The 72,089-nt window shown below is 31.9% G+C and overlaps 1 protein-coding gene across 1 annotated transcript; it reads left to right on the forward strand.

Moving 5' to 3' along the window:
• Nucleotides 1–259: 259 nt before the first annotated feature.
• On the forward strand, nt 260–35,918 carry LOC131852681 (triple functional domain protein-like). The gene is made up of 8 exons (XM_059203394.1): nt 260–1,527; nt 13,715–13,976; nt 14,907–14,993; nt 19,659–19,976; nt 21,924–22,064; nt 24,864–25,077; nt 32,311–32,394; nt 35,179–35,918. Exons 1-8 carry the CDS (start codon nt 383–385, stop codon nt 35,259–35,261), a joined length of 2,334 nt encoding a protein of 777 aa, XP_059059377.1. The 5' UTR covers nt 260–382; the 3' UTR covers nt 35,262–35,918.
• The last annotated feature ends 36,171 nt before the right edge of the window (nt 35,919–72,089 follow it).

A 72,089-nucleotide genomic window follows, 5' to 3' on the forward strand; every position in this document is an offset into this window, starting at 1 on the left:
TTTCTGACAACTGACGCTGTGTGAGTGTGGAAAAAATAAACAATGGTTCATGTGCTTTCTTTGCTTTTCTTTTTCATTATTATATATTCATATTAAAAGGAAACAGATAAACGGACATTGTTTCGTATTTATAATATAAGTACGTGTAGCGTGTCTGTATCGTTGCGTGAAAGTTAATTATTCACGTCACGTCTCCGCGCCGCACTGTGTGCACGGCCGCGAGTCTCGAGGCGCGAGCGCTGTGTTGGAGTGTCAGCTGAGCTGTCAGTCGTGTTTGGTTACGAGACAGAGTGCGCGTTCAGTTTGCGCATTTGATGTGCGCTTGATATGTGACCACAAGATCCTGTGTTTTCATCCTCACCTAAAATATCAGCAGTTTGCAATGACACGCGAAGGACTTCACGGTCGTCCGGATGACGAGTTTCAATCGTCATCCGGGAATGTTTCCGATGACGACGAAATTGTACTAAGAAGGAACAGAGTGAAAGATATGATAGTTCGTTTTGAAAAAACATCTTTAAGTAACAGTTATCGTGGTTCTAGTGAATCCTTGGAGAGACCCAAAGATACATTGAGTTTACCGAGTGTTATTAGCCCGATACAAGCTCATTTCCAGCATTTGTATCCCGTAACTAAATCTCAAGATAGGAATTCAAACGTATCAGTGAATTCTTTGCTATCTAACATATCGGAAAATGGATACGATTCGAGTTCATCTGGTTTCGTTTCTGATATGAAGTCAGGCAGAACAAGTTTACAGCCTCACAGACCTGCCCCACCGCCACCTGAACCTTTCAATGACAATTCTTCAACAGAAAGCAAATCTCCTGCGCCGGATGAGATAAGTGTGACGGAAAGAAGGTATTCCTATGTAACACCCAACACATCACCTCTTGCAAAACGACGTTCGCGTCCACCGCCTGTTATGCGAAGAAAATCATCGGCAATTGGCCAAACAAACCAAGGTTTGTTTGGCCTCCAAGGTGGCGAAACGCTTTGGACGTACGGTGTTAGCCAGACTACATTAGAAAAGTTACTAAGACTCAAAAGATCAGAACCTTCTGACAACGAGGAGGAAGTAAAAAGTGATAGTGGTGACAATTCAGACGAAGGTAGTAGTAGTAGTAGTGATAGTGAAAAATCGAATACTGGTGCGGAATATGTTGTAAATAGAGAAGACGATGCAACGGATAATTTATCGACGGACCATTCCACTGATACGTTAATAAATGAAGATGACGAGATGCAGGACAATGTTTCAATTAATTCAGACGATTCTAGTGAAAATAGTGCAAGTAATATGGACAATGTTGACAATATTAGTATTAAATCTATATCGTCATTAGACATGGTGCCCTACCAAAAGTACGATAGCATAACAATATCATCAGACGAGTTCGGTTCGGAAGTGTGCCACGCACCCTCAACTGAGTTCTTAACAGTGAGTGCAGTGAACGAATGGTGCATTTCGCAATCGAGGGAGCGGGTAGTCATTCCAGTGGAATCTGAAAAACAAAAATATCGAAGGTGAGCTTTGAGTTGTTTTTACCTCGTTTTTAGATAGTAAGCGAAATATTTTCACTATCATTGTACGACTATGTCATGAAAAGATAACAGGTACCTATCTAACGAATATAATCGCGTTGCCTTTTTTAAAATAAGTATAGGTAGATATGATTAGATTATATTTGTCCATGATATTATTTAACTTGTCGTTGTACAAAGGCAAATGTTTATTCAAAATTGTGATTACGAGATTTGAATAATAAATTGCAATTGAAACAAATATTCAATAGAGATTCGAATGTGATTTGGAATGAATTGCATTCGGTTGTTGTACATGACTATCATATTTGCGTAGGTATATAAATGAAGTTTCACCTTGATGTAATTACATATATTCATTCCTATCGTAGCGTATGTAGTTAATTAGTATTAACCTAGCGTTTGAACAACAGGTGTCTTGTCGTGATACATAGTTCTTTCGATTTGTACCTATTTGTTGTGTTTATAGAATTACTGCCGTATAAAAATTTATGAGTATAGCAAAGTTAGTGTTAAATATAATATCTATTTATTTATAATAATGGGTTTAGGATGTTGTTGGGGCTCCCTCGGTTCTGTAGCGCATCAGAGATGTTTGCAGCAGCGCGGGTAGATGGATTTGAAGCCATAATGCGTAAAAGAGCTGCATCACTGATGTCTAGAATTCGGGGGAGCTCAAACAGCATCCTAAAAACTGTTGCGAATATACCTGATTGTCCGCTCCAGAGGCACTGGATAACGTTGCATTGTGGACCCAGTGCTTCTGGACGTGGACACAGATATATGAATTAAATATATCTACGTATATGTATATTATAAGTTACTAACATAGTTTTATGAGTTTTTTACTAACACAATATGAATGTAATCCGAATTAAAATTAAAATAAATAAATAATTAAATTTATTTAGTCTTAATATGTATGGAAAATCTAATGGTAAACAACGTTTGAAAAAAAGTAGCATGGGAAACAGATGCTCAGCATTAACCCCATCAGCCATGGGCCTCTATCCTTACTTGCAATTCTTATACTTCATCCACTTTTGTAACTTTATAGATCTAAAAATATTAATGATATATACTTAAGGTGCGAATATTATTCCAACAACTGCTGACAAATATGTCATCAATTTTAATTCATTATTAAGTAATCTTATTTTTTAACTTTGCATATGTATTTTATTGTTGTTAAAAGCTAACGTTGAACGGCGTTGTTGTATAATAAAGGTATTTTGTTCTTCAATTTAGATTTCGCTTTTATAATGACGTTTTACAATGGTATTATCGTTGTGGATTGTGGGCTACAAGGTCGTTCAGAGTATTTAATATGCTGCTAAACAAACCACGCTAATATAGCGTCGACCATGGTATAAATAATATCAGTAAATAACGTTCATGTTGGCATCTTTGTTTGTATTTAATATTTTAACCTGCTTGCGTAAAATAGGAAGGGATTCAGAAATGACAGGAAAATACTCTAATTATGAATATGTATCCTTAAAGATAACTTATTAATGCCCTGTATAACCAGTTTTAAAATAAAATCAATCTGCATGTAATTTTGTGTAGGATTTGTACAGAATTTTAATCTATTTTTATTCTATCAGAAAAGAAATCAGAAACGAGAAATAATAATATTAACCCCATATAACATTATCACATTCCTTTCGATTTTATTAAAAAATAATTATTAGCATCGATCTAGATTTTAACAGGATATTGTACACATCTACCACAAAATACCAACTATTATTACCGTTTGTACATTTTGAAAACTGAGAATCCAAGTATCATCGAGACTGCAAAGTGCATTTAAACATTATTCTTATCCATTCATATTGATAGCATCTAGTTGTCATTATTTAAGTTACTAAATGACTGGTTCTGCGGCGTCGTACCGGTTTACGTGCTTGTGCGACCTAGTTCAATGCAATTACAATTCAATTAATACAATTATACTTTGTTTCTGACTTCAGCCTTAGTCCAATCATCATTTACTTTTCGCTATCATATTTCAGCATTCAACCTTCGACTTAGATTGTCCACTGGAACACCTAAATTGACTCAGACAGACTATCTGGAATACATTTTAGGCATTATCCACTAATTCCTGCAACATAATTTGCTAATATCTTTCAGTTATTTGTAGTGTGCGCATTCTCCATCCCTGCATTTATGTCGCTACTGGAGAAAATCGTGATTGTGGTAGTCGTTCGTACCGTTCGTGGTCGTTATATTATCATGTAGCTCATTTATGTAGTGATAATGTCTCGACTATTATAGACATATATATTTCGAGACATTGTCACAACATAAATGAGTAACGAAAATTACTTAAATACTCATATACTGTTATTTATATACGATTTTTGTTATTATATATGATCAATAAGTTAATTTAGCGGAATCTTACGTATGTTATTTCGTGACAGTCAAGAACTTTTCCGAGCCCGTTTATAGTCAGAATGGTGGACTACACACCGATTTCGACGACCCATAATGGTAGTTAACCTCCCTACGGGTTCATCTGTTCTGTCTCGACTACATTTTTACAAAAACACACGACACCATCCCCACCGGTGAAGACGACGACTCCAAACATAACCATACCGCGTAATCAACAGGGCGCGTTCGTGCACTCCACACCGGTGCCTCGAGTCGCCCTTCCGATCGATCCTACGTTCAATTCAAACGGGGATCGAAATTACGACTACTAATAAGCCGAGGTTCGAAACCCTAGCGGTGCCCTCAGACTAAAGTCGTATTCGTCAGGCGGGAGTTGGCTTTTAGTCGCTGGATACATTCTTACGCGGGTTTGGATTGCCATCTGCACTCGTTCCGTATCGTCCGGTGAACTGTAAAAGCCAGCTGCGGCCAACAGCATTAGTACTAGTAGTCCGAAAAAAGAACTTGTATGTGATTTTAAACTTTTTTAAATTGCTTCTTACAGAATAATTTATTTAATGGGTCCCAATGGCTGATTTTTAAAATTACAACCAGGAAAATACCACTATATTGTTTAACATATACATATAAATATATTCTGGAATAGCTCATACTTCTACTAAATTAGTTAATGAATTTTGACAGGCTTTTCATTTAATATTACTGCTTAATTAAAAATTATTATACCAATTAAAAATAATGGAATTATGACAACATTATTAAATGATATTCTGGTTTACTTTTCGTTTTTTCCTGTATGAAGATTTTTTTAAACTTCGAAATGATATAACACTTCTCTTGATAATATACGGACATAGACTAGTTTCGCCCTTTTCGCCGCCAAGTACCTATCTGAAGGATTAAGAGACTTGCCATTTTAGTCCTCTGGAATGACAACGCAGGTGTGGTAACACAGGCATCACTTGTTAACATGATATCCGGAGCGCTGGTCGTGACGGTCATATAGGTGACGGTTATCATTTACCATCACGTGGTCCACGATTGTGTTTACCATTGCAATTACATCAAAAATAGTATACGTTTTCTACGTATAATATTTTTGATGTAATTATAATATTTTAATATTATAATATTTTTGATCATCTGTCGATGGCATATATTAAATGATAATAGATATAATAATAATAATAATATTATACTTCAGTACAATTAACATCACCATCTAATCCTAAACTAAGTAGAATTTGTGTTATGAGTAAAGAAAGAAAAACATTTATTGACAACCATTATTGATATAAATATACATTTACACATTTGACATAGGTACATTTTTCATACTAGTTGAGTACTAGACAACTCATACAAATACATAAACATAAATATTTTTTTTGTAAATGCATACGTAATATACATAGAAAACACCCAGACCGATACAAACAATCATACTCGTGAATACACAAATGTTTGTGCCGTACGAGGATCTAACCCACAACCATCGGAAGTAAAGCGGTGTGCTAAACCGCTAGACCACCGAGGCCGTAGATTTGTCTTGTCTTGTCAAATTGTTGTCTATTGTTAGTCTCGAATCAAAATCTAGTTATATGCTTGACAAAAAAACCTGTCATTATAATCAATTAATAATTTGACTGTAGGTCATTATGAATTATTTAGCTAGTCATATTTGTTGTCCATTTACAGAGTACAAAGTTAACAAACTTAGCTCGACTGGTGTAGGAGGCTATAGTCAATCATTATATGGATATGAAGTAGTTGTAATGATAACAAAAACAGTGACCGGTTTCTTCTGACGTTACACAATAATAGGACAGATAATATGTAATATCTACCACTAACATAGTAAGTAATATGTTTGTAATACTTATTATGTCAAAAATGATTAGAGTTATCTGGCTACTGTAATAATTATTTATTTATAGCAATGACTTGAACTGATACATCCTGCTTAGTGTTGCACTGACTACAAAAATGAATAATTTTGAGATAGTGTTTTCTGTTAATCTCAAAGCGCAGTGATGAGTGGCTTACCCGTTATACTCCTGAACGGGTGCTGCTTTAGGGACTGGCCTGCTCTGATGACCAATTTATTTTGCTACTCTGCTAACTATTTATTTATTAATGTTTACTTTGCCATTTAGTAGTTTGGATTCACACAAAATTCTTAAAAATGTAATATTGGGAACATTTATTTAAAAGATCAACGTGGAGGTTTCGTGCTCATTCTTCTTCTGGTGAGTCCACTTTCCGAATGAGTGATTATAAAAAAAAGACTATTCAAAAGCGCTTATATTAAGTTTATTTGAATAAAGATTATTTATATTTGTAATATTTATGTGAATGCGGTTGTGTGAATTATTCTTAATCTTGTAATAACTCAATCTTTATTACATACCTTCATCCAAAAGAATCACAAAACAAAAATCACCTAAGAAATTTAAGTGAATTTTGTGATTCTTTTTATTGTTTTTCATTAGCAATTGATTTTCATTGTTGGAGAAAAATTTTTGTTTAGTGGAATATTTTTTTTTATAAGGATAGGAATTTTTTAAGATATGAATACTTATTATAAATATTCAGTTTGTCTGAGTATAAAATTGTATTACATAACTCATTACAACTTATATTTTTTACATACAATGACTATCTTATCAACATACCAAATATTTCCTTCGTCTCGATAATCATGTGGTCTCAATTTTTGTATGGCTTTAATCAAATTATCAACTATTCAATATTATCAGAACAGTCTGCGTAAAATGTTTGAGCCAATTCTAAGAACGTATACAATGAAATAGCATTACACCGATTTAATAGGAAAAACTATTTTAATATAATTCTATTTAGAATTAATTATATTTAATTATCTTTAAGTAACTATTAAGAGACTGCGGTAAAAAAGTATCCAGTCATAATATGAGATCAATTGATAATAGTTTTTTTGTTTTTTTTTCAAAAAGTTGACGGTTATTGCTTAATCCATTATGAGCCCTTATATTATTGTTGTGAATGGGTAGTTCTATATACCTAGTTTGTCATATTATGAAGTGTCGTTTTGGCTTATATGGAGTGAGCCTTTCGAATAAAGAAAGAATAATTGAACTCGACGCAGTATTAACGAAATTGTTGCGTAATACGGTATCCACCTCACATAAAAAAAGAAATGTAGTTAAATCGAGAACCTTCTCTTGGAGTAGGTTAAAAAGAAAAGGAGTTTTTATTTATGATGTCTGCATTGCATCACAGTGAATTACAAGGAACATACCTAATATATTCCACGCAAATAAGGTACGGGTCGATGCGTAAACAGACAAGACAGAGTGGTCAGTTCAGTAACATGTTGGCAGTAGTTTGATATTGTTGGGATATACATATGTGATATTTACAATTTCGAAACATAATAATTTTACTAATGGCAATTGTCTAAAGAGCATATATTTTTTCCCATTAATACATAAAATTGACCATCCTTTTCCATTTTATATGAATGTGATTGTACAATACTTTTTCGAATCAGGAATTGACTCATTTTCTTTGTTATAATAATAACACAAATTGCACGAAATGCTTTTACGTGTATTGCTTGACATTTATAGTTGTGGTACGAACTAAACTTAAGTTTGATTTAAATAACGCATTTTTCTATTAATCGTTGCAAAATGTGTATGTCATATAAACAAAGATTTTTTATGAAACCGCTAAACATAGTTTAGTATTTTGTACTGTGACGTCACAGTGAGTATTTTTAAGATCGCGCAGGCGTCGTTGCCAAGGTTGATTGCGTTTACATACCAACGTCGGTACGCATCGAAAACTACACGAAATTCTATAACGTGATATTGATAACAATATTTAGATTAATAACTAATCAGTATCATTAAGTAATAAATAGTTTTGTCAATGATTAAATAACTAGTAGTACAGTAATACTATCACTAATAGATATTAAATACCATCTCTTGGCTCGTATTTTGATGGATGATGATATCTTTGAGTAAATTCATTATGTTTTTTATATTTTTATACTTAATGAAATATTTGTTTAATAAACATAGGTAAAACCCACTGATACTAAATTAATAGAATAAAGAGATTAAAATGTTTACATAATGAATTTGAAATAAATGTAATTCAACACTAATGATTCAATGATACTGTACACGTAATTTTTTAAGAGCACATCTAATCAGTATGGTTAATAATCCTGCTAGACAAAGGGATGAATAAATATACTGAGTTTATAATATTTAGATATTTTATATCATGCAAATCACGTAATAGAGATGAGACAGAAAATGAAATATGTTAAATCGAGTTTGTCTTTTAATAAAAAGTTGTACTAAAATATTTGGGTTAAGTTAATTAAAAATCAGTTGGTAGTCCTAACACATGAGTGAAAGTACAATTTAGTGTTATGCCTCCAACATTGTTTTATTTTGCTAATTTATTTCAGAATTATATTAGGTATATTCTGGCAATAATGTGCTAGTCTGTTGAATATGCATATGGTAAAAGATAGCTTTCTTCTTGGTAAATAGCGTTTAGAGAGTATCAGCCACTATCTTTAAAATATAATTTATCATAACCTGCGTGTGACGCTGGGTGCTTTATTTTGTATATTTTTAACATTTGAAAAAAAATATGAGTTTCATAACTACAATTTTTTAAGTAAATTCTAAGAGCGTCCAATAGATTAGTCTATGCAGCTTGTTTAGACAAGCCTAATCTATTATTGTAATTCGGTTATGTCGTGTTTCGGTTGGAGTGTGATACGGAAGATACGGAAGCTTGGCATTTTAGTTCTCTGGAATGGCAACGCATAGTACTATGGGAGTTACAGGATGACGTGTTGTCCCTAACCACTGTTTATGTACGAGTACCTATATAGCGACGGCTACCAGTGGGCGGCTGTCAGCTTGTTTGCTATTACAAGTAAAAAAGGTACCTATATTTTGGTAATGAGTAACTTTTTATAAATAGGTATCATCCGTAATTTCAATAAATTTGTCTGTAGGTAGATCTTTCAGCTGATGTATAGTGGAATAACTAAAATAATTAGTTGGTTTTTTTATTGAATTGTTAAATCTTAGTAATGATTAAAATTGGTGTGTATGTATATCCCTAATCATCTAAGATATAGATATCTTCTTCTCCTAATGATCATCTGTGTGAATAGACTGGTAACTTTTTGTGTTTTTACTTTATCACACCATGAAATATTACATATTTCGTGTATCATATATAATTTGATCTGACGAAAACATTTTAATATGACATGAACTAAGTTGCTGTAACATTATACATATATATTTAATTTAATTAGTACCTTAATTAATAATAAATTCACTTTTTACTGTCTCCTGAAATTACGCGTACAAATATGATTGAATACAATATATGAATATGTAAATAAATATATATATATATACCATTGTAGGATTATATAAATAACTAATTTACGACATATTACTCGGTGAATTCCCATATAAACTACATAGGAGTGAAATAAGTCCTGAAAGAGTCACACACACAAATTACAATTAAACAGTACTTAATAGTAGTAATAGGTAGATAGCAGAAGTAGTATGGTAAAGAGCCTTTCATATATATTAGCATTTTCATTAGTCATGTTATTAATGTGTGTAATAATTTTAAATTTTTATTATGAATTTTTAGATATTCGTTATTTGGTTGAGAGGTCATTGCTATTATGGATGTGTATTTGTAAATGTCCTCCCAATGTGGGAGAAACCCGTGCTTTATAGATAATGGATTGTTATGCAAACGGGAAAATTGGTAGGATAGCTAGAATTACTGTTAATTTAGTCACCAACGACAAATTTAAACAAGCGAACTTAAAATTGTGTATATTTCTTACATTTTATTTTTTGTGAACTTCCTTTATTCTGTATTTTTCTAGTCGCATTTTTTATGCTACAGTGGACTTTCAAGGACGCGCCCCAGTTGATGGTAAACAGTTACCCTCGAATCGACAGGGGGTACAGATTACCAGTAATAAAATGTCGAATAAGCACGCATTAAAAATACTATAAAGTAAATACGATTATTTTTCCAAAATTTTAGCATTTTTTTAATTTAAAAATGTTTATCAAAAATCAAACATTGCAAAGCAAAGTTTATTTGGAAAATGCTCCATATGAGTATTTTCTTTATTTCTTATGAGTACTGCCACACTTTTTTATACTTCTACTATCTTTTTTTTTATGCTTCTACTTTTTTTTATTATCTAGTCACTATTTATATATCAATGTGTATTACTATTTAACTATATTGAAATAGGTATATCTAATACTTACATATGTACAGATAAAGGCAATGACACATGTTGATAATAAAACATTAAGTACCTACTTGGTTTGTCTCTACAGTATTTGAATGCGTAATAATGAATATATGTATCTGTTAGTCTATTCCACTACACGTCCTATGTCGTTGTTCACTCATGCATAAACGAAATATCTTCTTTGGAAAGTATATCTATCCTTAGGAGATAAAAACCATTGCTCCTAAGTATATCCTTCAATCCTAAGAAGTCCCTAACAGGTCTAAGTAGCGAACTTTGAAAAAGAGCCAGCACAATAGATGTATGTAGGACGCAGTGTTACAGGTCTTAGCAATTGACAAGTTCTCAAAAACATAAATAAAAAAAAATCTATTCCAAGTACGAGACGTAGGTTTACTAAGTATATTATGGTATTATAGTTTACGGTATTGGTTTCGATGTCACTAATAATTTACTTGTTTGTCCAGTTTGGTACTGGCATGTACAACTACTGGTGTGGTTAATGTAGGTATTTTACCTACTTATCTATATCAGAGAATAAATATTACATTTTGATTTTTTAATTTTAAATTTTTGTCTTTGACTGTACCTACGTAGGAAATACCTTGCTCAATGTCTCTGAACAAACATGATTACTAATGTTTACATTCCAATGCACGACATTTGTAGCAGTATGATTCATCGAAAGATGATTTTTGACCTAATTGATAACTAATTTACCTTATCTTTTTATTTTAATTATATGAAGTTTAATATCACCTTACTTTTATCACTTCGTTGTACGTTAATTGTACATTATTGCGATTAATTTATTTTCTACACCTAATTTATTTTCTACAGATGATAATATCTGTCGAAGAAAATTTGCGCCTATACTTTATATATACAAATTCAAATTCAAAATATCTTTATTTAAGTAGGTCTATTACAGACACTTATGATATGTCAAATCTACCGTCAGTTCAGAATGATTTCGAGATGAGAATAACTGACAAGAAACTCAGCTTGTATTCTTTTCAAATTACTGTAGTAGTACATGTTTACAATAATACAGATTGTTTTTTTTGTACAAGTTTGGGAGAATGCATTGACCACCAGCATATAAAATAGAAGTACTATACGCAGGTCAACAATTACGCAGTCTATAAATACAAAGTCATTAGAATTTTTAGACTTGTCAGAAAATACAGTAAAATGTTAGGTACATCCTTCACGTTGTAGCGAGGCTCATAAAATGTTCATATCATAAGTAGTGTGACTGTGGCTTAAAGACGAATGGGAAAGCATCTTATTTTTTTAGTTAATTAAAAATAATACATATATAGACTATACTTTATTTGCGCTATATATGTATATGAAGAGAAAACAAGTTATATTTTATCAGTAAAATAAACATTACAAATATGTTTATTATAAGGCGACTTTGTCGAAAGCAATTTTTTCATGACAACCATAGAGTACTATGTACAATTGAAGCAATTGCACCCGGCACATTGCAAATTGGAATAAGTAAAAATAATAATATAAATAACGACAACATGTTAATTATAGAAACGAATTAATGCAAGTAAGTAAGTAAATAAATAATTATAAAAATAAAAATTTTAATCAAATTGTTTTCATGTTATTGTTACATCATATAAAATTTGAGAAAGTATGTTTGTCTGACGGTAACATATTTTTACAAGACTAAATGGAATTGAATGAAATTTGACATACAGATGTATGAGGATGGGCATAAGTTATCTTTTATCTAACATATAATCTGGAAGAGGATCTGAAATACTGGATGAAAGTTTGTGCAGACGAATTTCTGTGATATTATTTACTTATATTTCCAAAATCGTCGTATGAACTAACAGATTTCTGTATGTTCATTGTAATAATAGTGATTTCATTAGAAGTTAATTACGTATGTACCTATTAAAACACGACACTTACAGACAATACTAGTATTTATTTTTTTATTGACTAAATGAAACGTAATCTAATTTTTATCTAACCGAAGATACTGTTTACCGGAACTTTACCTACGTGTACCAGTTATATCTTGTTCCGTGAGAATTTTAGAAAAGCTTATAATAACAGGAACAAGTTGTTAAAGTTGCAGATTGTATCACCTACTTTGTACCTGCGAAGTAGCTGGGAAAACAAGCGCGTAATAGAACTGTACCGGGCCCACAATCTGATTGATTAGGTGCTACTAAAAAGTAATATTTTACTAACAATGTCGAAATTTATACGTCTTCTGTATTTCTGTATTTATATTATAATTATTATAATGATACTTCATTATAATAATTTGTATATTGTGCTTGACAAAATTTAATATATCCGTTTGCTTTTTTACTAACTTCTAACAATATAAGTGATACGATCTACAATTCTTTAGTCTTTACTTTGCACTTATTTTAACATAACAGAGAGTCTCAGGACAAGTCTCTATATCGAAATCAAAATTTTTATTACGTTTATGGACGCTGACAAAGTAAGTAAAAATATTGTTGTAATGCCGATTAGAGCATGTGCATCCAAAAACCGAAAATAATTTGTATTGCTGTCGAAATCTAGGCATTTGTAAGCAGCGAAAATATATGGCTCTATGCAACATGTAAACGTTTGCGTCATTTGTCGTTACACAATGAGATTGTGGGATCTAAGTGTCGATGCAAAACATTACACACCAACTCTGTGCTGCCTCAGGCGGTTTAGAGGTTTTACTGTACTTTTTACTGCTAATTGCCATCATCCTAGGCGTATTAGCTAATAGCTATACCATATGTTTCAATCATACAAGTTAACTTTATTCAAATTAAAAAATAGTTCTGCATCTGGTACATGCTACGTATATAGCTGTGGCTAGTAATTAAATAATAATACGTTGGACATTAATATTTATAAACATTGATAATAAAACAGTACCTACTTGGTTAGTGTACACATTATTTGAATGCGTAATATATATATATCATATATAATATATATGTCCGTATAGATATATATATTATATCCTATATGATATATATGTTAGTGTATTCCACTACACATCCTGTAGCCCACTCCTAAAAGTAATATCTTTTTTGGAATGTATACACTCTATCCTGAGGAGATAAAAACCATCGCTCCTAAGAATATCCTTCAATTCTTGTCCCTGACCCGTCTAAGTAGCGAACTTTGAAAAAGGGCCAGCACAGTTGATCTATGCAGGTCGCTGTGATACAGGTATTAGTGCCTGACCATAGCTCAAAATATTCAATTAAAAAAAATGTCTATTCATTAAAACAAGTAATAATGGAATTACTCCTAATGATTAGCCGTGTGTATATTCTTTTAAGCGGTACTAGGGCGATATTCCATTCTGTGTGATACGAAATCACATTATAAATCACATACGCAATGGAAATAATTAGTACTGCCTTTCTGTAACATTCGTTTCCTTTACAGACGATTAACGGAACGTGTCAACGAATTGTTACACACGGAGAACGTGTACGTGGACCGATTGAGGCATGTTGTTGAGAATTACATGCCGGAATTAGGTCTGAAGGGGAATGACACTCAAATGCCGCCGTTACTGGTGCAGTTAAAGGCAGCTATCTTCGCCAATATTGAAGAGGTGTACAGGTTTCATTCCGAAGAGTTCCTGCCGGCATTGAGAGACTGTGAAAATGATCTTAGGAAATTAGGACAATGTTTCAGAAGATTCGTAAGTTTTTATATTATCTTTTTTACAAATATATGACAATAATGAATGTTTTATTATATAAGACGACGATTCTTATATTGATATGTCAATCAACGTGATTTAGCCTCTTTTATGATTTTTAGCCAATATCGAACAGTCCAATTTTGTATGATTTTTATCGTAATTAGCTTACGTAATTAGCGACATATTTCAATCATGTATCAATTTTAAAAGTGTGTTGTTTGCTAAAAATGTTTTCTACCAGCGATATCGCTAAAAAAAATGTACTTTGAATGGGAAGCGGCCGTAGAGATACCAAGATTAAGTATCACGTCATGCATTTTCTTGAGTTATTAGTAATGCACGATTCTTTGGCACAGGTGTCGCCATTATAGTGTTCTAGATTTTTCTATCTCGATTTCATTTGGTGAAAGTAAAAGAATTTCTCTACAATTATTCTCACTTAAATAATTGTATAACCGTCTGAGGTTACATTATATGTATTTTGTTTTTGGGGAGGTTCTGTCATACATTCGATGTCATGACATAAAGGTATGAAAAAATTGGGTGGTCATTACCAATAAGCCATTAAAAATAAATATTTATAACGAGAATATTAAAGTCGGTTAAATTTGACGCCCTCGGTGATATAGCGGTTTAGAACACCGCCTTGCTTCCTCGGTCGCTACAAATATTTGTAGACATGAGTATGATTGTTTGTATCGGTCTAGTTTCTATATATATAATATGTATGTATTTACAAGAAAAAAATATCTATGTATTTATTAACGTAAGCTTAGACTGGGACATGAGTGCGCTGTGTGAATTGTCCTGATATATTATATTTTATTATCAATTTTTAGTTCCCACATGATATTTTTATGTAGTGTGCTCTATATACATTACCATGTAAATACTTAAATAGATTCAATGGACTTATTTTTTTTACAGGAGCAAAAGTTTAATATGTACGTGATGTACTCTAGGAAAAACAAGAAAGCAACAAAACTAGTTCATGAATATAAGACCTTCTTTCAGGTGAGTTGTTACTAATATTCAATTCGGGAATTATTTTGTATTCAAAGATTATGTTGTATTGTTGGTATGTTATCAAATGATATTATCTATTGTTTTATTGATAACACTAAATGGATATCTATGCATCGAGTACATGAAAACGATCTACATATGAACGGGATTACCTTGGGAATGTTATTTAAATAATATATCATAATATAGTAGATCGTATAGTGATTTGATAGAATAATACTTTATAAAGAATAAGATTCGACTGTGTATAATGTTTCTTCCTCTGTAGATATTAAATATTTCCACATACTTTCAATAATATAATAAATAAAAGCTTCTTACTAAATTAAGAAGTTAAAGAATACAGCGGCGCTATGAATTGTAATTTGTAAATATAAATTTCAGTAAATCCCAATAAAAAGAACACAAATTGTAGCTAAGGACAATCTCCATATCGTGTAATCATCGATCCGTTACATTAGGAGCAACGATACCTTAGACAGACATACCGATGCATAGCCACTTCAAAGTTATAGCATTCCACTTTTTTTAATCATATTGGTTTATTAGCTAAGTTAGTTTTTTTGCTAAACGTTCCCGTAAAATCCTAATTTTTATAAAGATTCAATACTTCTTCAGATAGCCAGCCTGATAATATTTTACTTGCAATATAAATTATAACAGAGAGTTTCTTTTACAAAGTACGCTGTGCTTCTGCCTCACCTATTTTAGTGGTCAAGCAAGTTGCTTTGTGAGATATGTTTCAGTTGAATGCAGTGATAGGATAACAGGAAATAGAAGCATAACTTCATTCTCTGGAATTGCAACGTATCACGGGCGTCACATAATAATGCGATGTCCGTAGTGCTGTTCATGTCCATAAGCGACGGTTTCAACTTACCGTTCCCATGGTCCGTCAATATCTTTGCCATTTCTAATAAAATTATTCTTCTTATAAATTTATATTATTAATAAAGTTATTCGTTATTTTTCCCATGTTTTAATATTTTATACGCTATTTGGAATTTAGGGATTGTACTCAGAGAAGTTAAATAAATCAAAGCTCATAAAAATTAGTGTAGCCATTCTTAGTTATAAATAGTATAACTAATCCGTCCGTTTATATTTTGATTTATCGGAGAGATTAGGAATTAGGTAACTATTACTTAAGAATTGAAATTTATCTTTAGCGGCGTCAAAATAGTTTTCGTTTAAATAGGCGATACCTACATACTTTAAAGTAAAACAGAATGTTTATGTACGTTAATTAATATATTAATATACGTTGTTTATTTATGGAATTCGGATTTATAATCTATTTTTTAAACTTGTTTTCAATTTTCAATTCATCTATTCTTTGAATAAATGTTATGCTTACCTTCAAACAACGTTTCTAATGTATATATAATTTAGAAATAAAGAAGAAGAAGCTCATTAGTAGAGTTTCATGAACTATAACTATTTTGTATAAATGACTACCCATGACTAATTACTGATTTACAATTACTTACAATCGGGTTTACTCATGTTTAATTTAGGTATAATTTATCCCGTTTTGCGGCAATTGTTTTATATTTTTTGTTACACTATGATTTTTGAAGAGGCCGACTTCATATTAGGGATTCATACTTTTTCTGTAAAAATAAACGAGTAGACGTAAAACAGAAATAAATAATATATTATATATATAGTAATATAGTAATTACATTTAACTTTTAAATCAAATACTAAAATTTTAGTAAAACGGTAAATTCAAGGTCCAGGACAACTTTTGAAATACGTTATGCAAGGCAATACGCGAAAGTAGTTTAATTCCACAACGCTGTACCCTTATTAAATTATATTTTATGTAAGCTAATTACGTTGCGAGAGATACAATTTCGTTTTCGAAATATTTTAAATTCAGTGTATCGTTAAGTCTCAGAAATTTACTTTTTTGGGCTTTGCTTTAACTCAAGAAGTTTGTTTTATGAAGCAGACAATGTAGTTTACAGCTTTGTAACAAAATGGCGTCTACTGCATTGTTTGTGGCACTGACCTTTGATTACAAACGATCAATGTATATCAGCGCGGCATGTCAGATGTAGAGGCAAATTGTCATGTGAAACAAATTGATCGTTGCATTATCGTGTTCTCGAGCATGCAGCGGTAGCGACATCGCTTGTCCGTGCGTGCTATTATTTCCTCATTTTGTAATGTAACTTACGGTGTGCGGAATTGTGAGCAGCATCTAACTGTAGACATTACCGTTACACGTGATAATACGTGTTAAAAACCAACATAGTGGTCACAAGAAAAAATGCCGTTGGAAATTAAAATTTGTAACAATTTTTATCCACAGCTTGTTCCGCTTAGTTCCGCGAGATATAAGTGGGTTGGTGGAGCATACTTATTGAACAACATGAATTCCTTACCGATTTTCCTTTACATTACAATGATTACATTCAAGCTATAATTACAAAGAAACTTTAATTAATTGGTATATATTTTGCTTGTTTAATACTTTCTACATTGAATCTTTAGATATCTATTATATAATATGTTACATACTTCTAATTGTAAAACAAACCAAATAATGATTTTCGATATAATTATAGGTTTTAAGTTAAACACGAACAAAGATCAACACAATGCGTACGTCTCACCTATGCCAGTTGTGGCAGTTAACGCTAAATCAGAAATTGTTGATAAATTTGTCTACTTGAGACAACTTGTAAATAAATTTAACGTCGTCCGATCGGTCAGTGAACGAATCCAATTTAGTTGGCCAGTGTTTTACGTCATACTTGCGTCTATGTTTGTTTTACGTCACACATTCTTCCAAAATCGTTTTCCATTTGTAGTCTTATATGTCTAAGTCAGTTTCAATGCTAAATAGCAACATGACTAGGAATATTGCAATAGAATTAGAGCGACTATTGGAACTATTAAATAAACTAATAATTTATATTTATGCTTTAAAAATTGTAAAATTAAATGACGATATTCTTTTAGTATAAGTATATAAATGCATATATATATATCGTTACTATATATTACATTAATCATTATCGATAACATCTGAGACATTACCCAGACAACATGGGGTCGGGAAAATAGTCAAGTGAATTTATCTCGGCCGGTTTAACTCAGCAAGCAATCACCCCCTGCTCTGATAGTGTAATCTACTATTCAGACAATATATGGAAAATGTTCTCCTTCAGAAGATATACTTTCTACTAGTACTGTATTATGTTATCTGTGAGTTGATGAAATAAAAGAACAAACATTACTCTGACTCTTGTGAGTCTAGATCGTAATAAAGAATTGTTAGTAGGAATAAGAAATGAAAGAGAAATCAGAATGTTATTTATTTCTTATTACTTATAGGGAAATTTCTTCTACTTTGCATATATATGGCACAGTATGATTGAATCTAAGTTATGTAAACAAAGCAAACATTTGTAGTTCGGTACTTCTTGAATTAGTTTATTTCGCCGTTAGGGAGATATGACGAGTTCTTGGGGAGACATCAAATGGCATAAATGAAGAAAATCGCTTAAAAATATAATAATTACAGCGCTGTATAACGTAATATTATAGATGGGATAATTAGAGGAATTTCAAAAGAATAACCATTTAATGCATGGAGATCTACTTGATACATTTAGTTTTCGTTAGTACATTTATGTAGTTTTTTTTAGTGACCATATAAAAAAAATTGAGGGTGACAATTTTTTTCTGAAAAATCTGACCATACCCCTGGATGCTAATGTAAATATATTAGCATGGTGAAAGTTTATATTATTGTTGCGCGCCATTTCCTTTCTAACCTACTCAGTCTACTTGTTCGGATAAATTCTGCTCCAGTAATCCCACTTCTCGATCGTGATCACATATCATTCGACCCAAATTGCTCACAAAAGCTGGTGAAAGGCGATAAAATGTTATTGATACTAATATATTAATGTTTAACGTTGACGAGAAAATGTTATGATCGTTAGTTATCGATCGAATACTATCAGGAGTTACAGTTTTCACATAATTTGGTTTGCGGGAAACGCTTACAATTTTTTCACCGTTTTATATAGTGACGTGATTTATGTCAAATAATTTTTTTAATATAAGTTGTTAGTTTTACTATTATTTATATACTTTATGTTGCAGTACTAGTTATAAATGGAAAAAATAATCAGATTTTCTATCTTACCTTATACCCTATCTTTATCCTTAATACTTTCAATGCATATCCAGATCTATTTTGCAATCAACAATATTTACACCAAAAATATAGAAACATTGGTTCAAAGTGCACTTTCCGTTAGTAGTCAGTTTGCTTTTAACGTTTTAGGATATGAAACAAGATCATGAATAGAATATGATATAGTTGGTATAGTCGCCAATACAGTGCATATATTATCCCAAGAACATAAAAGTTTAAATACTATAATGTTCTTGGGGTAATATGGAATTTTAATTTGGAATGGCCGATAAATTCACTAAAGTACTAGTGTTTACATAATCACGTGCCTTCGTAATAATACCCCTCATGCGTTGCTACTCCTGAGAACTTAGATGTTACATAAAACATTATCAGAGATTTAGATCAGAAAAGTACGCTTTTACAGAGAGGATCGGTTGTGGATATATTTGCGCAATTTTAATATATATACATATTTATATATTTTATTTCAGAGACGACAATTTGAAATGAATGATCGATTAGACTTATCAAGTTATCTGTTAGAACCAATACAAAGGCTTCCTCGCTACAAATTATTTTTAGTGGATCTAGTTAAAACCTATGCACAGTATGAAAATGAAAGATGTGATTCAGACTCAAGGGCATCTGATTTGAGCGTCGACAGTGACGAGACCGGTGGCAGTAATGGCGAGTGTTCCGATAATGAAGAAACGCCATTGCAAAGTTTAAAGCAAGCAAAAACAGTGATCGAAAGGATCTTGACGGCGATCGAGGAAATTATGGCGTTGGAGAATATTCAAAACTGTCCGGTAAGTGAGGATATTTAATAGTTTGTTTTAAAGATGTCTAAAAGTGCATAATATCAACTAAAAAGAAAGTTTGTTCCATTATATAGACAATAATTAAATTAAATAAGCTAGCAATTAAAAAAATTACGCAATATTTATTGTGTAATAAAATTACAGTTCAGAATCTAAGGTGACAATATGATAAAAAGTAAATGGTAAACTTGATATGTCGTCGACATTATTTATTATTGATGATAGATAACTGTCAACTAAAAAGTGCAGAGCGGTCAGGACTCAAAATTATACCTATATAATCACATAAATTTAAATGGTATATTTTACTTTGCAATTAGACATAAGACGACGAAGTTGCAAAATTAACAATTGCTACGGTTTGTTTTTGTTTACTTCGGATACTATTATAACACACTATTAAAAATTCAGAAACTGGTATTGATCGTCCATTTCTTCATATCTATACATACCTTCTATTCATATATATTGCATTAATTATTGTAATTCTCAAGACATTAACCATTCAAATCAATTGTGATATGTAAATAATATATTTAAAAAATATTATCATAAAACCGCAGTGTTTGTACTTATTTTGAGATGACAACTATTGTGTCACTTAACATTGACTTACGTATTTCTAAGTAGGTATTGTATATAATACAATGTATGATTGGCCACATTTTATAATCTCAATAATAATTGTAATGGAAGTTCTTAATAAAATATTATTTGTCTACATTATAATTAAGTAATATTTTAACTGTAATATACTGACGACTATCCTGCCACAGTTTCGAAAACCATACCAAATCAAACACGCTTGAAATATTTATAACCATTAAATGAAGTAAATAAGTTTGAAGTAATTTAATGTAGGTACATAACTGTATTATTATATACTATATGCCTACTACTTTGTATTATACATAGTGTTTGAGTAAGACACGCCCGGCTATTCCATTTTGGCGTAAACGTCTCTGTTGTCATATTTGATGTATTGAAATGATAAATATACTATTGTTAACAAGCAACGCAATAGGAATACATATATGTTTTAAGACTGTTTCAAATTATATATACATTTATATATCGCCCCACTTTCTCTCTATCCCACTCTCCAGTAGGTAAGATCATCATTTATTCGGTGACATCATATAGCTATAATATTAAATTTGTGAGTCTAAATAATACATACGTATAATGGGAATGTAAACACAAGATATTGTACCATCAAAAACCTAGACTTTTTTTTAATGAAGGTAAATCCGCCTGCTCCTGCTTATTATTACTTCAGGTCCACCTATACGGCCCCCTGGAACGGCCTGGAAACTATTGTAGATAACCACAATACTTTATAGAGGTAGTAATACCTAGTAAATTCACTATAATGACGATCTGACCTTATCTCATGGTCAGTCTATTATATTCCACTGATAGGGCACTATCAGCGTATACCGTTAGCGCAGGCGGGTGCAACATTTCATTATCAAATAGTAAAAAATACATTATTACTAATAGGGTCACTATTCCCCATTGCTAACAACTCCCAAACCCAAGTCTGATCTATCATGAATAGATAGATCATGCGCAGTCTAATGAAAGAGTCTTGAATGTCTGAAATTGGCCTGTTTTGAAGGTGTGTGTGAAGTAGGAGTTGCATATAAGAATTCTAGGTGGCACTGAAATCTCGCTACGTACTACCTACACTATGACTAACAACTGGCGTGATAATACAGATGACATGTTCTTATTTCGAGTCCATGGCAAGTTAAATACACCATATTAGGTTAAGTTCAAATATGCAAATATTCAACGGAATCTAGCCATGTGTATAGTATTGCGTTCACCACAACCTCGACAGAAGACAGTACCTCTGACTACCCTATCTGGGATAACAGTCGGTATGTATGTTTGTATGTTGTGATACTAAAATATTTTATTTACTTTCAGCCTGATCTGAACCTGTTGCAACAAGGACGGTTGTTGCGACAAAATGAATTTTATGCGATGGATGTCGTCCGACGGAGAAGACAACTCATGAGGATATTCTTATTTGATAAGCTGGTGCTGATCACTGTAGTCTTTAGGAAGGTTAGTAGCTCAGATAACATATTGTTGTTAGTAGACATTTGTAATATTTGTATTTGTAAAGAGAAGAAGAGCATAAAGAAGTCATGCAAAAACTATTTGACTTAGATTAGCGAGTCCTGAGTAATATTATAGTGACTGTAGAAAGTTTTAAGAGTGGAACTTCCTAGAAAAATTGATACCGTAATGTCTTATTTCCCGCTTGTTGAAACTTGGCAAGTTTTTGTGTTACTTTATGTATTTTATCTTTTTGTTTACCTTTCTATTTGTCTTCAAGTTTAAAATATCATTGTCAACAGGACGTTAAAAAATATGTAGGCATTTAATTATCATATCACGAAAATGATTCATAATTTAATGAATGAATCATTATCACATACACAATGAAAATATTAGCGTATATGCAAAACAATTATTGCTTGTGTCTATACCTATCCTCTGATAAGGACTACTGAGTATTTATGCGAAACATATAACATATAATACGTAAACGTACAAACCCATACCTACAAGTTATAATATAATATAACCGTATTGTAAGTATATCTATAGAAAAACGTTATTTTATTTCATAATTTAATAAATTACACCAAACATGGTTACTTTTTGTGAATTATATACATCAAAAGTTTCTTGAAATATTTTATTAGTTAAATTGTTGTTGTTTTTTTGTCATACAATGATAAGATAATTACAGTAATTTATATACAATCTAAATCAATAAGTATGAAATATTTTAATCTAAATCAATAATAAGATGATGGTAGTCTGTCTGTTTTATGGCTGAAGTTTACCCATTTCAACAATTGGCCAGTATTTTTTAGAGCCATAATATACACATATATCCTTTCTAAAGTATCAAGATTCGTAATACAGATTAAATGAAGTTTAGATTCCATATATCGTAAAACAGCGTACTAATTATATCAGTAAGTGCCACTTAGATCTTTAAATAGGTATAGTATCTTCCACTTAAACTTACATCACAATAATGATGTCTACCGCAGAGAAATGTGCTTATAACTGAAACATATATGGAGCACGCGCCATTGCCCTGGCACTCTGGCGCCAACTGTTTACCAATGAACTTATTAAATAGTTCTGTCATACTATTCAGATACAGTATTACATTCCTATTTTATGGGGATAGATATTATTGTTTCGTACTGGTATTTTAATTTAATTCGAAAAATTGAGGTTCTTTATTCGACTGTGTTTTCATCGTATCCTGGAGAAATATGATTAATTTTAAAATCGTTTACTATTTTGGTCTATTACAAATTTTGTCACGATATTAATAATTAACCGTCAAAAGTACAGCATGGAAAGTGTGCAGTAGTGTGCGTTTAGGCAGTGAAATTATAGAGTATGAGATGTGATATTTATGTTATCGAATTAGGTATTATTTTAGTATTAGTAGTATTTTAGTCCCAACGCATGAAGAGTATCAGGGTGCCACATGATAACTTTATGCCCATAGCGCTGTTCATAACCATGAAAGCACTATGGGCATATAGTTATCAGTTAGGCTGTACAACTTGCCATAAATCCAATTGCTTATAAAAATTGTGTGTAGTTTCACATATTGCTTGTTGTGGCATGACAGTTTAATGGTGAGAGCCAGTGACCTTCCCAATGCCACGCTAATTTGCCACGCGTCGTCGGCTTCGTTGTTTGTTGACACAGGAAGTCTAATGAACGTAATACGTGAGAATGTTCGCTTTGTTGTGAGTTATATCAAATACACTCGTACCATCCGAGTTTCGCCAATGCAATGTGTATTTGTAACATTTCTAAGTTATAACAGTGGAATATCATCAGTATAATTTGCATACTTTAAATGATATAAAATGATATATATACATTTGTATAAATTACATTTACACCTACATATTTTATATATTTATGTAAATGTGAATTAGAGTGTTAAATGAAGTTTAAATAAATCTTAAAATATTGTACCTATTTATTTTAGTATCTAATTGTTAGTGATGAATCATATATATATACTTACATCTAAAAGATATAACGACAAGATGAGATATTACAATGCAAACATGTACAATATTACGACATCAGACGCAAGCTTTGTAAATAAAGGTGGCAAGTGGCATAAGGGCATGACGCAATAAGGTTCACTGCATAAAATAACGCGTGAAATAATTCTAAACAACAACTGATATATTAGTAAATTATTTATAATATACCTATATATTTATTATAGTACCATGTATACTTAATATTCTTGTAAGCATCTAACTAGTTAAATAGTAGCAAATTACGTGAGTTAAAAAATAATATTAATTGTTGCGCTATATCTATATAACGGACCAGATATAGGATATTTCGGATTGATTTGAAGTTTCTCTCAATTCTTACCCTTTTTATGAATATACGTTCTGCATATTTTTTAATCATTCATATAATAATAAGAAATTATGTTATATTATAATTAATACTATCACTCTATTTTGTGGTATAGAAAAAAAATAAAAGCTCTTATTTCGTTTGCTCATTTGAATCCAACGTTGCAGTGGCCGATTGCCTGTCGTATTGGCGTTTCTTTGATGAATTTCTTAATAAAACAAATGAGACAAGGATAATGAGATCCTAACCTAGAATGCAATACAAGACAGATTCATTGTCACACACAACAATTTTAAAAATTGTATAATGTTAGTTTCGATCTGATAACCAAGTCACTAGTCAGCACATTGTAAATAGTACGTTTTGTATTGCATTCTTGGTTTTTCAATCAATAAGAATACCGATAATGAAGAAAACATTTTTATGATATTTCAGAGTCCAAGAGTAGAATGCTTTATTTACAAAGATCACATACCAGTAGATGATTTGGGCATTACGGCAAAAGTTGAAGATCACTTCAAATTTTCTATATGGTACAAGAAGAGAAACCTCAAGTCCTACAAGTTGGAAACTAGTGACACTGCAGTGAGAACCGCGTGGGTAGATGATATCACTACCTTACTTTGGGAGCAGGCTATGGAGAAGAAAGGTAATGACTGCTTACATAAATATGTTATTCGAGACTAACTTTGTCGCCTGTTTATTCCAGATGTCACAAGTGGCATTTCATACTTAGATTGTGTTCAGAAATACTAGGGGTAGTACGTCGTAAACCATGGGCATCATGGCACTATTATAACATTGCATGTCACTACATTAAACGGTTATCAGGAAAATTCCAAGCAATAGGTTTTTTATTTGTGACATTGCTCGTAAATATAGAACCAAAAAGTGAAATATGTCAAGTGTAGATGATAATGTAGTCATACAAAGAAACTAGTGCTATCAAAGTGTCAACGTCATTACCTGTAAATAGATAACCTATAAAATGTTTAGATATCTATTTTGTTGACGTATTTGATTATCACGTGATTGCTACCTTTCAATGTTCGCTGTTACTACTACTTGTTCTGATTATTTCAAGGCGACAACGTTTATGATGCTTTTAAAAAAATATTATTGCAATCTCAAAGAAGTAGTAAGACGTTTTGCTGATTCTGTTATAAACTAGTCATTGTGGTGAACGTAATACAGCACTTTACCGCATTGCATCATGTATTAAAAGGGAACATAACTAAAATTAGTAAAATCGAATTTGTTGTTTTTCATACTTCTTAATACGAGATCAGAATAGAGATGTGTTACCGGTACTACCGCTAAGGGTAACTTTTCTATTTTTGTACTCTTATAACCCCTGCAATTATTTTTGTTAATCTGTTAAATATAATACGACACATTGTAGATGTACTATTATTAGGTCACGATTTACTAATCGTCCAGGTCATCTTCTAAATTGATTTAATGCTTAATGTGTTAATTTTGTGTTATTATACAATTAATATGCTATTTAGTGCTTTACACTCATACATAATAATTTTGTTATTTTTTACTTTTATATGCATAAGCTGAGTGTTTTGTTGATACTTCAGCTGAAATAAATTACAGCCTCGAAAATTAACATCGTAGGTAGAATACTACAGTGGATCGTAAATAACGTAAGAAGTTCATTTAAAAAATATATGCTTATATTATTTTTCATTAGATTTATCGAAATAATTCGTATTAGATTTATCGAAATAAGTTAAGTCATAGTTAGATTATACTATATTCGGTGCTATTTAAGTAAAGTAGAATGGTGGTATTATGTAATGAAATACCTAGCATTGTATTGAGTTGTGCAGTATTGGGAGAGTTATAGCATAACTCTTGTTTAGTTAACACTGTTATGAGAATAGTGTTGGCATGACTGCTATTAACTCAGAATAATTTAGTAACGCTGTATATATAAAAATAATATGCACAAATCACTCAGCGCCATCTACAAGCAAAGTTTGTGTTGAGGGTAGTAAACAACTGATAGAATTATATAAAACTTTTTTCGTTAATACATATACATACATAATACATACATACACAATATCCAAACCAATACAAACAATGCATCGTTCGAGTTAGCTACTAGCAAATAAATGTTTGCAAAGGGCGTGGAATCGAAACTGCGGGTATCGGAAGTAAACTAAGGCTAAACCGCTAGACCATCAAGCCTTGCATAATACGATTACATAAACAATATGTTTAATCATCCATAACGCCATCAGTATGTACATAGAGATAATATTAATGCAAGGAACATAATCTTGACAGTAGTACAGTTAATGTACGGTCGGCGACCTCATTGAGAGTACTCGGCGAAGTTAAGTCGAGCCTATTTCTCATAAAGAAACTTGTTGAATCCATCTGGCACGCAAGTCCAACCGAACTAATTCCCGCATAGTTAATACGTACAAACTTTTTAATTGATCGTCATCTGCTCCCCGTGTTTGTACGTGACGGAAGAACTGCGAGCTCCTTTATCGTCACTGATGGCTGACGCACTCGGGGTCGACGACTGTGTTTTTTATTAGGCACTTGTCGAGTTGCATGTGCACTGAGCTGCATCTGTGGGAATGTGGCGGATATACTTTTTTTTCAATTTGCTTTTTGTCTTGCGTTCGCGTTGCGTTTTTATTACTTGTTTTTTATTGAACACATTTGCAAAGTTCTCCAATAAAGCGAAAACTTCCGAGTTTGTAATTTGAAATTATGAACTGTTTTTTTTAAACTTAGCACAAATAACTTCAATCCTGTTCAGTTATAGCCTCTAGAAGACTACTACAATTTTACTATAATATTTCGTTTCTTACATAAATTAATTCATGTAAAAAACGAAATATCCGGGCCCTTACTTGAAGATTACTTATAAGTCTCATGTGAAAGATACATACGAGTACCTATAGATAGAATCATTGCGTTATTGAGAACACTGAACCTCTACTAATAAAGAGAAAAGGTCGCACGCTCTGCTACATAATTATTCTGTTTTGTTTACTATTTATTGCATTGAAATGTGTTGTAAGTACTATTATTCCGCGTAAACGGCTGTTGCTTTCTGATAATTACACAGGGGAACGCTACAACGAAAGTGCGATCGTTTCTGACTCGGGCTTTTACCATTTCACATTCCTCGCGAAGATTACTCCGATAAGAGTAAACTGGCATTTAAATCTTTCTGGTAACACTTTTCTTTGTTACCACATGCTTATTTAGCGACAATTGCCATTTCCTCAAATAGTACAATAGCCTTTTGTCTAGTATGAAAACAAATTTGAAAACATGTCGCGATTTGAGTCGTAAATGAGTCACGTCCATATGTGATTGCAATACTGGCATATTTTATTTAAGTGTTTGTATCGATACTATTATTACTAGATTTGCCTTCGATTACGTTACACCACGCCGTGCTTACCACGACTTATGAAAGGTACGAATATGGCTGACACCAGAAAATGACTGAACGTATGTCGTGTATGTAATTTTATATGTCTAATTGCTTTTTCTATGATGGAAACATCGATAACAAACCAAATTATTCCGAGATATGGCATTCCGATCGTCCCCGTACTAATTCGAATATGATCAGTGAAATTTGGCTTTTAGCAAGACATCTACATTTAACAATGCCTCTGACCACTGCATCTGAGATAACATGATATAATTATAGTTACACTTAAGTGCAGTACCTATATAACAAACGGGTACATAGTTTTTACTTACATCTTATTATACCATGTTATGCAATACGATCGCTTGAGCTATCTACGTACTGATGTAGTTCCCGTTCGCAATAGCAATATAAATGAATATTACAACACAATAGCATCGATATAAAGTGCATCCGACTCTATATAATACTTGTGTATGCAGATACTTTTGTTGTGGTATTGGTTGTGATTGATTTGGATGAATAATACAGTATGTGTGTCACTTATGTTTTTGTTTGGAACAGAGACAAGAAATTGTTGTTTTGAAACTTAGGGGAACCCAGAGTACGTTTAAAGTATGTAATATTCTGTTATCTGTGGTTTAAAGTAAGCTTCATATCCGTTAAATGTTAATTTAAGTTACCATAATTATTATTTCAGTAGAATCACAATCAGCTATCTTATTTTTTCTCTCGATGTCTTATTATGTGATTGATGATTATTAATCATCGGTTCACATATATAAACAATCATTTATCTAATATGGAAGATGCTTCCCCCATTTACTATCTTTAGTAATTGGTCGGTATTCGTATTCACCGTCTTTCTACAACATAATTGAGATCGTCATTCCATTCGGGGGTCCCCGTCAACACTGTGTTTGCCAGTATGGCGACAATATGCTACTGGAGCACCATTCATTTTCCTAGGTTAGATCAGTCTTTTGAGCTACGTTTTTGAGTTTAGAGCGCAATCATGGCTTACAATCCAATTAAACTCGTCCTTTCTCCAAAGAAAGGACGAGTTTGTGCAGAGTATACATCTATAGAATGTGTCATTGTATATAGTATAAATATAAAAGTAATGTTTTATATATCTTGGTTTTAAGTGTTTGGTATAACAATATTGTACAGGTAATCGTGTTATGTGTGAATTACAAATCTTTTTCTATTTTGTGTTCACAAGTAAGGAGAATAATCCCTATCTCTACAGGTACTGCAGGTAGTTTGATATCGTATTGAATAAACGAAACCCGAAAACAGAACCCTTTTTGAGATCACTTTGTTGTCCGTCTGTCTATACATGGACCCTTTTCGCTCCACAACGGAGTACTCTCTATTGACCCAGAATATTAAATTGGTACTAAGATACATTTCTTCACTAGATAGACAGATAATTTGAAAACCATTACGTAATTCAAAGATAGATTTTAAAATTATAAAATCTACCTTTGCATAAACATAATTTATACATATGGAAATGGCCCTAAGTTACGTATAATTCTATCTATATATATATATATTTATATTTATATATATATATGCCTATAAAAGTAAGGCGGCTTATTAATTATACATATTATATTTCACATTATTTACTTGCAACTTGAATGGTTAATCTAAAGTTCAATAAAAATGTATTTAAAAATGTCATTGTCTAGTTGAGTTATATATAAAAGGTCGTAAGTTTAATAATTTATATTTGTGGCATATTCTCCATTGGCTCACTTTATGTTCGTTGTATTCAAATCAATCAAATATCCCTAAAGTGGTCATGTCAAGTTCACCGCGACGTCGACAGTTTTTTTTTATACTACTATGGTGCATACGGCCCATCTGATGGTAAATGGTTAACGTATTGACGCCTGAAGCACCAGGGGTGTCACGTGCGCGTTGCCGACCCTTAAGAAACCTTAATATACCCTTCTTGAAAAACCCCATGCTGAAGTTCGTGAGAAAACCTCGGCAGGAAGTTCATTCCACAATCTAAGTGTACGCGGGAGGAAGCTCCTCTGAAACCGCACTGTCCGAGACTACTTAGGTTCCAGTGTGTGGGAATGAATTCCCTGTCGATGGCGAGTGGTGCGATGGTAAAAGGTGGCCGTAGGCATCATGTCGAACAATTCCTCAGAACACAGTCCGTTGTATAATTGGTAGAACACACAAAGCGAAGTCGAAGCAAAGTCTCGCCTCAAACTAAGTGGCTCGATACCGTCAGAGAGATTGACAGTGGACATTGCCATTGATTGGATTCTGTGAAAATTATGATGTTTAAATACTTTTGTGATAAAGTCACGATTAGTCGGTATTGAACTGTTAGGATCTATTGGGGTGAAAATAAATAGATAAATTCATTAATTAAAAACAATAAATAATATATCGTCATGATTGATTATCAAAATTTTCGAAATTAATAATTAATATATTATTGCTCTTTGCACTGTATTATAAATATGACATTCCACTTAATAACTGAAATAAGGCTTCAGTTCATCACCTCAACAAAATGTTGTTGATCATTAATATTATAATTGACAAACTCAAGAGACAAGCTCTCGAGTTTGTCATCTATTATGGCACAAATTCCATTATTATTATTGATATATTTTTAGTGAACTCTCTTAATCAAAAACTTGATTAAGAACACCAATTTAGAGACAAATTAATACTGGAAGATATTTCGTTTATAGCTATAATTTTTCTTAGCCCGAAAACTTAAAGATTCTACACGTGACACCAAAACTAGGGTTAATATCGTAACAGTAATAGGCTCTGGATTGATTAGACTGTAAAAACTCATCTATTATAGCCGCCAAGGAGCTTGCTTTTAAGTTGTGTTCGGTTTTTGGGTGCAGATCAGGCACTAAAATGACAAAATAAAAGGGATGACATCTTATCCCTCTGGAATGATGACCTATGTTACGGTGTAGTAGAGATACGGGTGTGACATGATAACGTGATATTCGTAGTACATAAAAAAAACAGATAAACTCGTGAGTCTCGATATCGGGTCGATATCTCAGACCCTGCCTGCCCCATTTTACCCCCCACCTCCACTGTTCCAATATTGCCTGTGATTTCAGTATGGTTTGTAGGCCATTTAGCTACTAATTGTAAATATGTCGCAATATGTCGTGGAACGCAAGTAACTCTTATCGGTTCTGCTGTTTATCACTAAACCTACTTAGGCAGGTGCGGCTCAGTGTGATACGGACAGGTAGATAATCATTTATTTAGATGTAATTTTCTTATTCTAATTATATTGGAGGTCATCGGAATTTTAATCTATTTGTTATTCTAAATACACAAAAAAATATACTAGTGATAGTCGTTCTTATTAGCGCCTACACTTGAGACTCCGGAAAAAAATTTTGCTATGTTAAATTATTGAAAAAAATGGATTTGACGATATTTTATTGCTTATATAAAACACAAGTTTATATGAAATTTTAAGTATCATTATATGATCTAGGATTTGCACTAGTTTATACCATATGCTATGAAATATATAATATTTGTAAAGAGTATCCATCAACAACGCATGGTGGACCCACTGTCATTTACAATGGTACAAATACAAAATACATAATTGAACTACGTAGTCGACCATCACTTTTGAAGTTATCACTGGCCCTTTCATCGTCCTATGTCAACACAAACGTATTATTCGACACATGTTTCACCTCTTTACAAATCAGCCTCAGAAATAGAAATAGAAAAATTCTTTATTCAAATAAATTGAAATTTAAGCACTTCTGAATAGTCATATTTTTTGTTATTATTTATCACTCCTTTGCAAAGCACAGGCATCACACGATGAAGTTTATTTATTTTTAAGTTAAAATATGTATGAATACAAACTATCAAACTGCGCGAATTCATAAGTCTCAAATAAAGTTAATTTCAATTCATATGTAACGATACCATATCTGTTAATCTAAAACATGGACATTGCTGTGTCAAGTTTAAGTTACATTCGGACTTAAGCATAATTTAGATACATCTAATGTTCAAGCAACTCCACAAACTATATATCTGGAATAATAATGTAATCATAAAAAGTCCGATATAGACTTTATAAAAAATCGTCTGCATTATAAAAATAATCTGTACTAACTATCTCAGTCGCCAACCAGCTTGCTTCATAAGCTGTATTTCAGTTGAAGGGAGTAGAGATAAAGCAAAAAGAGAGAGAAAAGAAAAACAGAAGGAAATAAGAGGTAAAACATTTTACTCCCTTGGAATGGTAACGCAGGGATCGTATGACAGGAGTTACATTATAACGCGATGTTGTAGTGCTGTTGTTTGTATGTAGACGATGGTTACCACTTACTATCGCATAAGCAGTTACCTAGGTTGTTATTTAAGTTACATAAAATAAAAATGAATAAAATAATAATATCAAAACATATTGTATTCCAGAACTAATACTGGAGCAGCGTAAGAAACGGATTTCGATGAATAGGCAGGCCTCGGACGAGAGTGACAGCAGAAACGACGATAAATGTAAGTAGACAAGTAATAAAAGCACCTATTTAAACGTCAAAGTCATTATAATACATGCTTTGTCTTTGGCTTTTACAATAGACACTGACGCACAAACCAGTACCTTTTAGTTTTCTTGAGCATTTCTAAGGAATCCTTCATTGAGGACTCGTAGGTCAAGTAATTAATAAAACCTATTCTAAAATTTTAATATTTTGTAAGTTGATAAATGCCCAATAACGACATTTGTTTTCGCAAATCTGATATTAGTATTATTTCATATTTACTTACTTATTAGGTAGAGTCATTAAATAATTATAATCTAATTAATTAATGAAAGCTTTTATAAATAATAACAGAGGTTACTGATGTCGTGGTAAGTATGTGGCTAGATTACATAATTAATTATGTAATTATATCATATATCTGAGAAATGTAATATATAATAATATAATGTAAGCATTTAATAAGTGACGTGTAATTTATTTGCATGAATATTGTACTAACTTGTAGTAGTATAATCTGGTAACTTGTAGATTTGTTCCAATGAATCCTATAACAACGAATTAATTTTTAACTTCTATTATTTACAGATAATTTTATATTGTAATTGTATTCATTTTATATTATATTATAAATTTATTTTATTATTATAATATTAAATATATTATAAGCACATATTTACTTTTTAAATTTTAATATATTATAATAGCCTATATTTTTTGTTTTTCAGAACTAACACAGAAGGAATAAATCCGTATCAATTAATAAAATTCACAAAGTGTAGGTACTTAAAATAATTTCCGTCGAATTTGTAATGTCAACTTATCTTTTTTAACACTTTTTTATATATTATTTCTTTATATATTATATTTCTATTATATATATATACACATATATGTTTATAATATCAATACACTATACTATCAATAAATTTAAAAGTAAATATTTAAGTGAATTACATAAATAAATGTATATTGATTTACTTAAATATACAGAAACGTCTTTCCTCCAGGTCCATTAGATGGTTTCGTAGTCGTGATGTTACACCACTGATTTGCTTGTAGGTCAGTAAATTTTAGGCAATCTTCCAATCTAATTTAGTGCAAGGTTTGGCTCTATGTTCCCTTAGCTTTTAGATGCGAATACGGATATATTCTTATGAGGCTTGCATTCTATTTATTTCTTCCTTTCACTCATCTTTTCTAAGTCATAATTGCAATATGAATTAAGTTTGTAGGTACTCGTAACAATATAAACTAAGATAAAAGTGAACAAAGGGCTATGACTTTTGATGTAATATATATGGTTTATAGTTTTACGAATTATATTAAGCAATGTAGTTTGCTTCAAAAAAAAGTTTGAAAACTCTTCAAATTGATAGATAGCTCTATGTGAATTATCCAGGGTTATTATTGTTATGACGTTGAAGTTTAATAATATTTATTTCATTCATAATATAGTTGTACTATTATTACCTGTTTATTTAGTTCAGTAGTATAGGTGTGTTTGCTTTATGCTTTCGTTAATTATTTCTTTAATTTCTATAGCGCTTTACATTTGTGGTACTATGAAGTAGTTATTTGTTTCTATTTATTGTATCGGCTTTCTATTAGGTATTGGGTATTTAATTCGTTTCTAAGATTATTAAGATTATGATATAATTTTATATAATTAAATAGAAATTAATATAATGTAAAAATACTAGTATAATATTATGAAATATTAAATATAATATTAAAATAAGTAAACCCTGAACTGTGAGGCATCCTTACTACTTTAAAATTTGAAATTGTTGATTATGTCTAAACTAATAACTCATAAATTGCTTATTAATGTCTAAACGCACAAGATATTGTGAGGTTTGAGGGTACTTAATGTTGATCTCATTGAAATAAACTAGTATTCATTACCAGAGCTTCTTGATTTAATCAACAAATAAAGTTACCTACAACATGTTTTGTTGTGAATAAAAATGTAATTTACTTTTTCCTTAAAACGGCGAAATATGTTCCCAGTTATAATTGTAACGAAATATTGCTGGAAGACGAACGACGACGAACGAAGAATTTTTTAGTTAAACCTCTTTTTAATCACTAGATAAGACAACAGTGCCATCTATTGTTGTTATATAATTACTAAAGCTTGCATTGCTATATTGTAAGAGTATTGAATAAGAAGAAGATCAAGGACGAATATATAATGCGATGAGAGTAATAAAAGGCATCGCTGTAACCATCAATATTTTTCTGATTGTTGTCATATATAAAATAATATAGTTATTATAAAAAACACAGACAAAAGATATATAAAACAGTTTTATACATCTTTTTATTTAGGTAGGCAACTGATATAATATTCACTTAGTTTAAATTTGTAGTTAATAAATAAAACATAAAGATTTGATAGATCGAATGAACTCAAATAAAAATAATTTTTAACTAGTACCTAATGTTAAAAATGAAAAACTGTATTGTATGACTGCCTCTCTATTTGGATGTCCATGTAAAATCATTATCATTATTTGATATATTTATTATATTTTAACGATTTAGTATGCTGTAACTTAACAATTTAAACTTTAGGTGTCTCTTTTTGAAAAACAAGAATACTTAATTATATATTACATATGTTTACTATAGAACTCACTACTTATTGTACCTGTGTACAATTCTTATAATCTGGTACAAAAATTTCATTGTAATACGTATTACTTGTGAAGACTTCTGTTCATTACTATTGATTTTGTAAATTATTAGTTGCCATGGATATGTAGTAATTCCTACATTTTTTCTTTTTTTTTAGATAATTCACTTCGTGGAGTACCAGGCGAGGTTGGTAATAATATTGAGAAGAAAGTACGAAGAACCACGTGGTATTATGAATGAGCATATAAAAATAACATTTTTTGCATTTAAATTTTCATTTCAAATTATTAGTTTATTATAACGACAAAGAAATAATCCCAAGTGGAAAGGATTTTTAAATTACAATAAGTATTAATTTTTATTTTCTCTACAAACTTAAATAATATGCATAGATATAAAAAATAATATTGTTAACAATACTTATTTAAGATTGTGTGAGATTACAGACTGAATTGGTCAAGAATCCTATTAAAACGAACCGTGGGATTAAATATAATTCTATTTATTATAATATTACCAAAGACAAGTTAAATTGATAACAAAGAATGAGGTATTCAACATTATTAAACAATGTTTAACAATTAAATTGTATATAGGTACGTAATTATTGTGTATTAGTGATAAATATATTGAAAGAAGAACAAACTGACAAAACCTAACTGGTTATATATCTAAGAGGTTGCCAAGGTATTGTAATAAATTTTTACGATATGTTGAAACAAAGTTAACACATATGTTATATGAAAATGTATTTAATTTTGTACTCATATAGAAAATTCAGTCATTAATTTTGTTGATTCCAACATGTTATTTATTGTTTAGATTCCTGTAAATAATTATACTTAAATGTTATTCTAGACTATAAGTTATTGATATAAATTGTGGTAAACAATATCAAAATAAATAATCATTTGTAATATTTTCTTATTTTATTTGTGTCGGGTATTTATATTGTCAGATAAGCAGTGATATAAGACTTCGATAAAAAATTCATTCTAGATTCGTAATCTAAGTTGTCAATATTATATACTTTAAGTATTTGTACAATAGATGTTTATATTTAAAATCGTACAAAAAGTATTTTTATGTATGATTTATTTGGACACATCTAACGACAAAAATTATCGTTTTTGTTTGTTGGCAATAAGTTAACGGCCTACCTGATGATTAATGGTAAACGTTAATTACATATATATGTATATCTGTGTATAACATTATGTGACGCCCCTGGCACCACTTACGCGTTGTCATTCCGTAGGACTAATATGTTATGCACCAGGACACTGTAATTTCCCTGCCTTATCTATTCAGCTGAATTATATATTACAAAGCAAGCTGCAGAGAGCAGACGGTAGTTTATAAATATTTTGTATAATTATATTATCTAAGACCTGAAGAAATAGTAAAAAACCTAACATAATAGTGGTATGTTCAAATGGTAAGAGGTTTTTTTCATATTAGATCCACAAGAACTAATATGGTGCATTTAATGGGTAGGTACCTAATACATGCCATTTTGGTTTAGAACCGAGTGTAACGATGCATGGTGTGCTGCATTATGTTTATGAAAGAAAAAACAAACACGTAAAACATGAAGCATAACTAAAACTATAATCATATAGTAATGAAATCTTATATTATTTAAATAATAATAGTTATATTATTTATAATTTAATAAATTTATAGACACTTTTGATTTAATAGATTTAGAAATGTTTATCGTTCCATTTTGTTTCATATTACACAGAAAAGTCTCAACAAGTTTACCGCAAGTAGTAGTATTCACCGGGAATGCTAAAACGTACTATGTATTTGTAGTAAAGAATGTAAAATAAAACATTGAAATACCTCTATGTAGGTACTTGAAATCCGCAATGCGAAAAATTATAGCTATGCCTGCGAAGTGGGGCGGAATATTCTACCTGAAGGCTAAATTTTATTGCCTTGCGCTGTTTTCGAACAATTGCATTAATAGTGTATCAACGGAGCGCCCGCCGGCTTCTTTACGGCTATGGAGTCGGGCGTCGGAATACAATTAAAGTTTTAATATTTTAACACCGTGGAATCACAATTTGGACTGAAGCAGTGAGCTCTGTGAGCTGGTATTATTAAATGCATAAAGTAAACTAATTCTTGTTCTTATTTGCACTTTAATGCCCTCTTATGTCGAGGCCAGGGCAAAAACGTCAAGGGGGAACACTAATGCACTATACAAGTGCAGCCATTGTTCTATGGATGTGTGAGTTAGGAAAACGTTGCTTTCTTTTATGCATTTTGCTAAGCCGGTAAAGAAACAGCCATACTAATGCCACAATATGTCAAATTATTAATTTTTATCTATATAGAAGAGTTAGGTATATGGTAGTAATTAAAATAATAAGTAGGTTTTAGTATATCACAGCTTGGAAAAATAATTAATATTTTTCATGGTTATCATGATTTTAATTTTAAAACTATTGGATGTTTGATTTATGTTAGCAATAATTTATTTTTAATATATACCAATATAAAGCTGAAGAGTTTGTTTGTTTGTATGAACGCGCTCAGGAACTATACTAGCAGGAATTGAAAAAATCTTTTTGTGTTTAATAGAGTCAAATAGACTGTACTAACACAAAAATATAGTCGAGTAAGGCTTTAAGCTATATAACATTACGCTACGACCAATAGGAGCGGAGCTGCAATGAAAAATATTGCAAAAGGTGATGAAATGAAACGCAGACGAAGTTGCGCGGGTCAGCCAGTTTAACATATGTTTACATTCTTTTACATGAAAACTTTAATACCATGTAGAGTATTTTCTTGTGTCGACCAAAACAATGTTATATAATGTCTTTTCCATTTCTTCGTGCTCCGTATTGAGGCTAAATTATTTATTTTAGTAATAATTATAACATTACAGTTAATACTCGTACAGAAACTTTGCCACAAAATTAAAATCCTTGGACGTAAAAATAAATGGGCAGGTTCTAAAGAGTATATATGCAGTAGTAAACGTGTGTTTACCACTACACTTTACCCCGAACAGGCTATTCAAATTTCATTGCCCGTAGTAAAATATTCAATTAAAGACTTCGTACACACAAATATAGGAGAATTCGGAATAATTGTCATATACAAATTTGAAAATGAAATTGATCTTCGGCGATTCAAATAAAATAGTAGTAGTATTTTCCTCCCTTTCTCTGAGTATTATCCTTACACCAATAGTTACTAGTCAATATGTAATTTATATAACATTTGTGGTTTTTTTTACAATTATTAGCCTTATTATTTTCTGTATTCCAAAGAACAGTTTCGTGCAAAACGCGAAATGACGTCTCAGCGGATGGGGAGGTTTACGGCGCCATTTCTCTGAGCCCGACTTGTTTCGACAGGAGTTCTTTGGCGGCGTCTTTAACACTCCCTTGAGGTTTCATTTATATATTCGTAACACGGAGGCGGCAATAAAACTGCGTTATCCTGGTCATTATTTAGTCATCGCCCGAGCTCATCGCCTCTCCATGAAAATAAAATGCAACCGAATGCCTGTTGATATGATGCAGGTTTATGCATCAGGATATTGAATTTTGTATTTTACGGATACTTATTATTACGTAAAATTTATTTCAGACTACACTTAAGTACCGAGTTATATATTTAGTGTTTTTATATTACTAAATGAATTCATGTAGGTATGTATATTTTTTTATACTACGATGGTGGCAATCAAGCATACGACCCATGTGATGGTAAATGGCTACCGTAGCCTATGGACGCCTGAAACACTAGAATGCAATAAGGTCGACTCTATATGTGACGTATATCTGTATACCTATCTGCAAAAAAACTTCATGACCTTAGTTTAGCTAGATACAAAAAGAAAACTTTATAACCACAATTACATCAGAAATAAAATAATTAATTGATTTTACTTAGACTAACTTTACAAAGAAAACGATGAGAGTGGATAGGTATGAATTAACAAAAATTCATTCAAATTTCTATTTAAGAAAAATTTATAAATACTGAATCACGTCACTGTATTACTTTGAATGCTAAAATTCATATTATAATAAATGTCTTCCCGGAGCAATTGCTTGTATTATTAAATCAAGAAAGGAATTGTACTATTTAAAAATTAAAGTACCTTTCTTGATATCTTTTTATGTAATTGGAACCCCAAACAAACATCACCAAGCATAGATGACCTCATGGTGTATGCATTGTTTATCAGGTACGAAGAATTAGAAATTGAAATAATCGTTATTCAAATAAATTTAATATAGGCGATTCGAAAGGACGCAGACTCATCACAAGAAGAACGAGCAAGATATTTACGTGTTGCATTATTATACATATGTGATGACGCACACATCCTCATGGGACAGCCGTGCGTTGCCATTCCAGAGAGAGACGATGAGTTGTATCTCTGTGCCCTGTAATTTCACTACTCATCTTACTGAGTAAGCTGCTTGGAGATAAGTATCTCGATTAAATAATAAAAGTATCACATTTGTTGGTTGATAGATATATTTAGTTAATAGCAATTTCGCTGGAATTAAATTTAGTTATTTGAATTACCTCAGGCGTTATTTTTCATAGAACTACTGGATGGATTACAAAAATAAAGCTCTAACTCATATTAAATAAAATTTACAGTTATATTTTTTTAGTACTTTCCATCAGGTGGGCATTGATTTCTATTTACATCAAAAATATAAGATTGTAAAATAATATATTTAAAAAAAAAAGAATATTATAACAATTCATTAGATTCCTGTGTGTAGTTTTATTACAGACTATAAAAACATTACATGAATACCATTTATGGTTTTTGTTATTAATTGAATTTAGATATTATCATTTTCTAAAAGTCACGAATATAAAGCAGTAAACATAAGTGGAATAACATTTTTGCGAATATTATCGAGAAACATTAGTTAGGGTATTGGTCATAGTTCACGCTCAGTTACCAGCTAGCCATTTTATTAGTCGGCCCCGGGCGCCGCCGCTAAATCTCCTTATTTATCCGGGAAAACATAAACCAAAGCCTCAGCAAAAATTAATTGGTCACCAAGCTCTTTCGTGTCACCCATTAAGTATTTGATGGTATGGTTTATTGTTTCGTATTTGTATCTGCTACAACTTCTGTGTTAATACGTTTACTATCTATTATTTTGTATTTTATACTTATACTAAAACAAATGAGTAAGTACACACTACATATATCCAAGAATAGTTCTCTTTAATTTATTTTGACATAAACAGTGAATACAAATGCATATTTTGAATTCTTTAGCGACAATCTTATAAATGACTGTAACATATTTATGATATTACAATAATAAACCTTTTCAGTGTTGCCATATAATATAAATAAATTGTTTACGATACACATTAATTTGGCACAATTTATTTAATATATTATCTACAATATATATTATGTACTTATATCATATATTTTTTTTATAACTTCAACAAGCATTCGGTTAAAGAGCTTCCAAGACGTCTGCATCTCGTATAAATAAATAAACTTCAAAGCACGTGTTATACCAGACTACTTTGCTTTTTATTTTTATGGGGGACGAAATTTGGCGTGTTGCTGAAACGGCGGATCATAACCGTTGGACACAGCAACTGTTTGCAATCCTATCCGTAAACCAAGCGCTGTTCACTAAGAACCCACGCCAATATAAATATGGACTTTGTTTTACACGAATAAAGTTACTTATTGCACTAACATAAAGAGTAGGTGATGTGGTTGCATTTACGAGCTCTCTTTGTTCACGCGTAGCGATTTTATTTTAGTTTTCATAAAAATCGCCGCTTTCACCTGCTATGTTTGGAAGGGCTGTTTGTGGCAAATTGTTGGACACACTTCATTAAAACTATTCAAGTTTCGAACGAATTCATTTGGGTATACTAGAAATAAAAGTACTGTCAAGAGTAAGCGGTTTTTCATTTCCTTTTATGTACCTAGTTGTTATTACAGGAGTTTATGGTAACATTTTGATAACAAACATGTATTGTGTGTATTACAAATACATAATTGCAACATAAAAATGGTACACAGTTTTTTTATTTTGTTTGTTAAAAGAGAAGAAAGTGTATTGTATGATTTTCAATGTACAATATAGGTAATTTGTAAGATATAAAAAGACTCGCTTTGTAGGAAAGAGCTTTGTAAAGCTTTGTAGAATCTAAATTAGCGTTGTGCTTACACAACACATTGTATAGAACCAGTAGAACAATGAACAGAGTAAAGATCACATATGCGGCCTCCTGTTGGGTATTGCATTGCCAACAATAGAATGGATGAGATTGGAAAATCTCCAGGAGTGAGCACCTGCGCGCTTGCATACGGTGCAAGTTTTGTATTCGAACTCATTTATATCATTTAGTTTAGGATCATTGAGATACTCTATTATTCATACACAAAATTTAAAGATCTATTGGATGTTTCAGGAAATTTAAAACTTTGATATTCTTTTACAGTTACTATATATTTCATTTTAAGTGATGAATGTGGATGTGTCACAAGATATCATTAAGGAATGAAGAGCTGTAGGTTAAGAAAACTTCTGGTCAAAAGTTAGTTCATTTCTACATTCTTCAGATGTATTTAAACCAAAAATTATAGACTAGTAAATAGGTCCTCGTCTAATTTTCAGAAAAAAAAATAATGTTAGTATTTAGAGAAAATTAAAATTATTTATTTAAAAGATTTGGGTTCAGATTTTTGGCCTCTAAGAAAAAATCATACATAAGTCAATGCAGGATGGGTGTACTTATATTTCCTAATTAAGTATAATGAATAGGTATCGAAAAACAATGGAAATGCTTATGACCAAAATCCTAGACGAGAGGTACAAAAGCATTTTCCCGACAGCGGTGAAAATAATACTCGCGTTGGTTACGTTTAATTAATTATATTAAATTCCGACGAGGTATGAGACGGCCTACTGCCGTCTATCGTACTAGTAGGTATTAATTCTGCCACAAGCAGCTTGCTTGCATGCTGTGTTACAGTTTAAGATAAAGCGGTGAAATACTTGTAAACGGAGAGAATGTTAGTCCTCATCAATATATACTTACTGTTGAAGTCTATAATTTAGGATAAGATTATTTCTTTGAATAATTCTTTTAAAGACTACTAAATCTCTGACTTATTTATTTCTACAACATGCGTCTTGCTCTGAAAACTAGTTAATTCAAGGTCTATTTAGTGAAAATTTATGCTGTGAAATGATATGGTAGTATCTTAATTTTCAATCTCAACCTTTAAGAAATAGATGCTACAGGAGTCACTACGTGGCGTAGGTGACAGTTATCCCTTTTCATTCCTTCAGCTCATGGGTATTCCTTGTGTCTATACTAAAAAAATACATCATCGTAGACTTGTTTAAAGTTCCAAGTAGTGACCAAAAAATAAAGTAGTACATTACACCTATTTCTAATATAATATACCAGTATTAATTACCTACCTACATGTATTTAGTTAAACTTACTGAAAGCATCAACAGTCGTACTCAAATCTCAGTAGTTACATGTTGTTATTGCTAGTTGCGGTTGAGGTTGAATAGCAAATAACAGGATGCAGTTAGTCAGGTGTTGTTTAGACACCATATCACAGCCGGCACAGATCCATTGCGATGGCCGCGTAATCCCAGCCAGGGGCTTTGTCTCACGTCCAGCTTACTTTTATTACCGTGCCTGCATCGCGAAATAAAACAAAATTGGCGGGAATTTATGGGGCACGGCCTCTGTATGGCTAGTGGGGTGGAAAGTTTTCAATTTGAAACGAATAACTTGTTTGTGTAGCGTAATAAGGACGGCTTTGTGACGGGTAATAAGGGGCCGCAATGGCTGTCGCGGGCTTCCTTAAAACTACTTTCTTCGTTTTATGGCCGAGTGTATATGGCTTAAGGAGTAGGCGGTAATAGTTAGGTGTTGTACTTCAAGGGGGGCTGTTATACTTCCTCCTTATTGATTGATAAATAGCGCTAGTTATTGACTTTCGTGTATATGCGAAATATTTTAGTTGTGCAATAGTGATGAAATAGAAAATATTCAATACGTTTTAATAAAGTTTTTTGGTAGTCTTCATTGTACATAAAGGCCACATATAAATATGTGTATTAAGTTTTCTATGATCTGTATGAAACATGACAAATAAGCTTTGTTTTTTTTATAGTTGTATACCTCATATTTACCATGATAATATAATTTAAGAGTTCCCAACCGCGAGGTTTGTAAAAGCATCGAAGTATTTGGTACCAGCAAATGTTATGTTTATATACCGTGCACAATGTACTTATGAACAGATGTCCTTTATGGTTATTAATATTAGCATTACACAATCCCTTAGGAATAATAATAGATTAGTTTGTAGTGTTTTCATAAAAAAGAAATGTTTACTTAACTGTGGTAATATATAAGGTACATAAACTATACCCAACAACACAACATAGGTAATGTGAAAGTCGACAATTGCAGCTTCGCATCATTTGTAGTCGCGGCGTTTACAGTGCCATAACGCTTCTTCAGGTAGCAAATTGAATGTTAAAACGCGTTACCTGCCCCTAACTGAATAAGTTATGAGGTTGGAGCTATTGGTAATGAAACTTGAATGACCCGGGGTATGTATAGCGTCTGCGGGATGGAGTTTCCGTGTTTACGCGACTCACTGCCGGTTTATTTTGCTGCGTTAAGTGCCGCTTCTAAATGTACCGACCTTTAAAAGGATAACAGATATTGGATGGACCCTGTGAACTGTGAGCATTTGGACTGCGAAGTTATTATTCCTACTACATCTAATATCTATAACTATTTGATAGTTTAATTTCTGTTTAATATCAAATTTCTAAAAGTTTAAACCTGTTTCAAATATATTTATTATATTCAAAGTCGTCAGGAATAAATTTACATTACATTTACAAATAAATTTACCTCAAGACTGCTTCGTGGATAAGAATCCCGGTTGGCATTTACTTTATAAATTAGTAAATATTTTAAACAAACTCAGTTGGAAGCGACTGAATATTCGATGACCACGGACCTCAATAAATACGAGTTGGAAGACAGCAATGACGGGTAGTATTTCACTAGTACTGTTGAATCACAAAGAGAAACCAGTGTAAACTGAACTAAACTGAATAAATTCGAAGACGCAACTCTCATCTAAACTTTGTGAAGAATGCCAGTTACAGTGTTAGTCTGAATGCCGGTCTAACTTTTTATTTTTCGATTGGCCCGTGTTAGTAACTTGGCAAATGTAGTTTAGTAGCAGTTCACACTATTCGATCCACAACTGCATTTCATAGATGTATATAAGTTTGTATTGAATTTGAATGAATTGTTTACTTTGCTAGTTGGATATTTATTTTTATTGATATAATATACTGCAGGATATACCTACAGTCAGACAGTAATAGAAAGATTTTTATACAACTAGATCGGTACCCGTGACGTTATAAAAAACAATTAACAGCTATTCCTGGGGACTAAGGGGGAGACTATATCGTATGGTAAGGCTATGATGCCCATTAATATCATTCGTATGCTTACAACGTAGTAATGCTTACAATGCTTATACTTACAAGACAAACACATCAATAACTAGCGACAGACGTCATCCTGTCCGAAAAAGCAGCACCACCTACCGGATTGTATTTTTAGACCATCTAGCAATCCGTTGAAATATACTTACAAAATTTCATACAAATCGGTTCAACTATTTAGATGAAGTTGGTACAAATTACTTATATGTATAATATAAATAGATAATGTAGTCTAAGCAGCTTTAAAAAGCTAAACCAGAATATCATCCAATATTGCTTGATTGGACGATCGGGAATCGATACAAGAACCTAGAGGTAAGCTTGTTCTCTTAACTCTCTAAAGTATGACTGCCGAGCTATGTGTAACTGAAGCATGAATACCAATGATCTTTTTGAAATAAGCTCTCATACTTTATGGTTTATTGGATCATGTATTTTCATACGATTTTGATAGCTTATGAATGAGATTATTCTTTTCAAGAGGTAAGATTTATCTGGGCTTCAAAAACATCAAAAACGCAGCACATATTAGGATTTGATTTGTATAGTGGTGTTCGTTATATTAAGTTAATATTATGTCTTAGCGAGTGGTCGATTAAATTTGGGGGATTGAACAAAAATTTGTACATTATAGCTTTTACCAGTGATTTTGTCCGCGTGGCCATAATTAAACATGATAAGTTAGGTCGTCTTTGTCTATGTATTTAATGGTAAGTTTCTATCTTAGATTATAGTCTTTTTATTATTCTTAATAATAAAATATGTTCAATATAAATCAGTAGGATTACTAAAAAAATACTAAAGCGTAAGGTGAAGTAAGAAGTAATTCACAATTATTTCACATTATCCTTCTGAAGATTCCAAATACGATTTAACATCAAAAGTTTAATGTTATATTTTTAAATAATAAATCAGAAATATTTCTAAAAAATGTATTTGTGAAAATTAATAATCGTCTTTCAAAACTGTCTTAAGGTTGAACCGGTACAAGTTTCAGTATGAATATATATGGTATGATTTAGTTACATTAGCTACATTCAGTATTACGGAAATAGATAGCAGAATAGCGACGGAGGGTAACGCCCAAATAATAGTGTCCGCTGCAGAGCAAGTGGTCCTTGCTGTTTGGTGTTCTTGCGTCATTTTGTAAGGTCTCAGTAGGCGATTATCAAAGCAATCAGCCGCTCTGCGAACTGTTGCAATGAAATAGTAACGCGGTGGTGTGTTTATCGATATCGATGGAAGTTCACTTTTATAAATGAGAAACATTTTTCGTTGGAGTTTACGATTGTTTTAGAGAGTGCTAATACAACTCTAGAAACATATATTATATTATATTATATTATATTATATTATAATTAGTACCTATACAAATTTAAAAATTTGTAAAGTTTAGAATTATACTACATATGGCAGATTACTACAATACTACATATATATATTATATACATATGTTTGACGTTATATAATACCGATATTAGTTGATTTTCAAATTAAGATAATATTTTAATTTAGAACTCATTCATTTGGTGTTACTTATTCTAATTTCTATTCCTGAACTGCAATACTAATGTCTATAGGTGAAATTAATTATATCGATATCGTATGTAGGGACCCTCACTATTGCAATCGAGAAGTGTTTGCTCGAGTTTGGGCGGTACTGGCTGGCGGAAACGGTCGAGGGCTGACTAGTTTAACTGTTGCGTCTTTTGATTGTCCACAGACGACAATCTGCGACTGCTTCCATATTTCGAAGCAGTATTATCTTAAGTTAATTTAAACAACTAACTTAAGAATGTATAAAATAATTAAGCAGTATAAAATTCTTTATTAGCTAAATTATATTTGCTTGATATGGATCTAGCGACATACCAAAATTTACCATCGTAAAAATTCGAAATGCAAAATTAATAATAACGTTTAAATGGTAGCTTTTATAATCTGGTAAATATTTATTAAGCTATTTGCATCGCAATGTTCAGAATATAATATATATACATACATTATGTGGGTAGACAGTTTAAATAATAATAGTCAGATTTATTACGTTTATTTTTACATAATGAAACAAAATCGATTTCTCAGTAATAAGCTTTGCGTATAGTTAAGTACTTCATCAGATGCCAATGTAGGTTTATAGGAATACCTAAGCACGAAGATAATATTAGAAGATTAGGAAGTTAAGTGGTGAAAATCGAGACAGTAAAAGTGATTTACATTTAACTGAGAGAAAGGAATATATACTTCGAATTACTAAAGCAATTCGGTGCTTAATTCGTAGACCAGCCAAGAAAGATGGGCGGCCGTCGCTCCGACTGCCGCACCCGAGTTTAATTACAACGCAGGTTTATTCACTCTAATTTCAAGAATTTTGCATTCCCCACGCGAACCGCGGAAGGGTCAGAGCAAAAGAAAATGACATTCGTTATTCTATTACGTCGAGCAAAGGAGCACAGAAGAGTTTTACTTATAATTACTTTGTTCCTAAATACGGTCCGTTTCTCCCAAAGTACATAAGATGTGAATGAATGTACGGGGACAATCTATATATACATACAAGTATATCAACTTGTGAGATGTTACGGGACCGTACCGCGTCTTATTTACGCTTTAAGATTAGATAAAGGATTTAAACGGTTATTCTACCCTAACTCGGTTTATATGTCTCATGATTTGTATTTCTTATAAATAAGCAAACTACGTTTATTCGAGCAACCCTCCGGTATTGCTTAGAAAAGGCTACGTAAGGATTTGGCAGCTAATCTTCACAAAATGTTTATTATGAAAATTATAAAAGTTGATTATGAATTCTTGTGGCCATTAAATGGGTCGTAATTATTTTTTACGATACGTTTTAATTAAGTTTAAAGCAAGCCGAGACAAATTAGTGCGTCTTTTGGAATTACAAGAGATCACATTATGCGTAAAAAATAAAATTAGCTGATTTGTATTAAATTTACACCTAAGAAGTTGAAATATTTGCATATTAAATTATAATAATGAAATTCTTGTGTTTTTGATTTTTATAAGACGTATTTCTTTACTATTTAGAACAATTGCAGTTGGATATTCCTTATTTTCACTACAAATAAAAGTATTTGTAGTAGATACTTCTACCAAAGGGTAAAAGTATCAATTTCAATATTATATTGTTATTGTGTTTGTAATTATTATTTGTGAACGTGTTCTTCTTATAACATTTAAATTAGAACTATTATAGTTATAAAATTGTGATTATGTTAGTTATATGCAATATTTAGAACACTATACCTCAAAGCTTGTAGCTAAATAATAACATTTTTATTAACAAACTAATTACTATTTACAGATTAATCATATAATATAGTGAATTATAAAATGATGAGTATAGTCCCTTTAGATCTGCTAGTGTCGATGGAAAGGTCAAAGGTATTTCTCAAATGTTTTACACCAAGCATATTAGTGTCAGGAGTATAGTAGTTTTATATTCTATTAATGCGTCTGTATATTTTTTCATAGACTAATATTTTGACGAACTAACCAACTTTATTTGAATTGAAATGTAATATAAAAATGTTCTGTATCTATTTTTTCCAAGTACTCTAAGGACCTGTACTTACGATTATAATTTCTGAGGATAAAGATCCTTCAATCTTACAACGACTTTCCTTTGACCTTGGATTAAATTGACGTCACACGCTGGGCATGAGAAGGAAAGTGGAGCAGCGGCCGCGCCATCATAGTTCATGAAGCGGCTTGGCGTAGGGCGAGCGGAACGACGTCGACCCACCCAGGGCGGCCATCGCGCTCACCAAACTGCCGAAGTTTTCTCCTCCGCTCGTTACGAGGCGCGAATTGCCTGCGTTACAATTACACCACCGCCCGCCATATTTATGCCAGCGGTAACCAAATTGCCCGATATTATTCCATCCCATTGAGTGCGAAAAGCGCAAATTAAACCGATTTTATATTGGACGATTTTCCTCAAGAGCGGGGGCGAGATATGTTGGTTGTTAGATAAGAAGCCGGGAAGATTGCGTTATGAAATAAGAAAGGAATTGCACGTTCTAAAGAGTTGCGTTTCAAGTTCCCCGCTTTGGGATAAATATATCTGGAATTTGTTTGGTTTGCGCTTAATTGAAAATAATTTAAGCTGCGTATAATTGGTGCAATTGACTGGATTGGATTAAAATTTACATTAGGTATCTATATATATAAAAAATAATCTGTTACAACTTTTGACATTAGGGTCTGGGCTGTACATTGTACATGTGTACGTTTTCAGTGTAAGATCTGAAAATATAGTGAATGTTTTTTCAATTGTCAAATATTATTTTTGACTATTTTTACCATCTTTATATTATCATTATAATATAATAATAAATCAAGGATTAAATATGTTAAAACACAATTTTATTTAATCGTAATTAAAGTGATTTTCTTTAGCATTTTCCGGTATTTTAAAAATGGAAGCGATAGTATAATCTCCCCGTTGTTTTCTTCAAGAAACAAAATTATTTTGCACTAAATTTTGTTTCTGCATATAAAATATCCTCAGGCGGCATACCGGGAGCAGTGAACAAACCGCGAAACACTACTAAAATTTTACAACTGAGTTGCTCCCCGCCCTTCGCATAAGCGAAATGTTAGAAGAAAATGGAAAAGCAACCGAAAGATATATCTCTGAGGGGCTCAGATATTTGGGAAACTATATAGCCTAATGAAAGCGAACGAGGGCGGCCGGGCGCTAACAACTAATTGGCTATTCCGAAAACTCATTTGAACACAAAATGGATTCTGTATTTAAATTTCAGCATTCCGTAAAACAACGGCGAAAGTTAATGCATAAGGTATTTTGTTTCGATAGATTTACATACCACGCATCAGGGAAAATGTTCGATAGATAAAAACTGTACAAAACGTGATTATCTCGCGTATTCAAAGTGGACTCGCTAAAATAATATAAGATCAATTCTCAATAGAGTTCGCGTTCAATGTCATCATTATTCAGAAGGACTGGGGTAGGTAGATCCGTGCTGCTTCTGGGAAATCCAACGTCTGGCTCGGCTAATGACGGCTGTGCTCTGAATACAGAGCGGGTAGTCTCCACATGGGCCAATGTACCACTTCGCAAACATCTACCTTTATATTAGACTGCCTAATACCTATACTTCAGCATAGTTGCATTCCTGTGCAAATTAATTTGTAAAAAAAAAAAACAAGCATTCTAGAAATTATATCGCTAGGAAAATAAAAAATGTAGTTACTAAAACATCGTAGTGATTATGTTTCTACACGCTTTCTATAATTAGGTAAAGAAACTTTTGTTAATAATGATATTTTACAACTTTTTATACATCGGATAAATACTCTGCCATTTTCGAGCAAAAAGTAGACTATAAATCGAAACTATAAATCAAAGTTCACTTTCTTTGTCACGTTAAATTGTGTTTTGTTTAAGTCGTACATTCTGCGTGCATTTGCTCGGGTAGTTCGCGACATATTGTCTGAGAACTCCGCCGACGCCTCTCCAATAAATAAGCAGGTCACATATTGAAGGGGGTGGAGGGGGAATACAATTGTAACTTTCCTCCTCCGGCTTACGAGCAGGCAAAAGTTTAAAAAATACAAGTTTTCTTGCCCCCGGGTCTTGGGCACGCAGGCGACGGTCACACGTACACATGCAGAGACCCAACGGGACATGTTATAAGTACATATAGAATCAATGGGCCCTTTTCAAACTATCCAGTTTGTTACTAAATAATAATAATACTAAATAACAAAATTTCAGAAAAATACGAAAACAGCTCGAGAAAATGGTAATTGGTATGCGCTCACAAATTTTGCTGTCCGTCCATTGTAACGTTAGTCAGAATAAGAAAGAGAATCCATTAAATCTCCGAAGATTTAGTGCATAATAAGCAGCTTCTATAAGATTTCGTAGTCATGGAGTTGGAATTTTGCTTTTGATAATTCTCGGAGCGGCTTTCATTGGCTTATGAAGTGAAAATATTGCGGAAGTACCAAAATTGGAGTATTATAAAAAATGGTGGTGTTAAGTGATCGATCAGGAGTAAAAGTTGTTAATCTTGTCTCGAACTGCGGGAGTTCCGGTTGGAAAGTTCTCAGTATTACTTAAGGGAGGCGGGACAACAAGCAATTAGTATGCAGCAGGGTAGCATAACATTTTTTCACATTATGCTAAGTCTCAGAGAAAAACTGCGGAAGGCCACGGGATGGAAGGGGGCACTCTAGCGATTCCCAATAATTCATTAGAGCGGGCGTCGTCACGGGCAGCGAATTAAAATTAATGATTCGTGAGGCAGAAGCCACCTTCAAAGGATTTCATTGTGTTATCTAGTCACTTTTTTCCGTGCAGACAATTCGAACGTGCTGCTTAACAGGTGTCGCTCCAACTTTTCTCCGTTAGGGCTTTACGTGACTTACTGTTCAAATGATCCAGCATGTTTCCACAAAAATATCTACCACTAGCATTTTACTTTATCTAAGTAGAAATAAGCTGATACTATAAATATATTTTTAATGAAAATAAGTATTATTTGGTGATACATATAAATAAAATAAAGAGACTCGTTGATTGACTTATTTATAAATATATAGCCTAAGCAACTAGATCTAGAAATATGAAAGAGATATATGATAGTGTTTTCTAATTTAATACTTTTTTTTTATAACACAGGGGACAAACGAGCATGCGGCTCACCTGATGGTAAGTGATTACCGCCGCCCATGAGCACCTGCAACACCAGAGGAATTGCAAGTACGTTGTCGGCCTTTTAAAAAGGAATAAGCTCTTTTCTTGAAGGTTTCAATATCGTATTGGTTCGGAAATACCATTGCTGGAAGGTGATTCCACAATGTGGTTGTGCGTGGCAAAAAGTTTCTAGAAAACCGCACTGTGAAAGACCGCCATTCATCCAGATGATTAGGATGGTATTTCAGTTTCGGTGTATGACGTGTAGTACGGTACGGTGGTGAAACTTAGCAGCTGGTATTAATCATAAAAAGACATATGCGGTAGAAAATGCACAGAGATGCAACATCTCGCCGCAAAGCCAATGGGTCGAGTCTGTCACATAGACGTTGATTACCAATGATTCTGGCTGCTCGGTTCTGAATGCGGTCAAATGGAAGTAGCTGGTATTGCGGTGCTCCCGCCCAGAGATGAGAACAGTATTCCATATGGGGCCGGATCTGCGCCTTGTATAATTGCAAGCGTTGGGCCGCCGTGAAATAGCGTTTCACTCTACTAAGCACACCAAGCTTTTTTGAGGCTATTTTAGCCTTGTCCTCCAAATGACCGCAAAACTGAACGTCACTGGATATATCAACGCCAAGGACCTCGAGATTTGGCTTCACATCAATCATAATAATATTAAATCAATCATCAATCATAAAAATATAAAAGCAATGATTGAATTTTTTTCATGTTTGTTTATTTTTAATGGGTAACTTAAAACATATAGATTACTAAACTATGGATAATAATTACGTGTGTATCTGCCGTGCGATAGCAATGCATGAGTATTATTGCGTGTGACATATGACAATGTGATGTATGTAGTGTTATTCATGTACATATGAAAAGCTGTCCAGCTTGTTTTTCATTCCAATTACATAAAAAATATTAAATATATAAAATTTACCTAATCATATATACAGGTACAACATATAACATATCTTTATGTAAGCTTTATCTAGTAGGTATACGGTATCAGAACAACCCTATTATGTCTTGTTTGTTAGTTTTCGCGGCACAATGCTATGACAGTGGGATAACTTCAATTTGGCTTTAATATGTACTGATCCCGCGGTGGGATTTGCAGCGACATTGTCGCGGGATGATTTGATGAGAATTCGGGCGGCACGACATACAAGACGCGTTTCCAGTTTCCTGTCACGCGCGCTGGCTCAAATAAGGCTTACTACCCTTGATGCCTCCACCGCCACCCTAGTCTTAAGGAAATTGTACATACCTAATGCATGTTGTTAATATTCGGTATTCAAATAACCGTGTTTTCCATAAGATAATTTGTTGTAGATGTTAGACGTGCTTTGTATTATATTATATATTCATAGGATAGTATCTATAAAAATATGTATGGATAGGTGCTAAATTTACTTGAGTTATTATAATTATAGGATTTTGAGAGTATAGATATTTTTATAGAACATGTTGAAAGATTTACTTGTACTATTGAGGTAGTAGATAAAAAAAATGTAATTTACGATTCACCAATTTTTCAAACAAAATTAAAACTCCTCACTTTATTTATTATTACGCTATATTTTTAATACATAATGTATTAATCAATGTAATATAGAATATTCAATCAATTCAATTAAAAACAGTTTTCAGGATTTGAGAAAGTATATTAGATATGCCTTGAGAGTGATAAGAAATTATAATTGATTTCATAAAAGTATCACGAGCAATTTAGTCGGATATATAGGTGATGAAGGTCAGTCCATGTTTACGTGGAATAATATCGTAAATCCTGTGAACTAACAATATTGTCTCGACGGAAATACGCCGAACGGCCACGCAACGCCCGTATTTGTTGAGACGGCCGTATTTGCGAAGAAAATATATTTACTTGGGCGAAAAAAGGGATGATAACGTGACTTGCGGCTAATCGGCTGACATCTCAACTTTGTTGTTCTTATTGGTGGTGTGTTCATAAGCCAGGAGGCTTGGGTCGTGCGCTGCCCGAATCCTAAGCAGTACGGCGTCTTGCGACTTGGTCCCAACAAATTGGCGACGATATCTGTACGCAGTTCTCTGCCACACTAGCGTGGGTTATTAGTGTTGTCGCATATGGGTGATTGAAACTATTTTATAATATATGTAAATCCTAAAGAATATACGAAGCCGAAAGCCAAGAAGGTTATTCATGAAATTAAACCATATTAATTAAGAAACGAAGTGGAAATATATACAAAATCTGAAAATAAATTTTGAATTGTTTATACTAAGTTAATCAAGTGACCGCGCTGTTTGCATGAAGGATAAAAGAAATTACTTATCTATATACATATGATGATAAGGTATATATTAATATTTATATTTGCATAGTTATTTATGTACATTTGTTTTTTAATTCTATATATTCAATTTGAATTTTGAATATTTGCTTAATTATGTAGATGTAAAAAAATTAACAAGTTATATTTTTTCTGTTGTCTTTTTTGCACATGTTGTGTGATGTTATCATAGATAATTAATTCTACTATTGATACAATGGTATTTTTTTAAAATATAAATAATCATATATTAATAATAATAATAATAGTCATATTTTTTATTCTACAGTCATTTGGAATGCAGACTCATCACAAGAAGAACGAGCAAGAAACTTGTGTTGCTTTTTTCCACTAGGATAAAATAAAAGTTACGTTTAAGATGATCAACTGTGTCCGTTTTCGCATTAATTGTTACGTATTCGTCAGTCCTCTCCCTTATACATACACGACGTGACAAATTGATTAGATACTCAAAATAAGAGTGTCGTCATAGTAAATGTCGTTTTCTTTGGTTCGCACCCTTTGGCAATATATTCTCGTTGTAGACATTATATAGCTCTATGGTAAGATTCGGTTGTAGTATATCGGTTGTACGGTTAGATTCGGCAGTGAAATTACAGTATAAGAGGCATGACAACGTAGTCCTTCGGAATGCCAACGCATGTGTGACGCCACGGGTGTCACACATTTAACAAGCAAGCATCTGAAGTAGGTGAAACAGAGTACGTCTGACTTTATAAAATATCTAATAAGTCACGAGATAAGTAGACCTATTGTTGTGGATACTAAACGACGAATTAAAATACTTTTCTATATAAATACAAATAAATAAAATTTAAGTGTCTACATGTAATTTTTAATTACCATTTTTCACTAAATGTATAGGAGTTTTTGTATACAGTCAGTCCTCCCATCAAAAACATATGTTTATAAATTTTTGTATGTCTGTTTGTTTTTGTTAATAGTTGAAACGGGTGGAGGAGGTGGAGGTAAGTAGAATGCTAATGTTATAAAGAGTGGCTCAGGCTACATTGATTTTAGTAATTTTATTTATTTAAAAATATTTCTAATATTCACGCGCATGAAGTCGCGGGTAACATCAGTAATATATAATATATAAAAAAAAAACACCCAGGCCAATACGTATCGAGCGAGCAATCAAATTCGCAACCATCTGAAATGCTAAATTGCTAGTCGTGTTTTTTTTTTAATTCTACTAATATTGTTAATATGAAATGTTATAAAGAAATATCTTTATAACATTTCACTAATAGTCAAATTATGCTTAAAAGGAATTTGAATGGAATTAAGTTGCTTCATTAGATACACTATATCTAGTATGAATACATGGTATAGTTTTTATACAAATTCTAACAAACAACGCCGCAGGATATATATGGTTAATACTAATTAGAATACACCTTTATGACCCATCCATTCGACGTGACGTGTTTATCAGAAGAGCTACGTACGTCGTCAAGATTACTAGATACGACACGCATGGAATACGGCGGCTGTAGTTCTTCACTCCTAATGAGAGATAATAAAAATAATCTAGATAAGTTTAATTAATACTCGTAGTAAAATTTATGACAAATAATTAATAATTTAATTATAGTAGCTGTTATGTTACCAGTGACATCAAGTACACAACATTTAATCACATATTTCATCCTATTCCAGATTAGTTTTTGAGCTAAAAACATAGCCCCTATAATCGTGATATAATCTGATTTCTCACCACATCGCAAAGTAATGTTAAAATCTGTTCAGCCGTTCAGTCGTGAAATGGTAACAAATATATACACAGATAAACAAAGAAAATCCTTACAATTTGTACTGTAAGTCTGGTTTTAATAAATTAAGATACATATATTTTTTTAATCGCTATTACTATTTTTCTAATTGTAGAACATCTCAATGCATGCGAATTAAGCCATGCAATGTACAATAGTATAACTAAGAAAATGATCGATAATGAGATATCTAGAATGCTATACAAAAAGTGTTTATTGTTACATAACATATCGGTAAAGAAATTTTGATTTGTCATATTTATATTATCTGTCAACACAAGTCCTATAGTCCAGACCTTAAAATAAAAAAAATACCATGTATGTAATAAAGTATAAAATATCAGTACTTTTAGAGTATAGTAACGTTATTTTTCATAAGAACACCGCTGTCACCATGTAGTAAAACGTCAGATCATTCTCGAACTGATTTTATTTTAATGAGGTAATTCTATATACCTACTAAAGCAAGACAAACCGTACGACATACCCACATAAATTAATATTATAAAATTATTACTACAATAAGAAATAATGTTACAGGAGATAAGAAAGAGGTCAAAGTAAAGGCAAACAACAAGTAAATTCTATTATTATTTTAGCACAAGCGTTTTATGTTTTATTTTTTAGCCATACACATTTAATATTTTATATAAAATATTAAAGAAACCAAATTCTAATTATTTATAATCGAAGCAGCTATTTAATTGTCATCTGTCTGAGCTGCTGAATGGTAAATAAATTTTAGTAAGGGCATACCTTGACGTAGAGTCAATTTTAATGTCGATTATTGAAATAAATGAGTCAGAGCTGCGGATTTCTATCCCCACCGCTAACCCTTTTTATCCCTAATTAGCCTAAATTATACCGGTATTAACCAATTCATTATTTGATTAATTTTAAATTGTTTTAGGCAATCATTTACCTGGCTTTTAAATAACCGATTTACATTTCAGAAGAAATAAATATCATCGTCATTCTATATGTCAATAAATAGGCATAAGTCTTCTAAATTTAATCTTGGGCAGGGTCGATGGTCCCTAGTGCTTACCCTATGTCAACATGTCATATTACAATTAATTACATCGTTATTATTATTTATTGTTTTATTCATTAAATACTACTAATAGTAGCGCACTTTGAGGTTTCATGTGTAGCATTCTATTGTCGTACATACAAGACCACATAACAATTAACCCGGCCCAAGATTGAATTAAGGAGGTTGGCGGTCTTTCGTATATAATGCCAGTGGAGCGATTGCTTTGCTTATAAAATACAAAATTGTAGATAAACTACATATATGTAGGTATAGAGACTATTTTTCAGTCTATAAAATATTCAATTTTATGGTTTTATAAAAAAATAGATCTATCAAAAACATTCATGTTTTCATAGATCTATTTTACAATATTTTGTACATTTTTAAGATAATGCATAGTTTAAAATTTTGATAGTACTTCTAAAAAAGATACATAAAGAGAAATAAGAAAGCAAAATGTTGTCTATTTAAGAAATTGCATTCAGTATGAGTGTATTTTCGTGTACAGATTTTTATTTGAAATCAGTATAATATTATCTGAAAATCTTTGTAATAAGTTCCTGTCTATATAAAAATATTTATAATTGTGATAACTTTGCCTCAGTATAATATAAGAGAATATTTCCTTAACCATTATATTCCGTGGCTGGTGAATAAAATTTGATAACCAGAGTTATAGGATTATCATTTTATTACTTAAAACGCTTCCTACGCCTTGAATTTGTATAACATACATATAAATTCTGAATCTTAGAAAGATTTTAATTGTGTATCACGTTTTTTTCCACTGGCCACTAATTTACATCGTGATTAGCTGAAAATAATGGTAGTCAGAGGTATTGGAAACTGTCAATATTGTGATGAACGCTATACTTTACATGCCCAGACTACATACGTTTGCTTGCCGGAAGTATACCGTACAAAACGAGATAAATTAAACTGCAGTTAATGACAGTTTTTTGGGATATCTACACTATTTATTACACAGATACATTATATACGTGGTCTGTACTTATCTTGGCGGCGTAAATAGCAATAGATTTTAAGGCTTTGAAAAAATATATGTGCGTGACTCGGCAGGCGCCACGAGGTCGCCGCGTCGTGCGATTGTGTAGTCCTAGAAAAGCTAACCAGAATATGCTGACCTTTCAAGCTTGGTGATTTTCCCTTGTCACGTCACAACATTACCATTCAGAGAGGGTAACAGCAGACCTTCTAGGACTGGTGGGTGTATAAAGTGGCTAATATGAGCAGAACACGCGTATGGAAATTACGGTGGAATCAATCACGAACCGCCCAAACATGCCTCACAGATAGCACAAACAATGCTGTTCTTACCTAATGGTTTTTATAAAGGTTTTTATTTCGGCTTATTTATGGAAATATAATCTGTTATTCTCTTCTTAATACTACTATTATCAAAAAGTCTTGAAACGCTGTAAGTGTTCGTTTCAATCATTGTTCAATAAACAAAAACCTTCTTAGCTATAGAACTGATGTATTATACTTGTTTTTTTAAAGTATAAAGTAATGGAGTATAAAGTAATTTAAGTCTAAAATTTGTAATTTAGTTTTATAATTATTATGCATTAATACATAGAATACCACTATAAACCTATTTAGAATTACTTTATAAATTTAATAAAAGAAAAGAAAACTCTAAAATACTTATATTTACACATTATATACATATATTCATAAATATTTATTGTATACGTGAACATAATGTTTTCCCTATGGTAATGTGCAGTCATATTGAACACACATAAAATCAGATAATAAAATACACATCAGAAAATTCAAAATCACTTACGTTTCAGGACGAAGGCAGGCGGTGTCCTAGCATGCCAATAAAAATGTAAATAGCCACCAGTAACATTTTGCTTTTGAAGTTGTCGACGCGGCCTTTACTTTGATGTCCTCTGTTATAATCAGGAATCCCTTATGCCAGGACACTGTCGCGCTTCGGGCGTCGATACCCTCGATGTAATATGAACGATTTCCCCAAGGAGCCCGGCCGGTTGATGTGAATTATTGAATTATCGGACGCGACAAATAAGTACCTAATAAAGTCTAATAACTCATGTTTATTATAACAAGCGAGAGGGCTTTCGAAGTTTTGTATTAGATAAATAATGTATTTATCTAATACAAAACTTACTTACTGTATTTTAATATATTAATATACTTATATCTATCTGTATATTATCCATTGAATATTTCAGTTAAATATCTATAAACTACGGCTGACACCCGCGATTTCTTTGTGTATTATTTATGTTGGAGCGAAATTTTTTCAAAATTTAAAAGAAATATAACGCGAAGGTTAATTATATAATCAAGTCGAACATATGTTAGTATATCTTTTACGTAATAAAAAACAGACGAAGTTGGGGATTGGTGATTGTAGGTTATATGAATATGTTTAAGCTTAATCGTTGAAATTGACTTTAAAATTTAATTTAAAAAAAATTTGTGACTTTCAAACTTAGAAAAGTCTACATGAGGTATTTAATACTACATATACATATACAAACAGTATAAAGCGTTACCTCTTCATACTATTAGTATAAATAAGTATATTTGTTTAGACAATTTTTATTTAAATAATATATAATTTTTTTTAAATATTTGAAACATATAAACTATAAAAATTTAAAAATAGTTACTCAATAAAGATTTGTTTTTTATGTGAATTTGTAAATATTTTTATCCATAGAAAACCACGTTATTTGTGAGTATCGTAGGCATTATAAAATTTACTCTACAACTAATAGGAAAAACACGTGGAAAATGTGAAATACGACGTTGCGCGGGTCAGCTAGTATCTTACAAAATATTTACATGAAGGATTTCATCATGATGTGATAATAATAAGTAAATGCTATTATCATTTCTATGAATCCAAAGGGATTGTGTAGTCTGGATGGTCTTTGAAATATCAAATTTCTAAATTATAATTATCATATACACCATTATCACGTACATTGTTAGATACATTATCCAATTAAGAATATAATTCTAGTTTATCCTTCGGGAATAGTACGAAATATTTTAATCAGAGTAAATTATCCATACTAATATAAAAGTGAGTCTGTCTGTCTGTCAGTTTGTTTTCACGATTAAATAGTTGGGCTGTAATAAAATTTGGCATATAGATTGCATTATGAAGGTGATGATTGACTATATTTTATTCCAAGTAAAGCAGCCTTAAGATTGTGATTGCTAGTATGATATATTTCCATATAATAATAATAATAATAACCCTGGACAATTCACACAGGGACATCAATTCACAAACTAAGTAGATCTAGTATTTCAGGTACTAGACAGCTAGAAAATATTCAAAAGAAATCAAAGAATCATACTCTTCTCATGATTCAAATATTTGAATCATGAGAAGAGTTGAATCAGCAACTATCGGCAGTAAGGTGAGCTAAAGTAAAAAACTACGGAGGCTGTTGTGGCAAGATCTAAAGAAGTCATTTTTTTTTGTATCGATTGGACTAATTTTATATCCTGCCTAAATACTACATTTCGATTAAAATAAATATTTAACAAAAAAATGTATATAAGTATTTGTATCAGTTGTTTAGTTTACTTTACTTCTACAGATGGCGCTGTATGAATTGTCTACGATTATTATTATTATAGTTGTTTATCCTACACGTATGCGGTATAAACTTATTCATAGAATAATGTACCGTCGATGTTTGGGAGTGGAAGAATTTCAATATGTATAATGTTATGCAGGTTGATTCTTTGAGCTCGGGTCAGGCATGTAGCATTTGAATAAACCGATATCGCGGGAGCCGAGCAAAATATTGTCCGCCAGAGGTCGCTGTGTTTAGCCCAAGTCCGGAAAATGTGTATGTTTTGGCTTCGAAGCGCTCTTATTAGATTCTGAATACAGAAAGGCAGTCAGTGAAACATTTTGTGGCGCATAACTGCATAAAAGTGTCTTATTTTTATTACACTTTTATGGTGCAGACTATTACAAATATTAATGAGAAATAAATATATATACTTAAATTTATAATTATGTATATTAGTGTTTAATAATTAATCCTCATAACTTTATTTATATTTTTTCATTTTTATACGTACAAGTTCTGTTTAAATAAAACTAAGTACTATGGTACTTATTTTTCCTCATAGTTGAAGTACGTTATGTTAATATTAAATACAATATCATAATAATATTATATTATAATCCAGCGAAAATTATGTATAATATAATATTAGTGGCTTAGTAATATTGGATTAGATCCCATGAAGCCCATGCAAGTCCCAGAGGAAAATTGACTGCTGTCTTTAAGTCACAATATATTTAATCAGAAGGATCAGATAGTACCTATGTGAAGAGACTTCTAATCAAGCAACTCTCCCACTCACTCCGAATGCTACATCTTCACCACTATGATTCCAGATGGGGTAGACAGAAACATTATCATCTGTCGATGAATGGTGAATGCTAAGCTATTATTATTATTTCAGGTTCATTTGGTTTGTTATTGGCGATTCCATGACCAAAGAGTCAGTCAAAAGTTAAAATTAATATACTCTGTTCTTTTACTGATAGCCAAACTTGAACTCAGGCAAGCACAGCCTGAGTTCAGTCGGGTACTAAATCATTAGGCAACGATTCACAAAACACTTGGATACTTGTAATTAATATATTAAGAAGTTTTAGGTATGGGACATTATCATCAATGTAAGGGGTCGTGGCGCGAGTAATCCCTGATTACTGACTCACTCAGCAGATCTATCGAGCCCTATGGACCACCCGGCCATTACACTCTGTACCAGCACTTACATTAACGCTCTACCAGATGAAAGATAAACATTTGACGTGAGGATGGGGCGAATCCGTATTCTCGTCACACGGACCGGGTTAATTCAATAGCTGATTGGATTTGGGGCACGTTGATCTGAAAGTGCTTTACACTATACGACGTCAAGAGATGACAGTACGATTGGAAATATTCATATGATACTCTAAAAATAATGACAAAAGAAAAAATAAATTTTAATAGCGATGGTCACTCTGTTATGGTCGAGTACAGTAATGGCTGGCATATAGTGGCTGAACTAGTTTGTTAGAGTTGACTCCTTATAATTATTATTATTTGGAAAGAAATTTTTGCTCGTTTTTTCGACTCGAAATAAAATTCCGTCTTTATAGTAGTTTCAATTCATTGTGAGTAACAGACATATATTAAACAGATATCTATGTAATATAATTTTATGAAATTATTTAAGGTTTAAGAGTCACTGATGACAGACAATAATTAAATATATCTTCAGCAGCAATAGCAGTAGAATATGAGTATGGTACTGTCAAATAAATAAACTGGTTTAATACGATATAACTAAAACTTTGGAAGTAATATTATTCTACACAAGTTTCTACAACTAACTTCTACGCTAATATAAATCGGGAAAGTTTGCTGTTATAGTTTCACATAAAGGTGGTGAGTTGACGTCAGCAAACGGAAATAAAAGTAGAAAATACTTTATTAGATCTATATCATCCATCTTGCATACTGTTCAAACAAAATTCCTTCTTTATTTTATGATACCAACTGTTAGAACGAAAAGGTACCATAAATCGAAGGTATTCTGAAATATTTTGGATTTACGTGAATGTTTTTTATAGTGAAGCATTTTATCGTATTGGTCTTTTATAATTTTATAAATAAAAACGTGACAAAAAACATATTTTTTTACATAACTTGAATGGCATCAACTTTAAGAAGACATCAAGGGGACCACCAAATAGTAACTTACTACCGTCGCCTGCGTATTTAAGAACAGCATTTCTATGATATTACGACATCATGTTGTTTCTGGTACACTTCATGCATTGCCATTCTGTAGAACTAAGATGTTTTTTGCCTCCGTACCATGTAATTTCAAATAAAAAATTAAAAAACGGTTATTGGTTATTGGGATTGATAAATTGATTTGTTTTTTTTGCGAATCATAGTAAACCTAATAGGTATACCTATATTAGACAGAGCTAGAATAGCTGTGTAACACTGAGTTTTTACTCTCTATTACAAAATTATAAAAAAAATATTTATATCTTCATATTCTACATTTATTTATATGATTCTTAAATTAATTATATTATCTCTGAAGTGCTAATTTCCTTTCCCAAAATTTGTAAAAATGGACACACTACACAATACTATGGCCGGTATGTTGGAGCATTACACTCTGTACCAGCAAGAAACACACATTAACGCTCTACCAGATGAAAGATAAACATCAGAAACAAGTGGAATTTGACGTGAGGATGGGGCGAATCCGTATTCTCGTCACACGGACCGGGTTAATTCAATAGCTGATAGATGATTTGGGGCACGTTGATCTGAAAGTCAAAGGTACCGGTATTACTATGTCCGAGTTTTTATACGACGTCAAGAGATGACAGATACGATTGGAAATATTCATATGATACTCTAAAAATAATGACAAAAGAAAAAATAAATTTTAATAGCGATGGTCACTCTGTTATGGTCGAGTACAGTAATGGCTGGCATATAGTGGCTGAACTAGTTTGTTAGAGTACTTTTATGACTTTTTCTTGTATAGGTATAATATATATAATTATTATTATTTGGAAATGAAATTTTTTGCTCGTTTTTTCGACTCTTAAAATAAAATAGATAAAACGTCTTTATAGTATTCCAATGTTGAGTTTCAATTCATTGATTTTGATATAACAGACATATATTAAACAGATATCTATGTAATATAATATTTATGACTCTAAAATTATTTAAGGTTTAAGAGTCTAATCCCCTCCTTTAATCACTGATGACAGACAATAATTAAATATATCTTCAGCAGCAATAGCAGTAGAATATGAGTATGGTACTGTCAAATAAATAAACTGGTTTAATACGATATAACTAAAACTTTGGAAGTAATATTATTCTACACAAGTTTCTACAACTAACTTCTACGCTAATATAAATCGGGAAAGTTTGCTGTTATAGTTTCACATAAAGGTGGTGAGTTGACGTCAGCAAACGGAAATAAAAGTAGAAAATACTTTATTAGATCTATATCATCCATCTTGCATACTGTTCAAACAAAATTCCTTCTTTATTTTATGATACCAACTGTTAGAACGAAAAGCTATATACCATAAATCGAAGGTATTCTGAAATATTTTGGATTTACGTGAATGTTTTTGCGTATAGTGAAGCATTTTATCGTATTGGTCTTTTATAATTTTATAAATAAAAACGTGACATTGTTTAAAAACATATTTTTTTACATAACGATTTGAATGGCATCAATATTTAAGAAGACATCAATCTCTGGGGACCTTATTATTAACCAAAAAAAAAAATAGTAACTTACTACCGTCGCCTGCGTATTTAAGAACAGCATTTCTATGATATTACGACATCATGTTGTTTCTGGTACACTTCATGCATTGCCATTCTGTAGAACTAAGATGTTTTTTGCCTCCGTACCATGTAATTTCAAATAAAAAATTAAAAAACGGTTATTGGTTATTGGGATTGATAAATTGATTTGTTTTTTTTGCGAATCATAGTAAACCTAATATCGCATTATCTATCCCTGTAAAAGGTAATACCTATATTAGACAGATTGGTGTGTAGATTTTGTAAAAGTTATAAAATTGTATAATAAATACGTGGATACCTTCTCTCCTCAATCGTCTTACTGCATTTATTTTCATTTATATCCGCAAAGCGGTATGTTATAGCGGTATAAATATAACTGATAGTTACCTCTTACCATCAAGTGGGCGTCAGATTAATCCAATCAGGGTACTTAAAAAATATTAAAAGTCTGTCCATTTCACATGAAACAAATGAGAAGATACTATTGAAATACTTTGTCATGCTGATTATCATCGCTCGTACAATTAATTCTGAATTTGTAGTCATTTTCGTACATTGGACTAAAACAATGTGATTGCACAAAATAGTTGTAATTTTGGGACATAATTCCAATAAAATTTGTAATGTGGTGAAATACACTTATTTATTGTTATGTTATTATATTATTAGCACATATTTAATATTTATGCTAACACGTAGTTTTGGAAGCGTTTATTTTCAGTAAAAATTCTCATTATACTTTATTATCTTCGACTACAGACTATATATACCTAATGTTTGTAAAATGGTAACGACATGAAAACTGTCAGTTTGTGGGTGTGTCTACTTGTCTTGTCTGTAATTTCTCCATCCATTATTACGTAATAATAGATGGAGAAAAATATCAATTATTTTTAATAAAACTAGTGAAAAAGTACTTTAATTTCAGCAGCAATGAAATAGTATTCCAGCTAATACTGTTTCAATGCTACCCATATACTTGACATTAAAATCATTTAACAATCGTATGGTGTAAACGACGAGGGTCGGTAGATCGTCACTTCGGTCGCGCTTTTATATTCCATCTTGTGTTGACACTGCATTGTTCTGAGGATTTCCTATTTATTGGACTGATTTGTTTACATCTCACGACTCCTCCGCCCCGCTCCGTACTTTGTAGGCATGTAATGTGTAATTGAGATGTGCGAGTACCGGATTCTGTGTGCTTTACATTCTGATATTATGAGAGACGACTTAAGAGGAAGGTGTTTATTTATTAGTATACAAGACAGATTGCAATGTACATAATTATTGTCGTAGTAGTATGCAAATAGTACAAAATTATACTGAATTAGATCTATTGTATTATGTTGTTGCTAATTTGAAATGACTCGACTTAACAATATTAACTACAAGTAAATACTTAACAAATACATATAACATTTCTTTGAAGTATTTTTTAATTTTATGCACAAATCGGATTTGTTAATGATAATAATAATATTTATTTACGAATATATTTTTACACAGACATTGTACTGACAATATTTGTGTAAATTTTATTTTAGCTCATACACGTACTATAAAGAGGATTCTACTTTGTTTTGGTGCCATGAAAAGAAGTGACAAATTGATGTTGTTGCACAGAACCTTAGAGTACACTCTAAGGTTTTATGGAGAGGAAAATGACCGTTATAAAAAGCAAAAAAAAAGAAGAAAAAGTAAATATATTTTTCAATTTGAACAGACACATTCGAGTGTGACCTTGCACGGAACAAAATGCTCGGACTGTTTTACGACTGCCCTTTCTCCTTTGTGTAGGGAAAGGTAAATTTTGGGGGAATCTATTAAACATTTTTACTTATTATATAGGATTCAGGTACATAGGATAGATACAAGACAGTTTATTCAAGTACATAGTGTTTTGTTAATTGATGAAAATTATATTAGTTTCTTAGAAAATTACAGTCCTTTACGATAAGTAAATACACGCTTCGGCCAACATCGATATAAAGAATGTTCTGTACATTCATTTTAAAATTTTAGGATCAAATCTACCTGTGTATATATTTCTCTCAAATCGCTTCAGCAATTTGATTGAAGAGCAAACATACGAAGATCTTTACAGATTTTCTCTACAAACTTTTAATCATATTCGTAATAATTTATCCTAACGCATCGTTTTTAGAGTAAGTAATGAAAATATCATCCCGGTACAAGACATATTTGGAATAAATGCATGGCACCGGTTGTTTCATACAAAGCTAATATTGTCACAAATTAAAATATTTGCATTACAAATTAATCTAGAGAATGAACCTCATTTTTTAAGTAATATATGCATATTTTATTTTAGCGATAACTATACCTTAAATTTTAGAACTCGAGGAAGTAATTGTGTTAAGCTGAAGATCTTAGACTGAGCTTTAACTACACGCTACCTTTATATTCAATTACCATGCAATTTCCACTACATTAATAAATTCTTATATTTTCATAGTTAAAATTTAAAGTAATTAAGTCATTTAATGTAAGTAATATATAAAATAATACTTATTTTCGTGGAAAATGTCTTTAAACAAAATTTATATAGATTAAAGTTTGTGTTTACAGTTCTTGTAAGCTATAGGCATACGTTCAAGAACCATGGAAAATCTGACTTCATTTATTATTTCATATAAAATTCAGGCTATAGTCTCAAAAGCGCCATAAGGTGTCTGAGAGGCGATGATACGTCTAAACAGGCGAGGGTCGACGCCGCAGAAAGCTGTGCGGTGTAAAAAATCCCCTAATCGAGTAAACAGGGGCCAAATGACTCACTTCACGGCGGGGGCGCCACGTATACGGGGAAATTCGGGGAACTTAATCTTTACGGGATACAGTAAAAGGAGACACGACACAGGTGGCAGGCACGCCGCGCCGCGCCGCACCGCGCCGCTCGGGGAAATTGAGAGGCCCTTTGTCTTTTTGTAATGTAACTACGAGAGCCTTTTTGTTAATTATGGAGGTGTACTCGTTTAAATAACAATATTAATTCAACATATGGAGTTTATACGAGTATATATTCTTAATGTTCATTCCCGTTTTAAATTAATTAATGACATAGCTTCCGCCAAATACAACTTGTTATGGTTACGAAGTAATGAAGAAAGTTACTTATATTTTCATCTGCTTACTAGTGGTTCTTGTTTGTGAATAATTTTTTTTTACTCATTATCCAATGCTGTAAGAAATTACATATAAAGTGTACGTTACTATTGCTGTAGGTTATAATTATAATATCGATTTCTCTTTCTTCTTCGTCTCGTCGTCTTTTACTCGTTATTATTTATGCTTAAAATACTTAACTGACAGTACAATTACTTCTCATTCAAATCATAAGCATTATTGTAGTAACATTTGGTAAAATACATGTATGTCTCACAGATATTAGGACATCACGCACTACCCGTTAAAGTACATAGTGGTATAAATTTGCGATACATTTACGACATTACTGGAATGGTTTTTCATGTTTAAAACGCAGCATTAGGTGCTGTCCACGTGGTCCAGTCTAGTTGCTACGTGCGGAGTAATCGCTGCGAGCGGACTACTCTGAAACACGGAAAACCGTTCAGACGACCCCCTAACCTCCCTCACCTCCACCACGCACGCCCACCACTTTTACGATGAATCTTCGTTTCTCCGCATCAAGAAGTAATTTTAGTGTTCCTTTGCCAATTCAATGATAGCACTCGGCCTGATTGGTTAAGCCCCTCTTTGATTTAATTTCGGGTTAAGTTGCTCTGCGGTTGGACCTTGTGGGATTTGGATACGTTGCCACACCGATCCGCTCCGATATTTGTATCGGTTTCAGTTATGTTAATGTATCGACGTTACCTCCAGTGATCAGTAACAAGAGAAAGATTGAAGTTACCAAGTCAGGTATAGGATGTAGTGGTTGTTAATTATTAAGTTTTAATTAAATATTTAGTAGATAAATATTGCACCGGATTAATTTGTTACTAGTGAGTGATTACTGTATTAAATACAGGTGAAGCAAATCTTAAAAATATTTAGTTTGCAGTAATCAATAAAAAAAACCATTGAAGTGAAGACTACAATTGTCATATGATAGTAATGGCGCGCCTAAACAAATTATCAATATTCAAATGGTGGTTCCAAATTCGAATAGAAATGAATAGCTCTAATAAAATATTTCTTACATAATAATATTTTATAAAATTTGCCGCTAATTTTTTAGTTAAAGTATATTCTAATATTATGTATTTGTATTCCCAGTTATTATCATCATTTTCACTAGTTAACCTACATAACTTACTGTATTAATATTTTGAGGTAGGTATTAATTTGACTTCTTATTAAACTACTGGTACAAGCCATCACTAGCACTGCCACAGCGGTGACCACTTTTCGCCATACTGCCCGTGTTTATTATGAAATTGTTAATTATATTTCTTAACAGTTAAAACTACTAACAGTTTAAACTACTTCTATAATATTACAGTTAATATATGAGATATACAAATACGCACTAATACACATCTAAACGCTCACATATACTCACATACACATATAACATCTTATGTAGTTACACAAACATATATTTATAGCCAAATTGAGTATTTTTCTTAGTTTTGTAATAAAAAAATGTAATTTGCTCATAATAAGAATTTTGTAGCTTGTAACAACTTTGTAGTGGTCGTTGTATAAGTACGTGAACCGATGTCGTAGACGTCTCATCGGCATCGTCCACCGGCTGGGCGCCATGAATACGTAATACAAGGGCAGGACGTGAATTCTTTTGTTATTCAATAACACGTTGAGAGCATGCACGGCCGTTACGTTGACTCGAGATGCCACTAAAATGTTGCAATTTCTACAATGTTGACCATTTTTTTTTATGTAACTGGAATTGGAAACAAGTAGATAACGTCGCCTATGTATGTATCTATATATGAACAGACAGTAGATAATTAAATTATGTCTAATAAATAATTAAAACGTTTTTCTCAATTTTTGTAAGCTCACTCTAAAGGCGATTTGGTATATAAGCAACAATCAGTGCAGAATAAAAAAATATGTACATATAAAAAAACTAGTAAAATTAAAATACTTCGTCTTCCTTACTAAAATTATCTGTATGAAAAAATCGAATCATTAGTACACTTGCAACTGATTGTTAAATATTAAAAATATACTTTAAATATTTTAATAATAGATGGGGTAGTGAAGGTATTGTAAACTGTCAAATATAATATTTAGCTTGTCCGCATTTTGTTCAGTATATTTGGAAAATTGGTGAAGGTATCGTAGGATTAATATGAAATACAAAGTTTTTTGCTATTTCCCAGATTCGAACCCGTGATCTTTAGAGTCTTTAAGTCGGAGAGTCGTCTCGCTAAAACCATCACTAGGGCACGATTCTCGATAAACAAACAAGAACACAATTTATAATAATAATAAATATTTATAGATGCCATGCCGTATTACATATCAAGTATTCATAGAAAATAAATTGACAAAATGTTAACATATAGGTAAAATAATTTCCTTCTTATAATTTACATGGCGCTCTCATGTCGATGTCACATGGATCTCGGTCTAGTATCGTCCACGGGCCAGTCGTCATGAATACGTAATACGAGGGTAGGACGCGAATTCTTTCGTTTATTATTCAATCATTCGTTCGGCGCGAGTCGGCTTTAATTTCATGGCGGGTGGGCACGGGCCTCGAGCGCCGGCGACAGTTGCACAGTGTGGAGAGACCTTTTAATTTTTATTAGAATTTTAATAGCAGATCATACACAATTTGACTATTAGTATGTATACATGGGATATCTTCTATAAAATGAATGGGTTACAATGACGATAGATGTTTTACATTTACTTCCACGTGCTTGATTCGTGATCTGGAACATACAATAGTCATATCATAATATTCTTTCGAGATAATGTTTTATAAGAGAATCTATGTCTTTTACAGGACTTTATCTCCTTTTCTTTATTTATTTTTTTATTTCTTTTAGAATCTATGTCGTCTAGGCAAAATTTATTATGATTCCTTCAACCATTTAGTTAGTTATGAAATGTTGTTACCTTTTCACAATTAAACGGCTGCCTGTTATCACACAGATACACATACTTTAGATACATTTATAATATTAGTACGTATATAATAGAATGCCCTATATATGCCCTCAGTACATATTAAGCTCTTTCCTTACTTATGTACCACCGTTAAGTACTGCGAAAAAGACAATTCTTATTCTAAAAGGCGTCGCTCTGGTGAGGATGTGGAACGAGTGCGTGCACGTTTTGATTGAAACCGCCACCACGCCGCGCCGCTGCTCCACCACTACCGTCCCCGCCGACCGAATTGAAAAAGCAAATTTAGTGACACATCTATTAACGAAAATGTGAGGATGGCACAACCAGAAAATGCGATGCGAAAGGGCCCTAAACTGTACCGTGTAATGATTTACAAAGATCATATTTCTCTGTTCCATTTACAATTATGTTGTGCTGTTATCATAAATAATAGTAGGTATATGTAATATGTAAATAATGTAGGAACATGATGCAGGAAATGCGTATGTTGGCTGAGTTAGCTAGGTATATCACCATATATTATTTGCTGAAGTGTACAGACAGATAAAAGAATAAACAAAATCTATGTACATAGTGTAATAAAAAAGGAACATTTTACTAGAAGGGAAATTTCTACAAAAGTGACTGCGTGAATACCTTCTCTTTAACTGTATCTTCCGCTGAGAATTTTTTAAAGTTAGCCGATTTTAAGTCAATGTGATATGGTAGTGTAATTACAAATATGGAGCTATGTCACCTTAGTACTCAGGAATGGCAAGACATGAGGGGCACTACGGGAATCACAATAGATTTGTGTGAATGAGGGTTTGCTATGAGTGTCACAATACAATTGTGTGTCGGAGGTGCCTTTCGTATTTATAGACGACGTTTACCACATTCCAACTGAAGGGTCTATTGATTGTTTGCCATTTCAGTCGAATAAGAAAAGTAACGTTATTTTCCAATAAACAGAGATCTAATATATGATTATACGTGAAACCTAAACTAAATCAATCAATCACCTAAATAAATCAATTAAATTCAAATTTAAATTAAAAAATAATTTATTAATGTAGGACATTTTAGCCGCTTATGAACGTCAAATTTTAATATCTTGAACACTTATAGATATTAGTTGACTATGTGTATGGTAGGAGGTATAGTCGTGATTAGATTTAAATATATTTCCGATAGTGCGGCTAAGGTAATTTGCCCACTGGTGAGGTGACTTAGTAATTAATTTTAGGGTACAATGGGATTGGCATATACTTTTAGTTTGAAATTCCTTAATATCAAAGAAAAACAATATATATTTTTGACAAACAGAACCATTGACTCAAATATTCTTGATGCTGACTTCATTTCAATAAGTTATACAATTTCATTCGATTTCACATCACGGAAGTAACTATGACATGCCGAATTTTCTGGAATTGTATACCAATACATAATATACATAGTGTAGTTAGTATACGGGAAAAATGTTTGGTTCCAGCCCCTGTCATGTTAAAGAGTCGTTCAGGGTTGTCTCGAATCATTTTTACAACTATCAAAGGGAGGTGAACATTAAAATTCAGGAGACAGCAATGCGACCTTGTACGACGATGTCCCTGCATCCCCCCGACATAAGGGTCGTGCGAAAACTGACTTCTATTTTAAATAAAACATGTAAGAAAACATCTCGTACGGGGTAAGTTGCTTTTGCGACAGAGTCTCGACGTTGCAAAATATATATTCTATATATATTTAGTTTAGTTTAGCTAGATATATATCATTAAATGTGATATGCGCAAAATGCATGTCTTTTTCACTTTTGATTACACTCTTTCACGTTTGTTAACATGATCCGCAGGTATTTAAAAACTAAAATTTTATCAATGTAGATATTGTTCAATTGAATTGTTCATTCGTTCATTCATTCTTCCTACAGACAAATTCATAATTTAAAATTATAAATAGACAGTTTACATATTAAATTGTTATTATCAAAAATAAAGTTTGGGGTTAACCTATTGTGAGCTATACATGTGTGGATTGATACATGATGAAGGAAACAATGATAAATATGACAATTAATTAATGTAAAAAAAGACATTCAAAATTAATATAAAAATAAATATATAAAACATGTAAAAAGCTTGCAATAACTATAATGAACATATTGTTTGGTTTAAGTTTATTATAACAGTACAGTTATTTATTTGCAAACGTAT

Source organism: Achroia grisella, unplaced genomic scaffold, assembly GCF_030625045.1.
Source record: "Achroia grisella isolate CSIRO2021 unplaced genomic scaffold, CSIRO_AGI_Agris_v1 utg856, whole genome shotgun sequence".
NCBI classification, from domain to species: domain Eukaryota; kingdom Metazoa; phylum Arthropoda; class Insecta; order Lepidoptera; family Pyralidae; genus Achroia; species Achroia grisella.

What these genes read in the sequence shown, in the direction of transcription:
- LOC131852681 (XM_059203394.1), top strand. Translation starts at nt 383, where the DNA reads ATGACACGCGAAGGACTTCACGGTCGTCCGGATGACGAGTTTCAATCG. An exon ending in AATATAAGACCTTCTTTCAG is followed by an intron (nt 14,994 to 19,658) that starts GTGAGTTGTTAC and finishes ATTTTATTTCAG; the next exon opens with AGACGACAATTTGAAATGAA. An exon ending in CAGCAGAAACGACGATAAAT is followed by an intron (nt 32,395 to 35,178) that starts GTAAGTAGACAA and finishes CTTTTTTTTTAG; the next exon opens with ATAATTCACTTCGTGGAGTA.